The sequence below is a fragment of the Salarias fasciatus genome, unplaced genomic scaffold (assembly GCF_902148845.1).
Source record: "Salarias fasciatus unplaced genomic scaffold, fSalaFa1.1, whole genome shotgun sequence".
Lineage (NCBI taxonomy): Eukaryota > Metazoa > Chordata > Actinopteri > Blenniiformes > Blenniidae > Salarias > Salarias fasciatus.
This window is the reverse complement of record NW_021941280.1, coordinates 1-71,760: the sequence shown is the minus strand read 5'-3', so window position 1 is coordinate 71,760 and position 71,760 is coordinate 1. Positions and strand designations below refer to the sequence as shown.

The 71,760-nt window shown below is 42.9% G+C and overlaps 4 protein-coding genes and 2 pseudogenes across 4 annotated transcripts; 3 read left to right on the top strand and 3 right to left on the bottom strand.

Annotated features, from left to right (window-relative positions):
* LOC115384696 (solute carrier family 12 member 5-like) overlaps positions 1–12,532 on the top strand; it is a 19,558-nt pseudogene extending 7,026 nt beyond the window's left edge.
* A 6,391-nt stretch (positions 12,533–18,923) lies between these two features.
* Positions 18,924–27,410, bottom strand: LOC115384697 (nuclear receptor coactivator 5-like; annotated as a pseudogene).
* Positions 27,411–31,638: 4,228 nt separating this feature from the next.
* Positions 31,639–34,499, top strand: LOC115384693 (F-actin-capping protein subunit alpha-1-like). Its single transcript, XM_030086935.1, is given in 12 exon segments — positions 31,639–31,677; positions 32,554–32,608; positions 32,703–32,754; positions 32,851–32,914; positions 33,035–33,212; positions 33,215–33,240; positions 33,324–33,366; positions 33,369–33,402; positions 33,486–33,564; positions 33,656–33,731; positions 33,872–33,933; positions 34,277–34,499. Coding segments are annotated over 12 exon segments (849 nt in total). The 3' UTR covers positions 34,418–34,499.
* A 3,304-nt stretch (positions 34,500–37,803) lies between these two features.
* On the top strand, positions 37,804–45,255 carry LOC115384692 (putative helicase mov-10-B.1). The gene is given in 25 exon segments (XM_030086934.1): positions 37,804–37,814; positions 37,940–38,136; positions 38,139–38,184; positions 38,353–38,493; positions 38,575–38,737; positions 38,993–39,044; positions 39,047–39,143; positions 40,113–40,146; positions 40,148–40,249; positions 40,251–40,285; positions 40,527–40,612; positions 40,615–40,673; positions 40,930–41,115; positions 41,454–41,557; positions 41,664–41,761; positions 42,260–42,358; positions 42,608–42,716; positions 42,813–42,927; positions 43,461–43,518; positions 43,521–43,651; positions 43,732–43,803; positions 44,413–44,538; positions 44,639–44,727; positions 45,133–45,215; positions 45,218–45,255. Coding segments are annotated over 25 exon segments (2,331 nt in total).
* A 3,332-nt stretch (positions 45,256–48,587) lies between these two features.
* LOC115384695 (ras-like GTP-binding protein RHO) lies at positions 48,588–52,070 on the bottom strand. The gene is made up of 3 exons (XM_030086936.1): positions 51,954–52,070; positions 51,441–51,571; positions 48,588–48,851 (listed from the first exon to the last, which is right to left on the bottom strand). Exons 1-3 carry the CDS (start codon positions 51,985–51,987, stop codon positions 48,681–48,683), a joined length of 336 nt encoding a protein of 111 aa, XP_029942796.1. The 5' UTR covers positions 51,988–52,070; the 3' UTR covers positions 48,588–48,680.
* Positions 52,071–66,975: 14,905 nt separating this feature from the next.
* On the bottom strand, positions 66,976–71,741 carry LOC115384691 (protein phosphatase 1H-like; the record flags this gene model as incomplete). Its single annotated transcript, XM_030086933.1, has 6 exons — positions 66,976–67,163; positions 68,067–68,218; positions 69,501–69,608; positions 70,527–70,590; positions 70,847–70,965; positions 71,604–71,741. Coding segments are annotated over 6 exons (729 nt in total), but the record flags the coding sequence as incomplete, so codon positions are not given.
* Between the last annotated feature and the right edge of the window lie 19 nt (positions 71,742–71,760).

The following is a 71,760-nucleotide window of genomic DNA, read 5'->3' as shown; positions in this document are numbered from 1 at the left end:
GCCACACAAATTTGATTAGAACATCTAATCGCATCATTTGGCTTCCTATGTAATCACAAGTTAATAAAGCTGAAGGATATTCGTGACAATGTCACTGATCTCTGAGATATTAGTCCAAACAAAATCGATTACTGTCTTTCCTCAGCAAATATGTCTAATTGGTTTATCTGATAATTAAGTGCATCTTCAGAAAGAAAAGGTTCATAATACAGTTGAAAACTGTCGCTCACCATAACAGTGTCGGGTATCCACTCCCCTGCTAAACTTTCTTTGTAAAATGACTTTACTTTCCTGATCCTCACCTGCGCAGACATGTCCAGTGTGGTGCTGTTCGGTGCTTGCATCGATGGCGTGGTCCTCAGGGACAAGTAAGTCCATAGATTGTCCCTCTGCACTCGCTTTGACCAGCTAAACTGTTTTTTAACGTGTGAGTCACTCTGCTGTGCTACTTTAGGTTTGGAGAGGGCGTGCATGGAAACCTGGTGATCGGCACGCTGGCTTGGCCTTCGCCGTGGGTGATCGTGATCGGCTCCTTTTTCTCCACATGCGGGGCGGGTCTCCAGAGTCTGACGGGGGCTCCTCGCCTCCTGCAGGCCATCGCGAAGGACGGCATCGTGCCTGCTCTCCGGGTCCGTCTGCTTTTTTTTTTACTTTTCAGAAAGGCAGAAAGCGTGACTGTGCATTTCAGTCTTATCATATTTGTGGATGACTTGTGGTCCCGAAGGGCACCTCGTGAAAATAAGCTTTTTACGCCTGTTGTCTGTCTTTGTCTCCACAGATCTTTGGTCATGGGAAGGCCAATGGAGAGCCCACATGGTCCCTCCTGCTGACTGCTTGTATCTGTGAGAGCGGCATCCTCATCGCCTCCCTGGATGCAGTGGCTCCCATCCTCTCCATGTGAGAACTGAAGCAAATGTTCTCATGCGTTGCCTTTAAAGAAGAAAAAAAAAACACACCACACACACAACAGTGGGAGAATTCCGAGCTGCCAGTGACCCGCTATTTTTGAAACAATGCAAATGCCAGATTTCAAACACTCTGGATTCATCGCTTCACACGGGAAGGACAGCTTTGTAAATGCGTAAATGGTTGTGAATGTCACAGATCTGAACAAGGCCTAACCTCCTCTACATTCAGTGAAACTGTTATGTCACACGACATGAGTCGAGTGTTTCAAATTGAGGGTTTTTCATTTTTGTGTGTGTGTGGTGTGTGTGTGTGTGTGTGTGTCTCTGTGTGTGTTTTCTACAGGTTCTTCCTGATGTGCTACATGTTTGTGAATCTGGCCTGTGCCCTGCAGACACTGCTGAGGACGCCGAACTGGAGACCCCGCTTCAAGTTCTACCACTGGTCAGAAGAGCAGCCGCCGGATTTTTTTGCGTTTTGAGTCACAGTTTTTGCTAAAGGAATCTGGCCGTCTGTGTCTGCAGGGCGCTGTCTTTCCTGGGGATGAGCTTGTGTCTCACTCTTATGTTCCTCTGTTCGTGGTACTACGCCATTGTCGCCATGGTGATCGCCGGCTCCATCTACAAGTATATCGAGTTCGCAGGGTAGGTGCAGCACAGCGGCAGCAGAGATTGGATTTGCTGGCGGTGTTTGTCTGGCACATAGCCGTGCATGCGTGTCATACTCTGGGAAAGTGATGTTTATGTACATTTTTTTTTGTTGGGGATCTAATGGAAATATGTTGCTTCTAGAGTTTTTACTCCCTGACAGAACAGAATTTCTTGTAATTTTTTTGTAATGACGATAATAGTATATAGACATCGCAACTGATTCAAAACAGATGCAGCTGACGAAGCACAGGTGTGTATTGATGTGTCTGAATATACTGTTTCAAGCCAAACACTGAACACATACAAATGATCAAACTGGACTCTGAATAACAGCATTTCAGGTACAATGCTGTCATTGTGTGGTGAAAATATGGTAAATAGAAAATGCTTCTCCTCAGCTGAAGGGAATTCTCTTCTCAATCCCATTTACTTATTCAATAAGAACGACTACATGTATGGGCCCTACGATAGCCATAAAGCTTCCAATTTTTTTCCAAATCACACTGGCCTGAAAACAGATCAGGAAAATAGAGCATCATCAGTTTTGAAGTGATCTCAGTGTGCAGATTAGCTGCTTGTGTCTGCAGCCAGATGGAAATAACTTGAGCTCCCGAAATGAAAAGGCAGCTGCTCAGACCAAACGGCCTTTAAGGTCCTTTCAGGACTCCTTTCAAGTAGTTAAAGTGTTCAGGTGAATTGTAAGAACTGTTTCATTAAAACAAGAAGTTAAGGCTCCTAATGAAACACCGAACAGCTGCCGAAGGCTCAAAGATCAGGCGGTCATCATTTCTTATGCTGACATGAACAATTTTTTCAGATCAGAGTATTGATCACTGGGCTCACTATAAACTGTACAGTTTGATGAAGACAGTAAAGTAGACCGTACAATTGCGATATCAAGAAAAAATAAATGAGAAAATTCTATGTTTTCATAAAATTTAGATGTCAGTATTTCTTAACTGGCAGGCTCTAAAGAGAACTAAAGTGACTTCAAAAAATGTTATCAGTTCATTCCTGTTTTTAACTGAACCCAGTAGCTTTCCCAGAATAAACGATATTATTTCAGATTCTGTCTCTCAGTGCAGCTCCAGGGTCGTTCATTAATCAGTCCGTGCTTATAATAAAGGAACAAAGAGCCACGCACGCAGAGTATTTAGTGCTGTGATTGCTGAGTGACGTTTACCAGCGCTGCCTAATCTTTAATCACCCCGCCTCGTGTCAGACTGTCGTCTGACAGAGGATTGGTTTCGGTGGGCCCACTGTACTGCTGTCATATTTTAAATTTAGAACAAAAACCGCTCATGTTTCGACTGACGCTCGTCTGTGTCTCAGTGCGGAGAAGGAGTGGGGCGACGGGATCCGAGGTCTGTCTCTGAGTGCCGCTCGCTACGCTCTCATGCGGCTGGAGGAGGGTCCGCCACACACCAAGAACTGGAGGTACCACACACTCACACACACACACACACACACACACACACACACACACAGACTCGGTTGATTTATTGTGATCCTCATTAGCTGAGAAATTAACAGCACGTCTGTGTGCGTTCAGTCGCTGTCCTCGTCCGTCTCCCCGTCACGGCTGTCTGGACAGAAGTGTTAGTGAATTCTTAACACATCAGCTTTTCGTGATGTTGTTCTTGTTTCATCCCAACAAGGACGATTACTTGGCCAACGTTCATTCTTCAGGGCTTTGACACTTTGTTACTCTCCTTGCTCTTTTTTTGATTTGTCTCCTTTTTGCTTGTTTTTTTTATTTTTTTGTCCTCGCCCTTCTCTCTGAATTCCTCTGCCCTCTCTTCAGGCCACAGCTGCTGGTGCTGGTCAGTACAGATGCAGAGCAAAACGTGGAGCAGCCTCGCCTGCTGTCTCTGACCAACCAGCTGAAAGCAGGCAAAGGTCTAACCATCGTCGGTACGGCTCTGGAGGGAACCTACCTGGAGAACTTTGACCAAACACAGCGTGCGGAGCAGGTGGGGGATCTCTCAGCAGACTTATTTGTATTTATGTGCATGAGCTTGGGACATGTCAATCCTTCAAATGAAGCTGCTTCAAATGTGATAATCCTCCTTTGCTTTTGTACTTGTGTAACCGTTGTTTCCTCGCTCTTGTCTTTCCAGGCGCTGCGCAAGCTGATGGAGGCTGAGAAGGTGAAGGGTTTCTGTCAGGTGACCGTGTCCTCCAACCTGCGTGACGCCACATCCCACCTGCTCCAAGCCAGCGGACTCGGAGGCCTGAAGCACAACGCCGTGCTGGTCAGCTGGCCACGCAACTGGAAGCAAGGCGATGAGCACCAGACGTGGAGGAACTTTGTCGGTGAGCAAACAATGGGCGAAAGTATTCACATCAACGCAACAAAGGAAACAAAGCTTGGATCTGCCGGAAAGCTGTCGCAGATTTGTTTTATTTCCAGGTAGACGAGTGGATTGAAGTCAAACATGCTTTGTTTCATTCAAAACTGCAGCTTTCCATCTTTCTATGGCCAGCTGTCTGCGAGACAAAATACCAGCGCCAGCTTTCGAGAAACTCATTCTGCTGTTTGTCCACTCTGTTGAAGGGAATGTCTGCTAAAGGCTCTGTATGGAAACACTGCCTTGCAAAGAAGGAAATCACCCACGCCAAAAAGGAAAAAAAAAAAAGTTATAAAAATTACCCTAATAGAAATACAAATACCTGCAGGCTCACAGAGGAGGGAGAATAAATGCATTTTAAATACATTACTCACAGGAGCTTTGAAGGGAATAACAATTAATGGTTTGATAAAACCAGACCGACCCAGATACAATGAACAGAACCAAATGTTCAAATGGAGAAAATAACTCATCCAATACTTAACCATTACACTTCTAATACTATAGTGATGGTCTGTCAAAGGCGTACCTTGTCTTCTTAAGCTCGTGGTTATTTTAAAGAGACCTAGTAGGTTACAGTTATTGATAAAAAATATATTGATATGCGGTATGTGAAAAGCCGCAGGCAGTTAACATCAATGATTCACCATGAAAAGACTCAGATATATTCCTGTAACAAACTGGGATTAGGAGAAATATTATATTTATATTTTGCTTTCTGACATTTTAAAGTGAGTTGATCTCTCTTTGATTTCTTTTTAAAATGTTTTTCACAGTTTTCAATGATTGAGCACTTCGTTAGAAACTGGCCAAATCACGACGTTTGTACCTACGATCTTTTTTTTACTCACAGGTTCACGAAGAGTTGCCACGCTTTAGCTCCACCTGCATTACGTATGATCTCCATTCAAATCGAAGTGCCACCTGGAGTGAAAAATATTATAAGCTGTTATTATCATCCATTTTTATCCAGCTTGGAGTCAGAGGTCGCTGCAGCTGATCTCAGCTTAACGTGGGTGAAAACAGGACTCACCCTGCAGGTCGCCAGGGGGCGGGGACAGGGCGACCGTAACACAATGCAACAGGCGATTTCGAGTCACCAGTCTGAACTAAATGCATGTTTCGACTGGTGGAGGAAACCACAGCTCCCGGTGTAAACTGATGAATGCACAGGAAAACATTCAAACTCCACATAATGTCCAAGAGGTGCCTGTTGAAGACCGTAACACTGTTTGGCCACTAGTTAGCATTTCTCTCATAATTGCTTGCTGACATACAGATATATTTGAATTATGTATTTTGTCTTTGAGTGGTCTGTATTGGTGGTTGAAGCGAAGATTTCCATTCTGTACCATATCGCAGTGTATCAAATCTCACCACGGAGAGCAGCAGCTACAGACAATTATGTTCCACAAAAACAATATGAAACCCAATCTGTGTGGTGTGTGTGTGTGTGTGTGTGTGTGGGGTGTGTGTGTGTGTGTTGTGTGTGTGCCTTTGCTTTTCTGTTGAGCAGAGTTGGTCAGAGAAACCACCGCAGCTCGCCTCGCCCTCCTCGTCCCGAAAAACATCTCGGCCTTCCCGTCCAACGGCGAGCGCTTCACCGAGGGCCACATTGACGTGTGGTGGATAGTTCACGATGGAGGCATGCTGATGCTGCTGCCCTTCCTCCTCCGCCAGCACAAGGTACTGTGCAGAAGTTCACCAACAAACCAGACAAGAGTTCATGGTGTGGCAACACAAGCAAGCAGGAGAGTCTGGCCTCACGCTATGAGAGCCACACGTTCTGAAAGACTGCCTAAATCCCACCGAGGAATGACACAAAGAGCGATAAAATCAGAATCCAGAGGCTGGAGGAGACGTCGGAAAAGGGGATGATAGATAGAAAGTCTTTATTGTTCTACAGGGAAAAGCGATAAGATAAAACGAGTGATTTCCTCGTCAAAGTAAAGAGTCAGTTTGCTGGGTGTCCCGAGTGATTCCTGCAGGTCTCGGTTGATTTTTGATGTCATGTGTTTGACTTTCTAGAACTTGTTTCTGTTGATCATTGAGATCAAAATGTGGAAATTGATTCAGATGATGACTGCATCGCAGAGGTTGTGATATGAATTTTTACAATAATTGTTTTAAAACGTGAAGGACGTTGGATTCAAAAATTCCCTTCTTCGTTGTCATTGGAGATGCAGCTGTGAACAAGGTCCGCAGACTGAAAACATATTGTCTGATCAGATATTCCGCTGCTTTACTTCAGGTGTGGAGGAAGTGCAAGATGCGCATCTTCACTGTGGCCCAGATGGACGACAACAGCATCCAGATGAAGAAAGACCTGACCACATTCCTGTATCACCTCCGCATCGACGCCATGGTGGAAGTCGTAGAAATGGTGAGAAGTGTCTGCGGCCACACATGCAGCAGCTTAAACTTACACCTACATGCATATATTCAAAGGCACTTTAATCTCTGCACCACTCAGCTGACTGCGTAATTAGAGAAAGCCGGCAGCTCCTCTGGCTCCTCGCTCTGCTGAGCACAACCAGCATTGTTTACACGCAGGGAAGCAGGGAAGATGCATCGCTGCTGCCATCTTCTCACTGCCGAAGCACTAAATGATGCAAAAGAACTGCATGAAGTACAGTGTTTTCAGGTGTCACGCCGAGTGCCGGCTGAAAGGTCAAGCTCTGAAATCCACCTCCAACACTCAAAATGAGAGGCTGCAGACACAAATGTTTTGGGTAACTTCTCAAAATGTTTCTGTCTTTTGGATTACATTACGTGAGCTATTTTATTTTCATTCTTCTCTTTTCATGTGTGTCTTTGGTGCATTGGAGAAGAGGCTGACATGGGGATGTTGCATAACTTCACCTTGTTACTAATAATGTCTTAGTCGCTGCATTCTTCTATGAAATTAGTAACAGTGTGAGGGTTAGTGGAGCCTTGGTGCTCCCGTTGCTTTGTCATCCATGAAATCAGTTTGAAAGAGGCCGAGTTGCTGCAAAAAAAAAAAAGAAGTTGCTGCATCTCATTGTTCAAGAAGGACGTTTTTAATCCCGAGCCTCTCATCGTGAACTTAATTAAAGGCATTGATTGGACATTAATTTACCTTACCTTCACTACTGTTGGCTATGTGTGTGTGTGTGTGTGTGTGTGTGTGTTGTGTGTGTGTGTGTGTGTGTGCGCGCACTTTCATGCCTTTTTTGGTGCCCTCTTCATGCTATTTTTTTTTTTATTTCTAGATCAGAAATGTCCAACTAACTGAAGTAACTTGAGCTTAGTGAGTGAATCAGTCATCAGACTGACCTCCACAGCAACGCCAGGCAGCTATGTGCTCATCATTAGAACAGACCCAGCTAAAAGGGATAATTAAAAGTGACACAAGAAGTACATTCACGAGTGAGAAACTGGCCGACTGAGCATCAACACGAATCCTTGATGGTCTCTTCCTCCTCCACGACAGCGACATCTCGGCCTACACCTACGAGAAGACCCTGGTGATGGAGCAACGGTCGCAGATGCTCAAGCAGATCAATCTGACCAAGAATGAGCGTGAGAGAGAGGTAGGGAACTTTGTTTGCGTCCAACTTCTTGTTTTGTAAACCACCCACAGTCGCTCTGATAAACGTGACAGGACTTGACAGGCCGGCTTGGCGTGGCTCGACTTGATCTAACTTGACTTGAGTTAACATGACACAGACGCCCCTCCGGACAAAAGCATATCCGCCGTTAAATTGGAGCAGTAGGACACCATATTTCTCCTCTCGATCAGCGCTGACTGCAGCCACAATAGCTGCTGTTTGCTTTTGTGTGTGACAGCATGATGATGTTTTGACAGAGAGAAATAAAAGATATTGATCTCAGTGTTTTTTTTTCTTGTGACGGTAAAAAGCACAGAGAGTTTGTGTGCTATTATTTCCTCCTCTAGACTCTTTGTTGGACTTACATCTAGACTGATTCCGTAATAAATATCATAAAATCAGCTTTAGAATCGTGGGCCTTTCAATCCGAAAGTCTGAGAGAAAATCTCCACTAAGGTTTCATCGTTTCTCTTCTCCGTACTCGTGTGTGTCGTCGCAGATTCAGAGCATCACCGATTCCTCTCGTGGCTCGATCCGGCGCAAGAACCCGGCGGCTGTGACCACCCAGCTCAGCGTGACCGAGGAGCCTCCGGCAGCCAGCAAGGAGGAGAAACCTGAAGAGGAGGTGGGACCCGGCTCGGAGCGTACGCTTCATTAGTTTGAACACAAGAAGAAGTGTGTAAAAACCAGGCAGCCAGGATGTGCTGCCGTTCATCGTTTTCAAGAAAAGTTTACATGAGCCAATAAAACGGAAAAAAAAAACTGTTCAGATAAAACTGAAAATATCTCCCAGCAAATACCTGCTGAGTTAAGAGTCAGAAAGAAGAAGGATTAAAAAGTATTATGTGCTTCAAATACAGAATTAAAAGACTGTTAAAATAATATCAACATACTTCAGTGTGTAAGTTTAAATATATATGTTAATAACTAGTTTTTAAAATAGTAATATAAAATGTGTTTACCATTTTTTATTCACATCACAAATTTTGAATATCTGTGAAATAAATTGTTCTCTCTCATTTACATTTAGCAAAATAGTTCTTTTTTTTTATCAAAAAAGTGTAAAAACTAATAGATTGAAATGGAATGGGCTATCTTTATTCCATTTACAGATTTACTCATGTAGTTATGAAGATAAATTGTCAGGCTTTCATTATAATCAAGACAAATAAGGTTGTGTTTTTAATGATTTACCAGCTAAAATAAACAGTATTCTGCACACATTTGAAAAACATGATTTGTTTAACTTTCTTTCTGTTTTCTGTTGTGTTCTTTATTTTTCATTGCAAAAAGCAGTGTGTGAAAGCGATGAGTGGTGGTTTGTGTTGAGTTCAGTTGCTGTGTGTGTGTTTGGTAAGGCGGCGTTAGCAAACATGAACGAAGCAGGTTCCATGCCGGCTGTTTCTGCTGTTACTTCTGTTTTCCTAAACTGTCCGCTCAGCATAACTAGATTAAGTGGCGACTAAATGGAGGCTTTTTATGGTTAAGCTTCGGCTCTGTTGCTCTCATTAATGTACAGTTCTGATGACAGAGCAGGTAATGTCGTGAAAATGAGAAGACGAGGCTGGTTAATCACACTTTCCTCCCTCTCTCCCTCTCAAACACTGTGGTTCGTCGTGACTCTGCCTGCATTCCTACATTTCCACCGTGACTCTTTCAACCTCCCATGTAATGTACATGTGGATCCACATCTGTCCTCTTCTCCTCTCGTCTCATAGTCAAAGTCGGCCTCTCCCCCTGTATCCTCCCCCGCTCAGGTGCAGCTCATCCACGACAACACCAACCCGGCCAGCCCCGCCACCCCGGCCACCCCGCTCACCCCCTCCGAGACGGCCCAGAGTCCAGGCGAGCAGGTCCAGATGACCTGGACCGAGAAGTGCGACGGCGAGCCGGCCAAGCCGCCGGGCGCAGCCACACCCGAGGGCATCAAAGACATCTTCAACATGAAGCCGTGAGTGCTTTGTAGAGCTGTAACTGTGAGGAAGGGGAGAAACTGCAAGCACCGAGGCTGAAATATGCAACTTTCTAGAAATATTTGACAGCTTAGTCTGATGATTTGTCTCTCTTTCTTGTCATGCTGCAGTGAGTGGGAGAACCTGTAAGTACTGAAGTTCTGATAAACGCCATTCAGTCCATTTACCGTCCATTTTTGCATCCGGCAGATGAGGATCATTGAAACTGTGTGAATGAGCATCCGTCACTTCGCTCAGCTCTGAGAACCAGCCGCGCGTTTCCCCTCGTCACCGTGAATCAGTCGCTCCTCTCCTCTGTGGTTGTTTTGTCACGCAGGAATCAGTTCAACGTGCGGCGCATGCACACGGCGCTCCGGCTGAATGAAGTCATTGTTAAAAAGTCCTCGGAGGCCAAGCTGGTGCTCCTCAACATGCCGGGGCCGCCCAAGAACCGGACAGGTGACGAGAACTGTATCCTTCACCCGGACAGCGGTGGCTCTGCTGAGTCGAACGCGTCAGCGACGGCTCAGGCTTCACTTCAGTCATCAGCCATGACGAGGAGCGCGCTCACTCACATCATTGATGGCTGTCTGTGTGTCAAGGATTAGCTTTCAGGTTTTATAATGTTACTGATTTTTTTTTTAAATCCAGAGATGTAATATGGAAGTCACCAAAACCAGACTTTAATTTTTCATGGCTGAGACCATGACAGTCTCACCCGCTGAGACGATTTTAATCCGATCTCAGTGAAAAGTGTCATTAGATGAGCGTGGGCAGCCAAATACACACATCATGAAAGGGTTTTTTTCTCCGTTTCTCAAGAATGAAACTTAGTTCGATTCAACTAGAAGTGGTTTTTCTAAATCAAACGTTTTGTTTTGAATATCAAAACACTGAAATGTCGGCTATAGCCAAAATTTTAAAATATTCTGTCTCAGATTGCTCAATTTATTTTCTTGCATATTTTGTTTTGCTGCATCTGAAATTGTGGTTTTGGAGTCAATTTGTTTATAATCTTAAAATTAAATGAAGTTTTAATTTATATAGAAAGGTCCTAATTTGAACAGAACCTTTAAAACTATGTAGATGGAGTGACTCCCAGTAGTGATTTATGACTGAAAACTTCTGCCTTTGGTTTGTTTTCTTCATACAAACAAGGGTCACAGTGTAAACTAATATTGGATTTAGTTTTATAACTTTCACTGAGGCCTGCACTCTGGACATAATGTTTATTGTAACTCATCAGATCTCTAAAATATGATAAAATCACCGCTAACAGAATATTTTCCTGAGAGGTTACTGAAGTGTATCACAGTCTGTGTTCACTCTAAAATAGAAATACAAATAATGCTTAGCAGTGAAGTCAAGCATTGAAACTGAGGAATCTTTGGTATGTGTTTGAGAGATCAATTCTTCACTGTAAACAGGCTTCTTTATATTAATGTTTATAATATTTATTAATATATTATATTGATATTTATTATATTTTTAATCATTATTTTAAATGGTACTTGAAGGAATATGCATTTGTGGGATGAACAGCAGCTGCATCCATCTACCAAATCCTCTGTCAAAAGCCAAACAGCTTTTCTTTGCAGTTGACTCTTTTTCAAAGACGATTTGAATTCTTGATCTGGGTGAAACTCACGTGCTCACCTCTGGTGCTCATCCCACACATGCATGTCCAAATGTGGACCAATTAAAAAGAAATGATCAACCTTTCCAGCAGAATAGGATCTGTTTTCAAAAACGCACCTTAACCTCACAGAATGTATCTATCAAGTCTATTATATCTTTAATTTAGTGTTTAATTTATGTGCTCTGAATGGTAAACGTGTTTCCTAAATGACACGACGGTTGCGTGACCAAAATGTGAAGTTTGACGTAGCTTCACAAACACGATCAAACACCGTTCAGGCCTTGAGGCTCCTGCAAACTCCTGGAAATAAAACCTGGATTTTATGTGTTTAGACAACAAACATTAAGTTAATTGACTTGGTTTCAGGAGGAGCTCTGTGATTCACTGTCAGAGAATGTGTGTGTAACGGCCACAGAGCCAAAGAACTCATTAGGATTCAGGCAGCGATGGCGCAGAGAGAGAAGAAACCTTTTAAGTCATGTTTCCATGTAATTTGGTCATTTCATTGTTGTTGTTTTTTCAACTCTCTCACAGCTCAGGGTTTTTGTCAGTCGGCGGAAATGAAGCAGATCATGGAATGTGATTGGCTTCTTTATATCATCACTTTACTTTCTGATTCTTTTGTAGAATTTTATTGAGTTTTAAAGGTGCGAATTCATATTTTTTTGCATAATATGAAAGCAGATTTTTTTTGGTGATGAAGGTCAAGAGAATAATTTAAGAGTGTAGTTTGGATCATATAATTTGTTTTGTCAGAGATTTTTATTGATATTTAATATAGAAAATATCTCAAACTTTATGATGGCATTACCTTTTTTTTCTGAACATAAACGAGTATAGATTAAGACAAACAAAGACAAACTCTTCAGAACGACACAGACCAAACTTTAGTTTTGTCCTGAACTTGACCGGAGAATCTCTACAGTCTGAAACTGAACAGCTTCAGCTCGCCACAGACTTACCCTGCTTTAAAAATGCCGTCTTTTCATTTCCACCGGCTGTCAGAAGCAAACGTGAGCTGATGGGGTGTGAGAACCGCCTCCACCTGTTCCATCCGTTTTAGGAAGTGTGGCGGCCGCTCGCTGGATTTCCTCTGCTCTCCTTAACCTTTCGCTCTCAGACATGGAGTTCCTCGAGGTTCTCACCGAGGGCCTCAACCGGGTCCTCCTGGTCCGCGGAGGCGGCCGCGAGGTCATCACCATCTACTCCTGAAAGAACAGCCCCCCTCCTCCTCCTCCTCCTCCTCCTCCTCTTCCTCTTCCTCCTCCCCCCTCCCTCAGCCCCGTTCCCCCTGCCTCCTCATCCTCGCTGCTTCATCTTAGTGTGTGGTTTGTTTCTCTGAGATAGTCGTCTCGCACTCAACCAGCAGCCCCCCGCTCAGCTTCAGCACCTCTCCCTGACCCCCCGACCCCCCCCCCTCAGCCCTGAGGCCTTCCCTCCCGTCCCCGCAGCTCTCTAGACCTCCCCCGGCTGATTTAGGCGCTCTCTGCTTCGCCCCCCTCTGCTCGTCTGTGATCTTCTGTGGTTTCTCGGTCAGGATGAGATGGTGGCGTTGGCCGCGGGTTGCTCGCTGAGGTGTGAGCACACGTCCACGTATGCGTCCGTCTTCGTTTTTGATCTGTGTACACTTTCCTCTTTTTTTTTTTTTTCTTTCTTTTTAAATCCAAACTCCAAAGTGTGGCATAGACGCGGCTTCTGCTCGGAGAGAACGAGAGCCGGCTGAAATGAGCGCAACCTCGGATTCCTGTCTGTTTCGTTCCCCTCGGTGGTGATCGGACTCCCCCCACAGTGCTCCAGCGTCTCTGGCGTGAGTTTTCTCTCCAGGCAAAAGACACTGCTGCCCCTCAGTCGGGACCACCAGCTGGACGCCGGAGGAGCAGGAAGCCGCCAAGTACGAACTGTGAAACTCACACTGGCTCTGGGAGAAGACTCAAACCTGCAGCGTTATCTTTAACTTCACCACTCTTTAAGCATGAACTCATCTGTTGTGTTCCTGTCCTTCCACCTGACCCCCCCCCCCGCCCTCCCCTAAAAAAAAAACAAAAAAACTCATCTCTTAGTGGCTGTCCATCCCTGTGGCCACTGTTAGTGCCAAAAAATACAAGGCTAGCTTAGTTTGTCGAGATTGACGCGTATCTAAACTGTGAATAGTGCGATTCCTACGCAAAAGGCTGGTGTGACAGCAGAGGAGTGGGGAGACGGTACCAAGCCCCGCCCACCCACACCCCCACCCCCAACCCCCCCACCCCGAGGAGATCACCATCGCCAGCACCCCTCGACCCTCGTGTGGATCACTGTAAATAATGTACAAGCTCTGACGCGTTGTTCAGTATGAGTGTAGTATTTTTGTGACCTACTAAAAAGCTTCTAGTGGAGACAAGACGGCTCCCTCGCTCAGAGGGACGGCTTGAAATACGCTGTTTTTAACAACAACAACAAAAAAAATGTATTTATTTATTTGATGGCATAGGCTCCTGTCACTAACCGTCATCGCAACCTCGACAAAGCACTGCACCTGCACTGTCCGCCACTGTGCAACAAGTGAGATTCTGATTATTTCATCGAGTTCATCGAATAGTTAAGAGAGAAAAAAAAAAAACACCTAAATGTTATTTTTTCATCTAGAGAACAAATATGTATTTATGTTTATAGATCAAAGTTACACATATTGATGAAATAGCTGCCATGTTGACTGTCACTCAAAGCTATGTCTATGTTTTTTGCCAAATCTACATACATTAAATGTGCCATATCAAAGTATTTTTCAAAGAGAAATAGCGAACTAAATTCTATCGATTAAATCAGAGTGAACAAAATAGGTTAAAGGAGGCGTTTTAACGTGAAGGTAGTTTGCAAAGTGGCCCTGTGGACGACGAACGCATGAATGCCCGGCGTGTGGAGCGAGCCGAGGGCTGAGCATGGATGGGTTCCGAGTTCACAGGGTCCGGTCTCAGTGAGCAGAGAGGACATCGGCTTCTGTAGCTACGAAACTCACTTTGTCCACGAGAATGAACTCTATGCAGTAGACTCTCCGGTGAGATTTTCTATCCTTTTTAGGTCGGTTTCAGATTGGAGCTGCGCACGACCCGACGGAATGACTCGTGAGGAAATCCTGTTTAGGCTTGGAGTTTAAAAGAACAAGTGCATCTTGGAAGGAAGGAATGTGCAATAGTGGAAATCCGGACTCATGTGATCATGTTATTTATTTTTTTACACATATATTTTGTATATGTAGATTTCGTAAGTCTTATACAATCCAGAATCATCTCACTCTGACCAAGGACAGATGTCACTTTATTTCATTTATTCCTGTTTCTTTTCCTCAAAGAACTGTTTTTTGGTCATTTGCACTTGTAGTAGAACTATAAATATAAATAAACACGTATATATAAATATAAATATATATATATATACAGTATATACAATATAGGGAATCAAAACAAACTAGTTTCTAGAACTATTTAAAAACAGTATTTAAATGTTTTTAGTGTTGCTTGAATGTCGAACCATATGTTGTGAATGCTGCTAGTATCTATAGATTTATTTGTACTGTAAATAGAGATGACTAAAGCAACATTAAAGAAGTGAAAAAGGGTAAAGACATACATATCAGTGGTGGCGGTGGTGGTTATCTAACAAGACGAGGCTGCACCTGTAAACATCTGGCCTGCGATCTCTGAACAGGGTTAGCTTTCTGTTTTATTAGAGGACTAAATACTGAATACCGTGATGCAATATCCCACCCGAGGGCCGCAGCCCTCCACCCTTTTAGAACACACACTCTCTCTTGATTATATCTATGTGCTCAATTGATTTTAAGGTAAATGATTTCATTTAAAGAAACTAACAAATTGCCAAATTGTTTTAATCTTTCTGATTCATTTGATAAACGTTAGAGAGGAGAAGAAAAAAAACACCAAAAAAAAAAGAACTTTTAAAACTCGCCTACCTTTGACTCCTGTGATACAAGCAGCCGCTAACTAGTTTTCAAAGATTTCTGGGTGCCAAGTCACGAGGATTTTATTTCCCGCGCCGGTTACGCTCGGACAAAAAGAGGTCGTCTTAACGCTCAACGCCAGTTTTTTGAAGAACACCGTTATTTTCAGATTGTCTCTACAACATTGCCTGCATCAACTGAGCCTTTTAAATTCATTCAAGAAGAAAAAAAAAAAAGAGAGAAAAGATACCTGATGTTTATTGGAGACATTTATCGGAAATGAATTTATTTATTGAATTCTAAATGTTTTATAATTGCTGTTTGCATGGTACTCTGTGGCAATATTTGTTTTAGTGGTTTCTCTAGTGATGATTTACATGTTCAAGGCGCAGGAGTGCAGGAGGAGGTTTCTCAAAGACTTACCGAACTCGCACAGGGTTCCACCTTGAAGATCGAGTCTTTTTGCAAAAGTATGAGTTCACTATATTGTTACTTGTTATATTTCAATCTTGCTCAAGTAGTTTTACGTAAACGTAATCGGAGATTTTGAGTTTGCGGGTAGATGGGCCTTAGGAATGGTCATTTCACCGTTTGTAAATATATTTATCACTTAAGTCAGAGACACTGTAACCTACTAGTGTTGTCTTTTGTTGTACACTGTTCTATCACTGTGGACAAAGTCTTAGAGTTTTTGTAAGATTATGTGCAATATTGTTCTCACATGGATACTTTAATTTGCTCACAGTTTTCTTTTTTTTTTTTCGTTTTTGTTCTCATGTTGATTAACACTTCTGGGGTGTCAGCAGTCAGTCGCACACTTCAACCCAATGTTTGCCGTCAGGTCTTCTGACCATAAAGAAAGTGTTCATCCAAAATGGCAGACACAGCGAAGCACTTTACACTAAAGGTGGAAGCAAAACTCTGCAAGAGCAGCGGGAGAAGTGACGAATTCTTACTCCGCCGCAAAAACAAAAACGTACGTGGCGGTTTTAGTTTGAGTCGTCGTCTGGAGCTGCAGCGACACCCGGCTTTCAGAGAGAACGACTCCCTCTGGTCTTGCAGAGTCAGTGGAGGCCTTCAGCAGGCGCCCAGACACTGGGGGAGTCTGTGGTGGAGGGGGGGGGCCGGGGTCCTCTGGAGCCCGCCTGCTCTGCACAGACAGTCCCACAGTGACCTCTGGTGGCACGGGAGTGTATTACAGCCAGCAGTCTGACAGCTCAGACTCCATGTATGAAAACAAAAGAATGAAAACATGAAGTCCCATCATCATCCTCACTGTTGCTGCAGTTGTGAACTGCGTTAGCTCAAAGGCCGACCTGCTGACTCTGTTTACATCGTTTGGACACGTTTAGCATGCATCACTCTCCCCCCCCCCCTTTCTCTTTGCCAAACCTCTTTAAAAGAAAAATAGTAAAACTGTTCAATTTCTATTGCTTGTCACTCAATCTGTGAGTTGAGCCTTCCCAGAACCCCCCTTCCCCCATCAAACCCCTGGTCTCCCTCTATCCCAGCCACAAAATCACCCCGCTCTGTATTCTAAATGTGACTGCAGTATAATTCTGAAAAATGATCAAAGAATATAAAACTCGCGCTTCCAATTCTGGGGCCGGCTCTGCTTGGACCACACAGGACAGTGGACTTAGAAAACCAGCACGCCCCTTCTTACTCTCCCCCCATCCCCGTCCTCTTCCTCTCTACCCTCCTCCTTCTCCTCCTCCCTCCTCCTCCTCCTCCTCCTCCCCTCCAGCTGATCCATGATTGAGATCAGGTCCTTTTCGCCTGCACAACTGTAGCATGAGACAAAACCTGCCGGTGATCATCACTCAGTCTCCATCCTTAAAGGGATACTAAGGGCTCTGAAACACATCTGTAACCGGGTTGAGGAGGCTGTCCTGTTCAGAACACCAACAGAGAAATCAAATCCCAGACGGCTGGCAGAGAGGAGTGGAATCTCACCCTTCACCCTCACAGAGGCGCCCCGGGTTGTGGAGCCGTTCTCTGCCTCTCGCAGTCGATCTCTCTGGGAATCAGATAAAAAAAAGAAGAAAAAAAAGAAAATAGACATCAAAGTTTCTGTCCGTGCGGTGCAAGCAGAGCCGCGTCCCAGTGATGTTGTGTAACTCAGTGCATGCATGCAATTACCCTGAACAAGGTGTATTGAAAATATATTGGGTGTTTGTGGTATAAAAGTATTTTGTTAGACACTTTTCTTTTTCTTTTTTCTTTTTAAGTAGTATGATCTATTTTCTTTTCTCTTTCCTTAGGACTGGCCAATCAATGTATCTGAGATATTAACATTATAGTACCAGAATCTATTTTTTGGTAGATCTGTCAACAAGGTCTTCTTCTCATTGTGTCAAAAAAAAAAAAAAAGATCTGCAGATGAAATGATTACCAAAGTATATTTCAGTTAGTGTGAATTGAGTGTGAAAGTGTGTGTTCCAGTGAATTATTTAAAGACCTTCTCACTCCAACTTCATAGCAGTCATCGGTTAAATAAAATAAGAGTTCGCTATTGGATGTGCCAAAGTATTTGAAGAGATGTCTGCAAGTTTAATTTAAGTTTCTTCTTGAAGCAAAACAAACTTTGAGTCTATTGTGTGTATTAATTATTTGGCATGTGATGTGCCATTCAATCCTCCTGGAACTGGACGAGTGGCACATTGTGAATTAGCACACAGACTGGAAACATGCAGTCTTACTTTTTATGCAGTTTGTATAATCTGGGAGAAAATGTAGGCGTAAAGGGCTATTTTAACGGGCTCCTTGCTGATTTTAGTTCTTTTAACATGTGAAAGTGCAAGGGACAGTCCAGGTAATTACCCATTAAAGGAACAGTCAATTACTTTTTTTTTTAATTGAAAATGCTGAGTTAAAAATCCTGATAGAAAATTCAGAAGAGCTCAAATGAAGGTGAATGTTGCAGCAGTGACTCACTTCTGCCACCCCAGGGCGAAAACGTGGCATGATCTAAATTTTTAATGTGCACCTTTGAAAACAGCGTTTCCATATTTTAAATTCTAGCTAAAGTTTTTACAGAATGTTTCCAGCCTCTGTGCTAATCGAATGTGTTGCAGCTTCACATTAACCCAACATCAACAGTATTCTTCTCATTCAACTCCTGTGTAATGCATATTTCCTTTAATATTGGATAACCTTTGGGGAAAAAAAAAAAAAAAAGAATTTGGTGACCAAAGGACACACGTGACTGTGCGGGCTTGTTTTTAATTCACTGGACTTGTGGGAGATATTTTGTACGGATGACTGAAAACCTGACTGGATGTAGATGATAAAATACAGCATACACACAAAGACACACCTGACTCGGAAACGTTCTCACTCTGAACCGTTCATGACTTTTCCTTGATACTGTACCTAGTCTTCTGGTAAAGCCGTAGTGTGTTCCTTTCAGTTCTGTGGGGGTGTAGTGTGTGTACATGTGCACTTGTAACTGCTGGGGGCTCGGGGGTGGTTATGGGCGCGGGTGGGAGGGGGGCTACGTGTAAATAAATTCAAATAACAGTTAGTGTGGAGGTGTTTATTTTTTGTGTCAGTGTAAGTTAAATATTCCAAAACTGAAAAAAAGACATGTATTATTCTCTATTGTGATTCATGGTACATTAAAAAGAGGAAAAAAGTAGTTTTCTTACATTTCAAATGCTTATCTCGATGGCTTCTGGCGATACCCGTTCCATTTTATAGATTTGTCAGCACAAAATGCAATAAACCAATACCATTTTATTACAGCAATCGTGTCTGGAGTTTTTAATGTTTCATTTTCACAATGGAAACTATTTTACAAAATTTCAACCAAAAAAAAAAAAAAAAAGATATAAAAGAGAACAGATGGTTGGAGAACGAGTTCAACGACTGAAATTTAATCTGCAGTTCAACTGAAAACAATTTAAAACATCGAGGAGATGAAACTTATTAAAGGTTTTACAAAACGTCTCTACAGTCTACCGATGCGACGCTGGTGAATGCTGCTGGCGGGCAGCGGGCAGTCCTGAGTGGCTGTCAGTAGTGTCGGGGGTACATGGCCATGGGGGGGGCCGCCGGCCTCGGGGGCGGCGGCTGCTGCTGTTGCTGTGGCTGCTGCTGTGCTGCTGCTGCGGCGGCGCGGCGGCGTTCACCAGGTGGTTGAGGGACGGTCCGCTCTGAATGAGTGTGTCCAGAGCTTTCTGCACGCTGGGGTTGTCGAAGTTGATGCCGGAGGACGGCGGCGCGGCCCGCTGCACGGCCGGCTGGGCCGGCAGGCGGCCCGGCGGCGAGCCGTAACCCTGAGCCGCGGCCGCGGGGGGCCGGTCATGGCCGGGCGGGCCGGGTTCGGGGCGGTCGCCGCGCCCAGGGCGCTGTAGGAGAGACGGCGTGGCGGCGGGCCGCTCCTCCGGCGCCCGCCAGCGAGCCGGCGCCGTTGTTGAACAAACTGAGGATTTTGGCCTGCAGCTCCTGCTGATGGCTGGGGTTCACCGAGGCGCTGGAACCGGCGGCCAGGCCCAGGTGACTGGACTGCGACACCGTGTGAGAGGACAAGGACGTGGGGATCCTGCTGCTGAGGGCGCCACGTCGTGACGGATGGCGGCGGGCGCTCCCACGTGAACCGGCGCTGCGAGGAGAACAGTTCAGTCAACAGGAAGTTTGGTTTGACTGAAGACAAAGTGAAATGGACCCGAACATTTCTTCATATTCAACTGCGGAAAATTCATTACAAGCAGCTTTGACAGACGGAAACGGTGAGGCTTCAGGGCGGAGTTACCTGAGAGGGAATCCCCCGCGCTTCGAGCCAGTCGAGCTCGTTTGTCCTTCAGGTACGCGATGAGACCGTCGAGCTCCTCTGGAGTCAGGAATCTGGGAGTTGGACCGCGCAGGCATTATAGGAAGGCATTTACAAACCACCACACGTCCAGGGACGGCGCGCCATTTCCCAAAACGCACCTGTTTTCAGACAGCAGCGTGACGGCGGTGAGCACCGACACCGGGTGGCTCTCTCTGTCGGGCTCCCTCAGCAACACGTCGTCGGCCATCTTGGCCGCTTTCCTGGCGATTTCCTCCCGCTCTTTCTCGCGGTTTTCCACTTTGTAGGCGTCGTAGTTGTGCGCCACCAGCATCATGGCGTCCTGCATCGGCATGTTTCGATGCTCTGCAGGCGACGGACAGGCGTCAGCGGGGGCGGGTCAGGGGAAAGCGGCTCGTTCGGAATGCCGCCGCTGCTCCCTTACCTTGAGGCGTGCCGAACAGGATGTTGACGGTGCAGGACCGGTGCACCTGGTGCTGCTGGGTGATGATGATGGCGAAGGGCGTGCGAGCTCGGCCCACGTCCTCCAGCGCCTGGGTCAGAGACACCTCCGTGTTGAGGAAGATCAGATCCACCACCATTCCCAAATCGCGGACCTTCCGCCCGACCGTCTCGCATACTCCCTACAGTAGATTTTGAAGCAAACACACACAGACACACACACACACAAACGCCATATGAAATGACAGTGTACTGCGTGCAGGTGGGCATTGACCGAACTGCTGGAGGTCCCGCGAGAGCGTTCCGTGGAGAGAAGAAAGCGGACTTACTTTTGCGCCTTGTTGACGACGATCACGGAGCAGTCGACGGGACGGTCGGTGTCGTGGCGCGCTGGAGTTCCTCGTAATACTGACGATAAAGCTCATTACGGCGACGCTCTTCGGGGCGAGCGCGATCGCCTGCAGTGGAGGAGGGAAGCGGTTTTAAATGGAGTCGGCACAAGATTCTCAACATCAACATCATCCTAATTCAAGATTTACTGAACTTTAGTCTGTGATTCAGCTCATGTGTTCACATTATCTTTCACCATCATAAATACGTCATGTAGTTTTTACTGAAGGTCGTTGGGACTAAGGCGGAGTGAAGCAGAGCAGCATGGACCCACCGTCTGGCTCCCGGCGTCCGTTCCAAGGGTCTCCGTAAGGATCTCTGAAGGACTCGTCCTTCCTGCGGTAGTGGTCGTCTGCGCCGCTGCTGCTGCGGTAGTACCGGTCGTATTCCCCTCTGCCGGATGGAAGCACAGCGGGTTTCAGACAGAAACCTAACCGCATTCAGCTCCGTGAACCGACGGACCGGGTGCATCCCACCTGTAGGCGGGCTCGGGGGTCTTTATCTCTGCCCTCGCTGCTGCGGTAGCGGTAGTCGTGGTCGCGGGAGTGGCCGCCGGGCCGCGGCTCCCTGAGCGAGTCCCTCCCATCACGGCTGTCACGGGGTTCGCGTCCGTCACGACCGTCGCGTCCGTAGACCGGGGAGCGGGACCGCGGCCGAGGGTCTTTGTCCCCGTAGCCGCTGTACGGGGGCCTGGGAGGAAGACAGCGAGTCAGTGGAAGAACGCCGAGCGGTTCAGGCTGATATGAAAGATCACAGGAGGCGACGACTCGTCCGTCCTCAGCTGGTGAGGAAGCACCTACAGTTGGTCGAGAAATTTGGAAACAGCACCGATGTTTTTATTCAAGGTAGGGAACAGGTGCTTGTAGAACCAAAGGGAAGAAATCAGGAGCAGCTTTCACCAAGGTGAGCTACGAGATTCAAACCAGGAGGCGATTCCAAAAGTCGCAGCAGCGATCTTTACGCGACGTCCAGCGATCGACCACGCGCCTTTTCTCAACCAACCGTTCGAAGTTCTGCGTGCACGAGTCCCTCGGAACAGACAAAATACCACAACCGGTTTTCCCCGAATGTTTTGATTTGGCACATTTTGCTCAGTGAACCCATAATTTGTTTTTCCATGTTTGAGACAATTAGCACAACGTGAGGAAAGTGGCTGAAAAATGAAGCTAAATGACAAAAGTGTACCAAAAAAAATGAATCAAGAAAGTGCCTGCACACACTGAAACGGCTGGATTTTGTGAACACGTCGTCCAACGCTCACTTTTTAAAATGCAGTCAAGCGTTTTGGTTTTTTTGTTGCTGCCCTCATCAACACCTCAAAATAAACAACACTGCACCGTTGGATCAGTTGAAAGCATTTGCCCCTGCCTCTGTTGAATATGTTGTTTTGTAGAATTTATTGAATGTTCAACACCGTCGCCCTGTGAGTTGGTCAAAGCATCCTGCAGCATTAAAATCTCCTTTGGATACTGGCAGAGATTTAAGAATAAAGAGAAAAAAGGTACTCTGTGGAGTTTTTAGGCAATGCGCCGGTCATGTTGTGCGTGAACTGCGACGGCTAAACCGAAGTCCATTGTTTTATACATTTCCTTCATCTCCTGAAATCCTCTTTTTTGAACCAAAGATGATGAAAAAACTAATTTCACCCCAGCATGACAGCAGGCTGGATTATAATACTTTAAAGGGCACGATCAGCCTCAGCAATAGAGCATGTGACGCGAGTGTAACAGTACAGACACTGCAACCGTAAAATAACCTTTAGTCTCGTGTATTAACACAAGACATTAAAAAGTAAATATTTTACCAGATTAAGTAGCAAAAACCTCCACAGGGTATCTTTAAGTACAATCTTCTTTGTTGCTTGCCAACATCAAAATCCGGTTTGATGCGAGCAGCGTGTTTGATTTTACACAACTGAAAGTGAATGTAGTGTGGAAATATTAGGCAGGATTACAGTTACCTCTGCAGGACAGATGCTGGTTCGAAACCACAACAACAAACGTGGAACAAAAGTTGAATAAAATCAAAAGAAGCAGTGTACAGCTGAAAAGCCAGAAGGTCAAGAATGTTTGAGACAAAGACACTTGAACTACACCCGAGTCCCTTTTCTTTATTTCAAACAGGTCAGAAACTTTGCGTTCGGGTAAAAGACTCGACTCGTCCACCAACGGTCGCAAGCCATCTAACGGTGCGGCAGCTTCCATCGAACCGACGTCGACACTGGTGGTGCAAAAACGTTTAAACACGCTGGGTCGATCTGTTTTTACCGACACAGCAGAGGCGATGGAAGCTCTTCACACCCTTGGCGTTACTTTACCTGCGTGGAGGGCTCTGCTGGGATTGAGGTTTAGGTTGCCGTCGCTCCACTGCCATATTTACATCTGAAAGTAAATCAATCCAAATGTTGAACATAACAGCAACATGTAGCTCAGGCAATGTTCTTCACGCAAAGAAACGGAGTGATCTCAGGGTCCCAATGAAGCCGAATGCCCGGATCCAAATTTTGAAAAAGTCGAAAAGTGGACAAAAAAAACAAAAAAGCGGCAAATTGGGTGACGGAAATGGTCAAATTCAAAATCCAAAATGGAGACACTCCCAAGCAACAAGCGCACAGGTTTAAATGACACGTCGTCATCAAGAAAATTCCTCACGCTGCAAATAAAACAAGATTTCAGGACTCAGGGTTTTCCATAATTTAGCAGTACTTGTTTATTTGCACTTGTTTGAGTTGCAGCTTAAAATCAAGCTTCTATTGCCACAAGGCTCAGACTGCTCAAAGCCTTACAGATACAAGAAGCAGCATCTCACTGTTCAAGTAGTACTTCATTTAACTTCAGAAATAAGGTGCATTTTCTAACATTAACACATTAGATTAGAGCTGGGCGATAAAACTAACGGGACAGTGAAGGAACTCCAGGTGAGAACAATACAGCTTGGGTCTGCAGTATCACCTGATGTTGGTTTTCTTTACGGACAACTGCAGCTGCCAGAGGTAGCAGGGAAAGATGGTGACTGTGTTTTTGGTCATTATTTCAATGCTCAAGTCTTTGTCTTCTGGTCTGCTGCAGCCACATATGTCATACTGTATCGAAATTGAAATGAAATATAGAACTATTAATGAGGGGTGGCCACTTTGAAAATAAAGTGACCAGATTTACTTTCTGTAAATCATTTAAGCTGCAAAAGTTGTACTTGTTGTGTATTTTAAGAAAAACAAGACCAAAATGGTCACATTACAGAACCTCCCATAGTTCATTAATATGATTAAATATGGGGAGAAAAAATATTTGCAGGGAAAAAGTCAATAACAAGCCTGAGAAAAATAACTCAGTTAGCTGTAGCTAAACTACTGTGGCTTTACAGATTCACAAGTCAATAAGTCCTGACTGCAGCATCATATTAAAATGTCATTTTAACTACAGATGAGTCAAAAGTTAGATATATAGACTTATTTTTGCCATATCGCCCAGCACTAATGGTAGAGTGCCACTTGTATTTCTAATTTTTCTTTGTTTTTACTCACCAAATTATTCCGGACATGTTATAAACAATCATTTCATCTTAAATTTAGCCTTTCATAGCTTTGACTTTGTTGCTCACTCAACATCATGCCATACAGTCACACCCTCTGAAGATAAAGCTTACCTATTTTATAACCTTTATAAATTCGGCCCTTTTGGGCCGCCTTTGCAGCTTCGGCTTCCTCAATACGTTCAAATTGTACAAATCCAAACCCACGAAACAGGGACACGCCTGGAAAAGGAATATTTAAGTGGCACACATGTACGAGTTCAATAGAGAATGCTGGGTACAATCTGCCTCATTCACGTTGTCATGAACGGAGACTTGTAGCTTATGTTGTGTTTACTGACCGAGAACCTTCCCGTACGGGGTGAACATGTCTTCCAAATCCTTGGACTGCATGTCGGATGTTGGCAAATTTCCAACGAAAATCCTTCTCTCCAAATCTCGGGGATCATTGCTGCTGCAGGTGCGGGAGAAACGGCCCGGCGATGAGCTGCGGCTTCTTCTGCGAGACATGACTCGATCCCACCGGTATAGCCTTTTCTTTCTTCGTACGTCTCAAACGCTCGAACGAGTTCGGTTTGTTTGCTATTAAGCTTCTTTAAATTCGCCAATATCCTGAAACATGGCAGTGGATTGAAAGAAGAGGTTAAATTCCATGAAAAGACAAAAAACTTTCAGAGGAGCCTGAGTTGCAGACCAAAATCACAGAAAATTTCCAATCAATTGAAATGTTGCTGAAATGTAATTCTTAAATCGAATCCTCCTAAATTAAAAGTTAACACTTCGATCAAAAACACAGGTGACGTTGGCTTTTTCCGGCAGAGGTCCCAAAATATGCACAAAATTCAATTTTGTGTTATTTTCCGTTTGAAGTGTGCATTCACCAGCTCCAGTAGTTTCAGCCTATTGGAAAACCAACGGGGACGACCGGGCCACTAATGAATCAGCCATTTCTTTGTTCAAGTTAAAAAGTCATTCAAAGGTGGCATTTTATAAGTGAGCCATAACTTCCGCCATGGCCATTAGGGACACTTTAGTTTACTTCATTTAAAATGATAACAAATATTGAGAAATAGCAGATTCCATTAAAATACGAGATCGATGAAGGCAATTCCACCATGATGTAGGACGCTGGAGCGCTGTAAAGTGAAAACTGAAATATGTGTTTCAATCGTTGGATTCTTCTTTCGAAAGGCAAATGTGTATTCAGGCAGATGACAAAAACAGTCTTCACGTCGTCTTCAGTTGATGACAGAAAATGGAGCAGACGGCACAGGTTTCAGCATCAGGAGAACAGCGAGACAGGATCCAGTGGCGATCGCAAAATGAGCTCACGGATATAAAATGGCAGAATCGCAGATTCAAAAATTCACAGACGCAAATTTCAAAACAACGCGCTCTAAAAATAGCCGTGCAGGTTTGTGTGGTCCTCTTCTCTTGAAATTGTAATGCCATCTTGAGGGAAATCGCAAAATAAAATTGAAACGGATCGCAAGCGGCGGGGAAAACGTCCTTTGGCTCAAACGGGGCAATGCTTAAGAAAGTCCTCTGGAGATGTCAAGCAGAGAAAATCTCTGCACAATTTCAGGTCAGACACAAACAGCTGAAGATGATATTAAGAAAGTACACTAGCATTCAATTTATAAGTTTCAGAGCACAGCCGTTTGCTTACCTGGACTTGGATGCAGAACCAGAATTCAGGGACTGGAGACGTGCTGGTGTAGCTGCCTGAGAAGCAGAGGTCAGAATTGTAATCCACTTGATACAGTTTAGCAAATAAATTACTCTGAATGCTCCCTAAATAGCTAAGATCACACTCTAACAAAAACTTTTCTTTTTTTGGAAATTGTATTTCAAGTACTACTTCAACTTTTTAGCAGTACTTTTAAAACTTGTAAACAGAGTGAAAAGCTCAAACTTCTGTGAAATTCTGTGTTCCCATCACCCAGTTTGACAATGCAAGTTACACAGTCAAGATGTCAACAAACTGAATCACATTCTACACAATTTCCCCTTTACAGTCCTTTAATTTTTTCAGATTTGCTTAACTGGTGTGGACACCAAGTGATTGTGATGGGCAAAAGTCAGATGGCCTTGTTCTCGAAAATTATACTAAAATAACTGCATGAAAAGGTGAACAGTATGGCCTCACAAGGAGTTTTTATGAACTTCACTTTAGAACAATTGCCTCACTATGCATATGCAATTGTTAAAACTTAGTAAATCAGTAAAGTTTAGACAACTTGAGGTACCAACTACTCTTGGGTGTTTGACATGATACCATTTTCTGAGCCAGGATTTGGAGGATTTGGTGCATTCACATGATTCAATCACATTAAGGAAACAAAACAAACATCACACACAGGGCCACAAAATATGTCGGAAATGTATCATTCTGACTGTCAACATGACCAACACACGCATCACACCAAACCTCACAAACACAAGTTATGTTTCTGTGCATACATGCCTCAGAAATAAATAATTTAGTACGATACTCAAGATAATAGTCACAGCGATCTGTTGAATTTAGAGCAACACCGACTGAAATCTGACACTACTTTCGATACAGAAAATATAAATGCAAAGACGTGCATTACTACTGTTGACAAAACAACCGACTCAAATCAGAATGCATTTTTTTAACCTTACAGTCAATTACATAGACCCCATTAACTTCAAACAATGTACAATCTCGGTAGCTTGCAATAATTTACAATCCCTTGCGATGTGGACAACTAGAGGCTGTTTGAGGTAAAAAAACAAATAAGATTTTATCTGGATTTGTACGTGTTTCACTTGCAACAACTGAGGTGAGTTTCACACGGGTTCGCCGACAGCTAACAAGGTCTTTTTGTCAATATTCGAGTTGCAAATGCATTCCAACACCTACATAACAGTGACCGCAATGTTAGTTATCTTTGAATGAAAATAAACTGGGTAAAACCACACTTTGATGGTGGAAATTGTCGACTTATCGATGTTACAGTGTCATTACGTTAACTTAAAGTTAGCCTAGCAGCAGCAGGGCCGTCAAAAGCCACCGACTGGCTTCGCTGCAACATTACACAAACTGCTTCGCTAAATACCAACAGAGACGGTGAGTCTTGGCGTTTTACGATGACGAGGCGACGTTTTCTTTACCTTCGACGGATATTTTTCACGGTTTTCGGTTTTCACCAGACGCTCGCGGAAAGGCGGTAGCTTCAGAACGAGCTACGAGCTCTTCTTCGTCCGCACAGATTCATTCATTGAGAAGTTGGCTCATGACGCAACCATCGCCACTTGCTGGCAGGAGTGTGAACGGCATTTCTTCTTTGTAAGGTGAAGCTCCGCGTGTGACACACCGCAGCGCCCTCGTCTGCCCCGAAGGGTAAACTGCAGCTTAAATCCATTTCAAGAACTGAGATCTGATAAAAGGCAACAGAAAGTTGGAGACAGAATGGTTATACTAAAAAAAAAAAAAAAAAAAAAGCACAAGAACGTATATCGAAACGTGCACTGAAATATGTTTGACGTGTTCCATCAAACAAATGTGGAAAACAATAGCAATACCGTTAAAAATTTAATTTGAGATTTTTAGAAAAGAATGGAAATGAAACACTTTGTTAATGTCAGAGAAGAAATTATTTCAGTCTCACATTAAAATCATATAAGAGTATCAGTGTGAGAGTTTCAATTCCAGTTTGAGATGAATGGATCAATGAAAGGATTGCATAGATAATTTGTTATTCATTTAACAAAAATAATTTCATGTATAAATGCAAACAAAAATACTGTACACTTTAAATGACCAAAAAAAGTGATCATTAAGAGTGACTGAAGCCTGCAGGGTTTATTGTTTGAGTCAGGGGTATAAATAGTAGCATTCAGCAATATTGGTCATGCTCAATATCCTAAAAATGTATTTAACAAAACCTAAACATTTTTGATAAATCTTTGAATGAATTCATTTTTTTTTCAAAATTTCTATTATAAAAATTATTCCTCACATTGCAATGAAAATCACACATAAAGACAATTACAAATAAAAGCACGAAAATGGAAAGCAAACTTGCCAGCAAACCACATTGTTACCTTACTATATAGAGAAAGGGTTTACCATTACTTTGTTATTGCGACATGAACAATTTAAATGTTTTTGTTTGAATCAGGCACTTGCAGCACTTTGTCATTTCTCTTCATGCTATATAGAATAGGTTTCTGTAATAAAATGAAAATGTTTCAGATTGGTAAATGGCTGGTGGGATTAGAGGAGGTTAGAAGAGTGAGCTTAGGTCTCAGTCAGATATCCATGCTGACAGGTGCCCCAGGGACCATGATCGAGGCTCTTGACCTGAAACGCTGCACTGCAGCAGCTCACTGCTCCCAGCATGTGTCGTTCTTTCTCCCTGTTTAAAATATATCTAACCAGGTTACAATATTTATAGAAAGTTTAGAACAACTGATCAAGTGGAATCCAAAACTCCCAGCATGGAAGTTTTATACACTCCTACCTTCACCCTCAGCAGTTTTTTTCCCCCCTGTGGTGTTACAGTTGCACATTATTTCAATATTTAATTAACCACCTCTTTTGCTTTTGTGATGAATTCAACTTCACAGCAATTCCCCTCAAATAAAATAAATTACCGTAAGTTTCTCCAAAAGAGACACACATAGGCTACTGTTTTATTTAATACAAAGAAATCATACGAAAATTTCCATTGGGAGCAGCTTGAAAAATGTATGAACTAGTAACGTGTTGCCTTCTTTTCAGCAGAGAATGAAATCAGAGCGCTCTGTCAGACTTCTTTCAAATGTATATATAATGTATACCTGAGTGGATTTCTATGTCGGACATTCAGTGTCTGAAAATTGTTAACAGCCTTTCACATATATTCATTATTTAACATTGACAGTTTTTTCTTTTCTTTTCAGACATTCTTGTGCTTTTTTTTTCGGGGGGGGGGGGGGGGGGGGGGGGGGGGGGGGGGGGGGGGGGGGGGGGGGGGGGGGGGGGGGGGGGGGGGGGGGGGGGGGGGGGGGGGGGGGGGGGGGGGGGGGGGGGGGGGGGGGGGGGGGGGGGGGGGGGGGGGGGGGGGGGGTGGGGGGGGGGGGGGGGGTGGGGGGGGGGTGTTTTGCACCACAGCTACTTTTATTTTTACTCATTAATATGCATTTTGTCTACAGTGAATAGGTGAAACTAAATCAGAACACTTGCTAATTGCAGTCAAGATGACATCCATACAAAGTTGGGCCTGGGGAGAGTGCTCCTCGTCCTTGGGGTCACTGGTGGCTCTGGGTGGGATTCCGGCTCTGGCTGGTGTGCTGTGGACTCAGACTGCCCCCAGGAGGGTCTGGTCCCTGGTTTGTTGGGGGCCCCCTCCTCTTGGTCGCCCCATCTTTGACAGGGAATGTGGGGATCCTGCTGATTTTCTGGGCTGTTTGGGCTTGAGTTAAGGCTGTCCTGTGGGGAGTGGCGCCGTGCTGTTGTGACTGGCGCTGGCCAGCCCTGGTAGGTCGTGTTCCCCTGGAAAAAGGAAGTTTTTCCTTTCCACAGTCCCTTATGCTTGGAACTGTTTGCTACATATCTATAAAAGTGTCTAGATATATCGTGTTGTACTCGGCACAATATAAATAAGCTGAATTGATTTGAAAAGTGATCATGTTATACATATTACAACGCCATAATTTAAATTAAGGTGCATATGTGGAATAATGATCATATTTACATTAAATGGCTTAATATTAAATGAAATTAACTTTGTTGTGTTTCATAAGAAAAACAGTTACTTCAAAAACGAAACATTTTGGCCACTCCTCAGTCAGGAACGTTTTAAATGGCATCATCATCAGAAAGAAAGAACCTATTGGTGCAAGTGCATCACGTGACGAGAGCCGTAGAGACCTGATCATTTAAAGCAGCTTTTAAATGGAAGCACAGACATCTGACATATATCCATTCTGTTTATTATTCTTTTAAAATGTGAAACACTATCTGCTATGCACTATCAAAGTTGGTTGATGACTTGTGTCATATTATCACACGCCAACATTTAAATAATTTAGATTATGTATGTTTCCTGTTTGTGCATAATTTATTCTGTCCAGTGTCCATTTATGTCATTAATGAAATGTTCAGTTTATAATAAATAATTGAACATGCATCTTAATTTCCATAATGAGGGGATCCAATTCTTTGACATATTTAAACACCTTATTTAAAAGTAATGCAATAGTTACTTTGCTTGTTACCAGTTACTGTTTTGAAGAGAAACTTCTAACTATAACTAAGTCCTTTTTAAAAGTCACTTGCCTAACACTGGTTGTGAGTAACGACTTATCGGACACAGTTCCGGTGGATCAAGAGGACTTGAAAACACACAGCTCGACTCCAATAAACACAAAAAGCAGCAGATCTGATTTGTGGGCTTCACCCATTACAGCTTCAACCTGAACCTTCTTCTTCCATACCAAACATATTTTCTTTGATGTTGAGCACATCCTAAGCTGCTGTTCTGAAGCCCTGGGGGAGGAGAGATACACACGCGCCACGACCAGGAGCCAAGGCAGTCGCAGATACCTTCAGTACCGGAATCCAGCTGAACAGACGTCAGCCTGCGGCAAATCACATCATCCACTGTCTGAAGAGACAAGACATACTAACCGCTGACTGTTGTCATCATGGAGACAGAGTTTGGTCCCAGACTACAGATATGAGAATGTGACTCATTGTATATCCTTATCTTGATGTGTATCAGCATCTTGGAGAATAAAATATTGAAACAATACTCAATATCAAAGACGAACTGTTTTGCAATGGCAGAGAAGATTTGGCAAATAGTTTATGGGCATTTAACTATATTTCACCTCTGCTGCTCATCCCACAAAATCAGTTTTAGTATTAGTGTGAAATTACAGGCCTTCCAGTAGCATAAGATTAATGTCCCCAAAACATTGCAATAACACAAAATAATAATAAAATCCACTCAACTTCTTTTGCATTTGTTCCTTTTTTCTGGACAGTTTGCGGTAATGATTACCACCCAACCCAAGCTGATGGAAGGTGTCATTACTGCCAGGTTGGGAAGTTTACTTTCAGTTCTGAAGTATGATACAATGATGATCGATGACTCTAACCATGTCTGTGCCTATCACTGCATAATCATGCTATTCGATCAGATTCAGCAGAGTTGCTTTTAAACCACATGATATGGGTATGATAATGATGTGATAATCCGTTTGTATTATTTTATTTGTTGTCTATGGTAATAGTAAATGGTAAAGTTTACATTGTTCTGTATTGTTCTGCATGTGAGAATTGCAACCGCTGTTTTTCATTGAAGACTCTTTAATCTTTGTCGTGTGATAATGTTATTCAGAGAGAGAAAGGGAGGGACAGACAGAGAGGGAGGGAGGGAAAATAGTTTTTCTGATTTTTGCTGGCTCAAATACCTTGCAACATCCCCAGTCGCTTTGTTAATCTTCATTGAGCGAGATGGACGACATGGGGATGAGCCTTGACGACCAAGAAAAGGTATCAACTCCCAAAATATCACTAACATCAGCGCTCTCTTCCCTTCTAACCCTGGTGTCAGGCTGCTTTATGGATCTATGCATTTATCAGAGAAGCAGCTGGGTCGTTTTGAGTGTCTGTTGTTGGCAGAGCTACGTATTGAAACCAGTCTGTTGTTCCTCCTGTAAATACACTCTCTGAGGTGGCCAAAGTGTGAGTTTCCAACACTCATTGATTTATAATTACACAGGCCTACAGCTGAGGTCGATGTCTGATATTCTGAGCCACTGAGTCGAGCTATTTCCTGTATTTGCAGTGGAATAATGACAGGGTCTCTACAGGCTGACGCCCACACCCAGCTCCTGGACACATCCACATCGCTTTAAACAACTTTCGTGGGATTTTTTGCGCTGTTGGTCAGGGAGTTTTCTGTCCGTCCACACTGTTCAGGTGGCAGTTCTCCTGCACCTTGCACTTCATTGTCTGCTGCCTCTGATAAATATGACAGTTCTCTCAGAGTGTTGCTTCAGCAGCAGCAGCACCTGTTTGGTGGCTTTGACACCACCTGCTTGTATTTGCATACTGGCTGCTAAGAAAAGCCCTGGGTGATATGTACTCTCTGCCATCTGAGGAAATTTCCAAAATATAGGGAACAACCTTGCAGCCAAGAAAGTCAGCATGTTGCTCAATGCTTCCTCTATGGCTATATTCAGGATATTTACTTTTTACTTGTCATACATGTGATCTTTCACACTACTCCAAGAAGGGTCCTGGTGGAAGGGTTGTTGTACTTTCTCTCCGCCTCTCTCCAGGATTATATAAAATGAACCTCATCATCTCATTCTTTGTGGAGAACGTGTCATTGTTGTTTTATGATGATGTTTTGTCTTCTTCTAGGTTCGTCTTGCATCTGACTTTGTGATGCTTGCACCTCCAGGAGAGTTTCACCAAGTTTTAAAGGTGAGCTTACCTTATGATTGACAGCTGTGATGCTGCCTATGAACGCCACGTACGCAGGGGAAAAATGCTGATTTTGCCTAATTTGTTGTTTTTAGATGTGCAAATACTGCTTGACAATGATGATCTGGTGGAAGAGGGGTTTCTCAGTGCGTTTTTCTTCTCTCCTTTTTTGATTTTTAATCCAGTCAAAGTATTGATATGATCATGTAACTTCACTTTTCTCTGCTGATACAGGGCGGTGGCCCAGCATGACATGGATCAGTTCATCCGTGCCAAAATTGGGGGATATGATGATGAGGCAAGCTTTACCTAGAAATGATTTCATTAGTTTTTTTTTTTCTTTTACATAACTTGCTGAAATATCACTATTGGTACACCAATTCACAAGTGAAAACAACTGGCCTCCTTGCCTACGTAGGTTCTGATAACAGTACATGGAGACTTGGGTAATGGCCGCTTCTTCGATCCTCGCAACGAAATCTCCTTCAAGTTTGACCACTTTACAAAAGAGGCCAGCGACCCGCAGCCCTACAAGGGTGAGACAGACCTCAGGTCCTGGAGAGATGCCTGTGATTCTGCTCTTAGTGCCTACGTTAAGATCACTACCTCGACGGAGTCTGCACCGTAAGAGCACTCTTGCAACTTGCACTCCGTCTGCTATGTTTTACATTCATGTTGAAGTTTTCTTTCGTTTCCCTGGACTTCAGGTGTATGGGGAAACAATAGATGGCCAACAGACCATTATTGCGTGCATGAGAGTCATCAGTTTGAGTCTCAAAACTCCTGGTGAGTTGATGCAGTGTATTTTAGTCTTACTAATCAAACTTGATTTTTTTAATGGGACAGTGCAGAATCTTTTTTTTCCTTAGGAACGGTCGTTACAGGTCTGAATGGAAGTTCAGTGTCACAGGATCTAACCCTCAGCTGGTCGGCGTGTTGAAAATACAGGTACGATGATAGAATGCCGGGTGCAATGTAAACAGAACTGTGAAAACTGTCTTGCGTCATCATAATATAGTTTATCTGTTACCTTTTTGAGGTACATTGTTATGAGGATGAAAATGTGCACCTGATCAGCCGGAAAGATATTAAGGAAGATATGCACATAACTGTAAGTTTTTCAAAATTTTTACTTTCTTTCAGATGTTTTTCCGCTTTTAAAAATATTTAGTCAGCAATATTTGAATGAATTAGGGCGCTTTTCTTCTTGAATATGTTCCTGTGATCGGATTAACAGAGATGTCTGTTTTTCCAGGACGAGCCCAGGGTGCAAAGTCACTGATAAAAATGATTCTGAAAACAGAGCACTTGTATCAGGTATGAATGAACTGGCCATACATAAAGAGAAAAAACAAGTGCCGATGTTTTTAAGACTCATGAAGTCTATCTTGTAATCAAGTTGCTTGAAAGACAGAGGTGGATAAAGCTGTCCATGGAATTATTTTATCATATGTATGTTTACAGCTTGTATATATCACAATATGTATCATGTTAAAATACACATTTACATTTTCTTGTAGCTTAGATAATGTGTGTGTTTTTTGTTTGTTTTTTTCCCTTATCTGATAACTTCAATGAAGCAGCATAGTTGATTTTGTGACTGGCAGATGAAACCATGATGTCCATCAACAAGACTGACAAAGTGATGTTGTGTACTCAGTGCGCCATCTTGGAGAACTACGAGACCTCATTGGACGACGCATTCAAAGCCTTGCGCAGACAGTTCCCGTACACTCGCACCAAGGTCGACTGGGACAAGATCGTCGGCTCCAATCTCGGCACAGAGATGCAGAATGCTTAGAGCACAGATCCTGACGTGTTGACGAAAAGCTGATCGGGGAAAAAGGCTGATGGTCGTGCAAAATTGTGTGATGCAATATGACAGACTGTTTGACCTACCAGAGGATTGCAGTTTGCAGTGAGCATTAAGAGGGAGGGATGCATTTATTTTAAGTGACGTAGGGTGGTGTAGCTGTAAATGTATATTTTCTTTTTAACAAACAATGCCTTTAGTGACACTGAACGTTTGGCTTGTTCCTGCCATTCAAATTTTCACATCCACATTGCAGACGCAGAGATCTGATCCCACAGTGTTTCAAACATACACACAACCTCTCAGGAAAACCTCATTTTCATGTAGTGACTAATTTACACTTTCTGTATAACATAACTAATATTCTTTGAGAGCTTCCATACTTCTGTACCTTTATTGTTTTTCTTTAAGACAGGGACAATACTATATGCAGTTTGATGATACCTGACCAGAGGAGGACATGAAAGCTGGACCAGCTTCATCTCTCTTCTTCAAGTTTACAATTGTACTTTGTCTTTCTCTCTGTCCGACATTGTAGGCGATAAGGTTCCTCTCTGTTTGGGCTGAGGTATTGAAGACATTGACAACATACATTATAATTTTATATACAGGTTTCATTAACAATGAGAAAGCTTTCTTTTTTTTCGTTATTTTTTTTCCTTACTTTAGTGTTAAGCTGGAAATTATTCACTCAAATGATTTATACTAGGAGCCCAGTCTATAGGTCAAGGGTCACATACAATTTGTTATCAGTGTTGGGCAAATCACATTTAAAAAATATTACTTGTAGTTACTAGTTACTTCTCCAGAAAAGGAACTGAGTTATTACCTAATTTACAATATTTTAAAGTAACTAATTACTAGGCAAAGTAACTATTGCATTATTTAAAAGAAATGTGTTTAAATATGTCAAGATGTTGCATCCCTCCTTGGTTTAAGATGCATGTTCAATTATTCATTAATGGAATATATGGTTTATTAAATAAATGGACATTTGACAAAATACATTACAAACAGGAAATGCTACAGTTATCTAAATTATTCAAATGTTACTGTGTGATATGAGACAAGACACCAATCAAACTCGATTTGAAGCTGTAGATAGCATTTCTATGCTGGTAAAATGCTGAAAAAAAAAGTTTAGATTTATCGTTACGAAAATAGTGATGCTGTGAGCAGCGATGCAAATGGTGACATCCTTAGAACTTTAGTGACTGAGGAGTTGACAACAATGCATGTTAGTATGAGCAGAATACCTCTGATTCAAATCTGGCCCACCTGTGTGTTCTTGTAGGCCCTCCCTGTAGGTTTTCTTTCAGTCCAAACAAAATGCATTTGCAGCAAAGTGGGGACCCAAAACTGTCTCCAGGCATGAGTGTATGTGAACTGCCTCTCTGAATTTGCCTGGTGATGGATTAGTGACCTGTCTTGGGGGTACCTGCATTTTTTTGGCTCTGGTAGCAGTTTACCTACACTGGATAAAAATAGCACAGGTGATGCATGAATGGAAGACCTTATCGATCTGGGTGGACCAGGAAAATGTTAGCATACTTTCTGAAAATGTTAAAAAACACTTGTAAAGCAAACAACACACACAAAATAAAACACTTTAATGATCCAGAAATTTGTTTTTGAGATGCCATCTGATATTCTCCTGGCCACAATCAATCGTTTTGTAAACCTCAGCCTGTCAGTTTCCAGGCCACAAATATCTGGTGCCTTCAGTGTGCATGTTTGCATAGACTAAACCTCAACAGTAAAGACAGTGAATATCTTTTTTGTTTTTTTGTATTGTCAGATTGGATCCTGGTGGCTCACAAGTTTGAAACTACTAGTCTTCATAAAGTCGTGATAAAATGTTGCTGCTTGGTGTATTTACCCACACCAGTAATGCTTCTCACCTGACTGTTCTCCGGCCCTTTTTTGTACCGCTTCAATGTATTATGAACAAGTGCAGTCCGGGGAGCGTCCATAAGTCCAAGTGAAAAGGAAGCGTACACCTTTTTAATAAATTAGAAATTCGGAAGAATTGATCCTCAGTCCTTAATAAGACACTCATAAACATTTTTTTACCAAATGCCTCAGTTTGCAATTATTAACTGATTCTGTCGTGGGTTTTCTTTGCTTCCTTCGTCCAGCACATTTAGAGACTCTCCCTAACGCGGACCATTGGTGTGCGTTCACCGGCCTCACTTTTGCGCTGAGTGCGCGGAATAGTCGACTTTACATAACGCGAAAGTATTTCTGAGTTAGGAAATAGTTTAGAAATCGGCGGTGAACACCGCCACACCGTTTGCGTTTCGCAAACCCCGCAGTCTGTGGACACATCTCGGCCACTGACGCGCTCCAGCGGCCACGTCGCTGAGACGCAGCCGCACATGTAGCAGATGCACTTCCTCATCCTCACTTCCAGTCGGCAGCTGCGACCTGCGAAACGAAACAAAACACGAAGACATGCCGCCGTCGCTCAAGGAGTCGCTCGAGTCCGGACTGGACTTCATTGAATTTCTGGGAGACAGAATAATAAACAACAGCAAACAGGAACTTCGAGACATCTACAACTCTGAGTTTAAGGACAGGTAGGCAGCAACAGAAGTCTGTGTGGGCAGCTGGGCGATACACTGCCGCCTCTAACGCCTAAGTTCCTCCTGTTCATGTCCACAGGCGAGGGATCAAAGATCCAACCTTCGCCAGTGTCGTCTATGCTCTTGTGAGATTCAATAAAGCCCGGATACATAAGGGAAAATCTACCTAAATGTCAAACCTCAGGTAAGATACAGCCGACAGGTTAACAACCCCCCCCCCCCCCCCCCCCCCCCCGCTTTACGTTACTGAGGTAACTTCTGCTATCACCTGATTTAAACAATGCAAAGGAAGTTTGGTGTTGTTCTGGTGGCAGGTCCGGTGTACTGTGACCAGTGGAGGAGGCCCCGGCTCCCCACGCACAGGTGCCAGCTCTGACCCTCAGGGAACAGCAGGGTACCTCCACCTTCCTCAGCACCTCAGACCCTGTACTCACCCCCAAGAAGAAGCTGGTCATGGAGATCCTTCACAAGCTGAAGACAAACAGGTAGAAGCTCTGCAGTAGTCTCAAGACCCACGAGGATGCTCTGACTCTCATCCTTCTACACTGTGTTCACGATCGCTGTTAATCTCGCCTCTGTCGTCCATCTGTCTCACAGGAAAGAGCTTACGGCCGACAAAGGCGGCATTGAGATCACGTCTGACCCCGTGGGAACTGATGGAAAGGTTCACTTCACCGTAGCTGCTCTGAGGGAGTTTTTGTCGTCAGTTTCCATTGTAACAAGGGCTCGAACAGCGTCCACTTCACCTTCTACACCGCTCGCACCGCATCCGCTGTTTCACTCTGGAGGATGAGAGGAAGGTGACGCGGCCTGTCCACGTTCCTACTTTCCTCTGTCCCGAGACGCTCACTCCAAACTTTGCTGTAGCGCTGTGAACTGTGTGATAACCATCTTAACTCCTATTCGTCTATTCATTTGGTTGCAGAGAGAGTTACGAAGTTGTGGTTCGATACACGTTGATCCACTATGGACATTTTCCTGCCACCATGTACTTTGAGTTCTGCCCGGATTTGCCCGACTCGGTGCCCTTCTGCATTGTCAGGGAGATGGAGGCTGTGGCTCGGACTCCACTGGCTGTGGAGCTGGGGCCTGTGGCTCCTTATAAAAAACTTCAAGTGTTCACATCCAGGCCGTGGACACGGTGATCGTGGATGGAGTACCACCAGAGAGGTAAGTTAATCAAACAGAAACATGCTGGTGTGGCGTGTTAAAAGCATATTACCCCTGCTTTTGCACTTCATTTAAGTGTGTGCGTTTATTTCCTCCCTCGTGTTTCATTCAGTGAACCTTAAGTCTGTGCTCAACTTTTCCCTGGTGCTGTTTTGGTGTTTTATGCAGTTCTGTTGTCCAGCGTCTGAAGACCGCTGTGAAGCTAGGCGACTACAGGTACCCCACTTACCTGAAGGAAATAGCTAAACAGTGGGTAGAGGACTCTGATCGCCTTTCTCCGACTGCCAGAGAAAAACTTGCCGCTGTAAAGTGAGAATATCACCACGCTTGTGTTTTCCTTCCTTATTTTGTGGAAGTAAATTCCATTAAGCACACAATGTGTGTGTCCAGGGGTCTTCTCAGCTGCTCTCTGAAGATGAAGAACTACTCTCATCGGTTTCACCTCCTGCTGCACCTGGAGGAGATCCAGATGGAGGTGGACATCAGGAAGTATGACCTCCACAATCAAACCATGAATCAAGACCCAAGCAACAGAAAACTCCTCACGCTCAGTGTAAGGCAACGCTAAATGAAATACAGTTTAATGGGTTTATGAATGCCAAATTCTAACTTTGTCATGATGTATAAAATTAGTGATCATCTAATGTAAGGATGTCGTTTGTGTGTGCTAATACAAAGAATTATTCTACTGTATTCAAATGATACGTAGACGTTTCTAAATCTTTCCTAGTGAGCGCTGTAGCTCATGCACTATAGCGAAGTGAAGCGAGCTGTGCGGAGGTGAACTCACACTTATGAACTCTAACAGGTTCCTGGCGTCGCTGAGAATCGGCCATCTGTACTGCGAGGAGATTGCCTGAGGGTTCCAAATCCGAGGACACGGACCAGCCGATCACTGTGTACACCGGATATGTTCACAGAGTGGAGCTGGACAGTGTGAAGCTGGGCTTCTCCAAGAGGTGAGAGCTCGGATGCGGACATGTCTGGCACCAGATTATTTGGGTGAAATGTGTCTGGATGAGTCCTCAGAGCTGCTGGTTTCCCTTTTTCAAGTGTCCACAAAAGCAGATTGAGATGATTTGGCGGTGCTTAGAGGACGTGTTCACACTGCAAGTCTTTATCCTCGGTTTGAAAAAAGGAGAGCACATGTTTTAACAGTGGCTGCTGCCTCTGTACTGAGTGTGGATTCAGAGTTTGGTCCGACATGATCCTGCCACATCCCGCCTCCAGTGCAGAGATGTTGATATCTGTTTCACTTCATTGAAGTCAAGTTAAAATGGTCGACATTCAGAGACTTTTACATGAGTTCAAACTGTGCATCCTTTGAAAATCACATACTTCTACAATTTAAGATCATAAATCACAGTGGCTCATATTTGTTTTAAGGAAATCAGATTTGTGCTGTTCAGAGTGAAATAAAGCAATCAGATTTGGGTCATTTAATCACAAATAAGTTGGATCAAGCTCCTTTTAGCCTGCGGAGTGAACGTAGCCTCAGTTACTGGCTCCAAGATCCTGGAACAACCTCCCAGTGGATCAGAGAGAGGACAACATTTTTGATATTTTTAAACATCAGTTTAATCTTTTATGTTGTGCTTGTAACTTTCCCTTAACGTTTCACAATTTTAGCGGTTAATTTTTATCTGTTCTTCGTATCCTGTTGTATAAAAACTGTTGAATTTTGTTGTTTTACTTAAAAATCAACTTTATTTCCTATGCAAAATTTTCCTCCTTGAGACTTTATTCACCAATATATGTAAATACTGTCGTGTGTGTGTATTAAGAGGTTTCAGGTATGTTTCTTGAGAGTCTGAGTTACATTCACAGACTGAAGAATGCTATACAAGTATTACTGTGTCCAATGGAGGAAAAAAAGAAAAAAAAAGCACTAAAACCGCACTCTAACGTTTTTCATTTAAAAATTTCAGGTTGCTGCAAATGTTTCTGAGTAACATGAAGTTTGAGGGTGGAGTTCACTCTGAACCGCTTCCCTTTGAGGCTGCAGCACCGTGCAGTCGACCTGGCAGTAACCCACCAGCTCGGAGAGGTGCTGTTTCCGTCTGGTGGCAGCAGCAGCAAGTCTTCCCATGCCTAAGCTCAGGTCTGGCGTCTATTTTTGTAAACACTATTAGTTACAAACACCTGAAACACCTGCAGCTCATGTGAGTTGTAGAGAAAAGAGGCTTAAACATCCACTGAGAATAAGCCCAGCCTTTACTACAAGGTGGGCTCCATGATTAGATTTTTTTTTAACGCACATTTTGAGTGTTTTACTTCAGAAGAATAAAGCCATTGTTGGCAAGCTTTTCATCTGTGTTTCATGATTCCTCATTATACTCCAGGATGTTCAACCAGCAGCTGGAAAGCAACCCGGAGCAACACGCTGCAGTCCAGCGAATCGTGGCTGGGTCATCAAAGCCAGCTCCTCACTTGTGTTCGGGCCTCCAGGAACCGGAAAGACAATCACTCTGGTTGAAGCCATGAATCAGGTATTGGCTTTTTCTAATATATATTTTTTTTCATTTGTGGACATCTACAGTAAAACTCAAAAATATAGATCTCATGATTTCCTGGTCAGCAAAAAAGACGTCAGTTTGTCAGTTGGTCGAAACACATCTGTGGTTGAAACTGATTATTCAGAAATGATTCTTTTCGTGCAGTCAGGATCCCTACAAACCTCATTTAGATATTTACATACAAGCTTCATTTTGTCACGTAATGATTTCGCTGCGCTCGCTTCAACAGGTGAGCAGGGCGGATCCCACGGCCCACATCCTCGCCTGTGCACCTTCGAACAGCGCCGGCGACCTGATCTGCGAGAGACTGATGACACACATGGACGCACACAAGGTGTACCGCGTGTACGCCACCAGCCGAGATCCACGAAGCGTCCCCAAGACCTCCTGGTGAGCGCCCGCTGCCATTATCACTGTGCTGTTATCTCGTTCAGTTTATGTTTTTTGTCCCGATATAAGAACACAAACTGAAACTGAAAGCAAAGATATTTCTCAGCAGTTCAAACCAGGATTTCTGCAGAATCACCCGATGACTCACGGTCATGAGAACGGTTATGAAATGTTGCCTCTTGACTAACTAACACGTTTCCCTGTGCACACTTAAATTAGTAATGAAATATATATTTTTTCCTTCTGAATTGCATGAACATGTGAGTAAAAATAATGTAAAGTCCATATAGAGAGATCAAAAGAATTGTCACACTGAAATGAATAGTCAATGTGACAGTTTCTTGTCTTGTCTTTGTCTTTCAGAAACACAGTAACTGGGACGAGCAACAAGATGGCTTTGTGTTTCCAGACAAGGAAACTCTAATGAGTTACACAGTCGTGGTTACAACTCTGGTCAGTGCTGGCAGGTGAGAGGCGTCTGCTTCGCGTAGCACAGTGTGTCGTTACTCTGTCTGGCAGCGTCACTTGTGTTTTGAGCGACGTTAAAGTTCTGCTGTGTTTTTCTGCGTCAAGGCTCGTGTCTGGAGGGATCCCAGTCGGACATTTCTCTCATGTGTTTGTGGATGAAGCGGGTCAGGCTGTGGAGCCCGAGTGTGTCATTGCCATTGCAGGTAAATGTTCAGTATATGAATGAACCACACAGGAAAACCTCGTCATGTGTTTTTTTTTGTTTGTTTGTTTCAGTCTTATAGATTGAGCACTTGAAATCAGTATGGTAAGGAATGTAATCTACAGCTTGTCTGTCTGTAATTATGATGGAACGGACAGCACGTCTGTGAAACGCCGAGCAGATTTCTGTACTCGCATTCCACTGTGACTGTTCCAGTTTCATTTCTCCCGCTCGCCCCTGAATGAGACCAACACTGCAGTTTGGTAGGAACAGGAAGTAGTGATAAAGAGAGGGACTTCACTTCATGACGACCTCTTTGAACTTCACTGCAATTTGTCTTGCTTTCTTTTGGGAACTTGTAGCTTTGTTTTACACAAACCACACTGCAAGCTAATACTAGTAATATAGTAACATTCAACTGGAGCGGGGTATGAAATGTTTGCACTGACTTGTTTATTTATTTATGTATGCAGATATTTTTTTTTTTAACTTTTTTCAGGTCTACTCAGTGCTGGAAAAGGTCAGCTGGTGCTGGCAGGAGATCCAAAGCAGCTCGGACCAATCCTTCGATCTCCTCTTGCGTCACAGTATGGGCTCGGTAAGATAACGGCCAGTGTTTTATCGTTTTATTAGTCAGTGACTGATTTGCGTTTGTCACGAACATGATCGACATATCTTCCAAGGTTCGGATTGAACAACATGATCACAGTCATGAAATGAGTCACAATCCAGATCAAAGTATTTCGTCTTTCACATGTAATTAGCTCAACGAGAGACAATATGAAGCAAAGGTATTTTGTATGTGTGCCCTCATGTTTACATATAACACAGTTGAAATGCTCCTCAGGACTTTCTCTGCTGGAGAGGCTGATGAACCACAACGCTTTGTATCAGAAAAGTTCAGACTCCGGACACTTCGACACGCGCTTCGTCACCAAGCTGCTGCGAAACTACAGGTCTGAGTCACATTTGTGTGTTTGAGTTAAATTTAATAGCATTCGGCGTTCAGTCTGAACAACTGCTCGGCATCGATTCCATTGGCTCTTGCTCAGGTCCCATCCTGCCATCCTGAAGATCCCCATGAGCTGTTTTATGAGAAAGCTGCAGGTGTTCGCCGATCAGTGGGAGCGCGAGGCCTACTGTAAATGGGAATACCTTCCCAAAAAGGTACGACACCCTCAGTCTGTTCACATGTTCTGTTTGACAGTGTGCTTAAAAGTGCCAAGTGTGCTTTTATTGTCTTTTGTTTGTTTGATTTACGTAGTGTAAATTGAAAAATGTCTTTAGATTCTAATTCAAAAGGTAACAGGCTTAATTACATAGATGTACTGAACACAGGAACCAGGAGACCAAAGCTGTTGGGAGAAATTAGAGGTTAATGTGCTTAAATGAAAACTAATTCAGAAAGCGATACGGAGTAGGAATTTAATTGGAAGTGTTTCAAAACGTAATTGCATTGAAGCAAACTGATGGAAGTTGAGGAAGCGGTGCTGAGGTGACACAAAAGCAAATTAATGAAGCTCTGTTAGAGGTGAAGGTATAATCTGACTCAACTCAAAATTATTTATGTTTGTTACGGACTTAAATACAAAACCTGAGCTTTGTTCATTTATATGGATAGACAGCAAACAGTCTGAATTGCCTCCGTATGAGCGGGAGCTTGTAGATTCATAACCGGTACCTGCTCTCTGCCGCTACAGGGTTTCCCAGTGATCTTCCACGGAGTGATGGGAAAGGATGAGCGAGAGGCCAACAGTCCGTCTTCTTCAATGTGTCTGAGATCGAAGTCCTGGTCGACTACCTCACCAAACTGGTGGAAACGCAACAGAAGAAGGGCCTCCCGAAGCTCTCTGCAAAGGACATCGGCATCATCGCCCCCTACAGGAAGCAAGTGAGCCTGCATGGTCCTCGTAGCTTCTTTGATTTTAATATATAACGAATCCACATTAACACATTTATTTTTCCCAACAGGTTGAAAAGATCCAAAAGGCCCTGCGGTCCGTTCCAGCGCTGAGAAAATGGGAGGATCTCAAAGAGCTGAAGGTTGGCGTTGCACCTCTTAATACATGATCCAGTATCAGAAAAACATGATATATGAAACCAGCCATGCTCACTTAGAGTTGAAATGGTTTATTACAGCTACATGAAAACTAGTTAAATGAGTTAAAACTCATCACAATGCTGGACTGAGACCTGCTGACTGTGGAAGGTGTTTTAATTTGATGAACTCGGCATCAGGGCCAAGAAATCAGTGTTGTTATAGGGAGCAATGGTGGTTTGTATCCTCCGTTTTCCTGTTGTGGCACACAACGTGAAGAGCATCTGCATCCCGGTTCACCATGTTGAGCCGTCAGATGCTCCTCTGAACACCCTCGTTTTGTTTCCCATTTTGAACCAGTCACTTCTGACATCATATCTTATACCAGGCAATCGGTTGATAGCTGGAATGTTTTTTTTCCAGATCGTTCTTTATGAACCCCTGAGATGAAATAAACATCATAAGAAACAGTTCATGTAAATCATCTTTGTTCCTTTGGGGACTGAACTTTATCGGCACATCTTAACCTCACCGTCACGCCTTCATGCTTTGTGTTACTGCTGCTTCACAGTTCAGAGTTTTCAAACATTTTTTTTGTCTCCTCATGGCGCCAGGTTGGTTCTGTGGAAGAGTTTCAGGGGCAGGAGAGGAGGATCATCATGGTGTCTGCGGTCCGAAGCAGCATCAACTACATCAAGATGGACAAAGACTTCAACATTGGGTTTCTGTCAAACGAAAAGGTTAGGCACGTGTCATTTTGAAAGCAGCTCAGTGTTCACTAGCTCAGGATCATTCATGTTATCAATGAATGTTTTTTGCTTTTCATGCATTGACTTGCAGAGGTTCAATGTGGCTATAACAAGAGCCAGATCCCTGCTCATAGTCGTGGGAAACCCCGTGATCCTCAACAAGGACCCCACCTGGAAGAAGTAAGACAGATCGGGACACACGTTTCCAGCAGCATGCTGGGGCGCTTTCACAGCTGCGGTTTTCGGGCCGGCCCATTAGAGTTTTGGGACTGTGTGGAAAGTAAACAGGTTGCGACGCTCTCGGCTTCAGCCGCGCTGTGGTGCAGTTCAACACCAGAGTGTGCAGCACCTGCCTCTCTCACGCTCCAGCGGGCTGTGTGGCTTCCAGAGGGGAAAAAGTAGATGTCGAGGTGCACAAAACAAACCACAATACATCAAATGTACATTTTTTTTCTGCATTAACAGGTATGAAAACCTCATGAGAAAATAAGATAAGCCTCACATAAACTTTTGACAGTTCAGTTTTCCAAAGCGACCAAAGCCGCTCGTCAATGTCTGTATCTTTTGCTTTTCCTTGATTTGCAGATTCATCAGCTACTGCGTGGAGGAGAGGGGCTACACTGGCTTCGACTTCAAAGACGCAGAGGGAGAAGATGACATCGTGTCAAGATGGCAACCCTGAAAATCTGCGTTGATTCTGAAAGTTAGTGCATCGCTGACGTTACTGATTTGCTGAAGGGCAGCTTTTCAATCTCTGTGGCTGTGACTTGTGTGACTGTTTGTGTTCTGCTGATAGAATCAGAGAAATGTACCAGTTCAAATCAACGCATGAAAGTAAAACTGTGGATTTTTTAATTGTATTTGAGATTTATGAACTGATTCTAAAGGTTATCTGATGATGAAAATAACTGTTTGCATGCAGGCCAGCTGTAGTTGTAAAAACACTGCAGCAAAGCATTTATCCAGGTTTCACTCAGCAATCAGAGCCTAAACATTTATGGCTCTCTGGTTTTTTTGGTTGTAGGTCCCAAAGCTGAGGAGGAGAGTGCCGTCCAGCAGCATGTGGATCCCGGATGGAGGAACGAGCATTAATGCACCAGATACCAGCAATCACCGAGATGGCCATGAAATCAGCATTTTTCACGTTTCCTCTCTTTATACCTCAACATCCAAGAGCAAATTGTCTTTGAGCTTTTTTATGAGCAGTTTGCACATTTTTGATGCAATAAAGACACCTCTATTTCTGATCGTTGCTTGCGTCAGTGGGTGAGACGTCTTGAAGCAAACATCCACAGGTGTCTGTTTATCCTTCAGCTGGATTTGAAACTTCATTTAACTATAACCTGTGCCAGCTTTTTTTTAAAGGTATCAAAAAAAAAATCAAATATATGAATCCATAAGTCTGTTGACAAACATTAAATTTGTTAAATTATCCACTTGTCTTTAATGTCAGTTTGATTTTCTATAAAAAGTGGGAGGAAAACATTCTCGCCTTGTCTCAAAAATAGTTTATTAACAATGTTCATGTTCACTCCAGCTCAAACATTCACTACAGCACTCTGTGTTTACAAAGCATTTTTACAATAAGCTCTTCTTTAAATCGTATAACTTTATTGTTCCAAATACTTCAGCGGAAAGAGAACGAAACATTACGCAGCACTGAGCAGAAGCTGTTCCATCGTGTCTGTGCACACAGTGAAGATTTATGCTCTCCTCATGCATGCAGTCAACATCTAAGGACTTGAATTCAGTGGAGCTTTATTGACACACTCATGAACGGCAGTATAGGACATGCTTTTAGGGACATGTTGCACATTCCACCCTCTCCCGCATTACACAAGTAGTTGAATCCACAAAGCTGACGTTGTGCTTGAAGCTGTGACAGTCGTTGGGACAATCTCCTCTTGACCTCCTTGGCTCGTGGAAACCTGTGAATGCATCGAACTCGAGGCCTGTGTTTACACTGTTAAAATCTTCAGCTGTAAAGATCTGAGTCTGGAACACTTCTGCCTGGATGGTGAGCTTGTAATGCACCGCCCTCTCAAGATTTGAGAACATTGAACATGACTTAGATGTTTGTGACTGGAGTAAGTGCCCCTTTTCCTAACATCAAAGCAATCTCATCAGCACCTCAGTTTAGAAGTTGAGGCTCCTCTGAAACATACGCGAGTTATAGAGGGGTTTAAACTTAAACCGTTTAACTTATCAGTACTTCAAAACACATAAAAACCCTGCAAGCTGCTGGACTCAGTGCCTTAACGGAGCTTACATGAAGGTTTCATGCAATGTGGAGGAGACACTTTTGCCACAGACCATATTTCAAAATCCACCTTTCATGCAACCAAAGGACATGTACGGTTGATGAATGAGCGACAGGCACGGAGAAGCAATGCTGTGAAGAGGAAAAGGTCAATTAACACATTGCACCCAATATTGATTGCAGTTGTTCTTTAAAATAACAACATGCAGACATGTTGTTTTAATAGTCCTAATCTAAAACCATCCAGTTTTCTTGTCAAATAGCTCCAGTTCTCATTGTTAAACTGTCTGTCCTTTACAATTTGGCCCTCTTGAAAAAAAAAAAAAAAAAGCGTGGCATTTTTGTGGCCCTCGTCATGATCAAAGTTGCCCCTCCCTGCTCTGCATCATTACAGTAATTATCTGCACTTTTATGATTTTCTGTGTTTTATCTTAAGACATGAAATCCATGTTTCTTTCCAGCAAAGTGAAGATTTTGATTTTTTTTTTTTTTTTTTTTGGGGGGGGGGGGGGGGGGGGGGGGGGGGGGGGTGGGGGGGGGGGGGGGGGGGGGGAGGGGGGGGGCCAAAAGCTGAAGCTTTTATTTTATGGCTTCAAACTTTAAAGTTAGAGAAGAGTTTTATAAGTTTCCTCTGATTTTTGTCTTTCTGGATGAAAACCGGCATGAGCTTACTCATCTGCCGAAATCGGAGAGCATATATATTTTATAGCAATGATAACACTCCTTTTTTTTTTTTTATATTACAAATTGAAAGAGGCAAGTCTGCAAAACCTGTCAGCGGTATCACTTCCGCCTCGTCCGTCAGAACCAGGCTGGCATCCAGAGCCAGTCGGTCTGGTCTGGTCTGAGAGAGTGAAACCAAAGGCACACACCAAAACAGAAGGCACGGGGCGAAGAACAAACTCGTCACACACATCCCCGCTTCTCTCAAACACGTAAAGAATGTCGTCTGACTGGAGTCAAATGAAGTCTGTGACTGGGTAAACCAGCCTGCACAACAGACTCCGTGGCGGTGTGACCGGCTCCCTCCTGGTGTGAGAGATGAACTCGGTCACTCGCCACGAACAAGCGAGGGCTTCTTCAGGCCTGTGGCATCTCCCTGTCGATCCCAACGGCTGCTATGCACAGTTGAGTCATGTTGGCTTGTGTGTTTTTTTTTTGGCCACTTCACCCTCCCCCCTCTCTAGGTTCACTGCACAGGTTAGCGTTAGTTAAAAAGAATTGCATCGAACTCTGTAGCCACCGTTCGCCAGAATAACAGGTTATTAAGGCTGAAAAAAGAAAAAAAAACAGCAAGTGACAGTTTGTTGTGCTCAAAAATTCAGCACTGAATGACAACGCTGTGTGAAAACAAGCTGTAGCTCACTTAAGACGCGCCCGGCTGAAATGGGAACTGCCTGACAAACATCTGACGTCGATGGTGGCGAAGAAACTTAAAAAAAGGCGCTAGCTCTCAGAGTCACACCTGCTACAGCGAGAAAAAGAACTGGATTTCTTTTGGACATTAAAATTTTACACAAGCTAAGAAGGACGCCGCTCACCTGAGCTCATGAAGGACAATACTGCATACAGGTATGTGCGCCTACAACATCACACCACAGATATGAAGAACAAAAACAAGGTGAAAAACATGGAGATCTGGGAAAGAAAAGCAAACCGATAAGACACTTTACACAATCATTTCTAAATACAACTGTAATAGACAAAGCCTGTCTCCTGTATGTTTGCTTGTGTTAATTTCCTGCTTGTTGTCATGGTGTGCGATACAGTACAAAGATCCATTTGGTAACAGGTCATTCTTTTCACGTTGGATTTTTTTTTTTTTTCTTTTCCCCCTCCTGTTGGTTAAATGATTTTGCAGCGTCTGGACTGATCACAGCAGCGTGCAGCTGCCCTTCTTCTTCTTCTTTGTCTGCAGAGCCGCTCTGGTGGCCATCTCGAACACTTCCCTCACGCCCTCCTTCGTCTTGGCGGAGCACTCCAGGTAGGAGTACGCGCTGACCTTCTCCGCCATGGATCTGCCCTCTTCTGCCCTCACAGGGTCCTGGGGGAAAGTCACAGATCTTGAGGGACTGAGGTCAAGTACGCTCACAGAGGAATGTTCTGTATGTCAAGACAAAAACTTTTAAATAGTGAAATGATCTGATATTGAGGACTCGATGGTTAAAATGACTTTTGAGGACTCTCAGCAACTCCAAATTATCGTAAGTTTCAGCTTCGCAACGACACAATCATCTGCTGTTTTTGTTGCACTTTTTGATCTTTTTTCAATTTGAATTAGAATTTTGTAAAATCCAATAATGTAATACATAGTGTGACACTGTATGTTTTCTCAATGAAATGACTGTCTCATCCTCTTTACCTATTTTTAATAAACACAAACCTGCAAAAAAATGTAATCATTCAACCACGTGGTAACATATTACATTATTGGAGAGTCTTTACGTTATTGACTTTATTACAATGAAAAAGGTCCAAGCCATCACGTCATATCATTTGTTACTATTACATATTTGTCTGTTGCAGAGATTAAAGGCAGGATATGATAGTAGATGTGGTGCAGTGATTAACCCTCTGGTCTGGCGGTATGAATATCCCCAGGCTGAGTTTCTACTGGCTTTCTGTCCACAGTTTGCATGTTCTCCATGTGCGTTTTATCTCAGTCTCTGTTCTTAATCCACGCGTTCCTTCTAAAACATAAAGCAATAATTTGATGAACGTTAATGCTAAATATTGTTATGCAATGACAAAATCATCAAATCAAGAGAACTTGGACGAAGCTGTGCCGCTCTACACTGCCGACGTCTGACTGACACCATGAAGTCTGAACACTTGAACTGATGACTTTGTGCTACTCTTTGTCTCACAGAGCCCGCCCGATTTCTACAGAAAAAAAAAGAGAGAGAGAAAAGCTGACCATGTAGCCCACAAAGAGCTTTGTCAACATGTTCCTATTATGAGCCTTGGAGACAGAATAGGCCACAGCGACAATCCTGGGACAACGCATACCGACATGCTGCCACATGGCAGCATGGCTGAGAGGCCGTTCAGACCGCCGGCCTTGCTGTTTTAGAGGAAGTTAATTTAGGATTAACAGAAGTGTGCAATAATTACTTAAACAAACGTAGGCAGGTGCATCAATTTTGGCACCCTTGTTGTTTTATTGATTTGAGTCGATTTAGCACTAATTATTGGAACACAAAGTTTGTTTGGAAAGCTCATTGACCCTTGACCTAAATACACAGGTGAAGCCATCATGAGAAAGGGTATTTCAGGTGGCCAGTTGGAAGTGTTCTCCTTTTTGCATCTCTTCTGAATAGTACAACATGGGAGTCTCGAAACAACTCTCAAATGACCTGAAAACAAAGATTGTTCAACATCGTGGTTCAGGGGAAGGATACAAAAAGCTAGCTCAGAGATTTAAGCTGTCAGTTTCCACTTTAAGGAACATAGTGAGGAAATGGAAGACCACAGGCACAGTTGTCGTTAAGGCAGTCCAAGAAAAATCTCTGGTAAACGAGGCGAAGGATGGTGAGAACGGTCAAACTAACCCACAGACCAGCTCCAGAGACCTACAGCATGGTTTTGCTGCAGACGGTGTCACTGTGCATCGTTCAACTATTCAATGGTTGAAGTTGCGCCGGGGCTGGATACTTCAACACGACAACGACCCGAAGCACTGCTCAAACTCTACTAAGGCATTCATGCAGAGGAACAACTGCAACGATCTGGAATGGCCATCTCAGTCCCCAGACCTGAATATCATTGAAAATCTGTGGTGTGATTTAAAGCAGGCTGTCTATGCTCGGAAACCATCAAACCTGACTGAACCGGAGATGTTTTGTAAAGAAGAATGGTCAAAAATACCTTCAACCAGAATCCAGACCCTAGTTGGAAGCTATAGGAAACATTTCTGCAGAAGGAGCATCTACTGAATATTGATTAAATTTTTCTGTTGTGGTGCCCAAATTTATGCACCTGCTTACTTTTGTTTAATTATTGCACACTTTCTGTTAATCCTATAAACTTCATTTCACTTCTAAAACACCACTTTGTTTGTCTGCTGTTTGATGTATTTAACTAAAATTGCAGATCCGAACAACCAATGACTTATAAAGATAAATCTTGAAAATGATCAGAGGTGCCCAAACTGTTTCAAACCTCTGTAATTTCCAGACATGGACTGGGAGGATTCTAACTGTGAAGCAACAGAACTAAGCACTAAAGCCATCACAACCGTCCCTAAACCATCTTTCTCTCTAACTGATTAAACAGTTTTCACAAATACACAGGGTGGTGTGTATATTTCAGTCAGGTTCTAAGATTTTTTTAATACTTGAAACAAGTAAAAAAAAAAAAAGGTCTCAAATTTGCAGAGTTTAATATAAAACAATATTTTTTTCACCTTCTGTAAGCAAAGCTTTGAAAACAATTAAAGTCCTGGTTTTATTATTCTCTTTTCAGAATGCGAAACTTGAAATTCTGAGTGTGTCCAGCTTGGGAGAAAGACCATTTCACCAGATTTTATCATGATGCTACGCTGTATTTGTTTAAGAGGAGGTGAGGGGAGAGGAGGTGTACGCTCGTGCCCCTGGTGAACTTAAGTCTGCTGCTCATCGACCTTCCTCTGTACCTGCTTCATCTTGGCCAGCTCTCGTCGCGTGTGCTCATCGTTCCTCAGGTCCTTCTTGTTTCCCACCAGAATGATGGGAACATTGGGACAGAAGTGTTTCACCTCGGGCGTCCACTTCTCAGGGATGTTTTCTGAGAGAGAGCGAGAGCAAGAGAAGAGAGAGAGAGAAGCAGACTTTAAAAAAAGGACAAGCTGTGCAGAGTCATGGCGCAGAACACTTCTCATGATGGATTGCTCTGCAGACTGCTTGAGGCAAAGATGTTTTTAGCTGCACTAATCCTGCTTCCCATCAAGTCCATTATCGCATTTAACAAGCAGCTTTGCCCAGCAAATATAATCGAGTCGGATTCTGTGATAAAACAGATCAATATGTTAATTAGATGCGTTCCCAGATTTTGTAATTTGTCACCTTGCATTGCAAATTTTTTTGTGTTGTATATTGTGCGGCTGCACTGATAATTTTGACTGGGCAAATGATTTAAAAGAGCGAGCTGTCGATCGTCGATCTCTCACCTAAACTGTCGGGGCTGTCGATGGAGAAGCACATGAGATGACGTCGGTGTCGGGGTAGGAGAGAGGCCTCAGCCTGTCGTAGTCCTCCTGGCCCGCTGTGTCCCACAGAGCCAACTCCACCTGCAGGAGGTACCAGAAACACTCATCAGGACGTTTACCGGGCATGAAGCTGGATTTCTCTAGATTTTATCAACAGTGAGCGTCTAATTTCATTGTACATTACTGCCCTAATTTAATACTCCTTGTCATCTTGATGAAATAGTCTAATTCGAAGCATTCATCTGGAAACAAAAGGGTGTGTACGTGAGACATGATCCAGACAAACGTCTGCATCAGTCACGACATCGTTATGAAAGAAATGTTTTCCTCATGCAGTGAAAGCTGCTACACAGAGGAGTGTAAGCCAGGAGTGTTGATTTTTTTCCCAAGGTATTATTATGTACCAAAGTCTAACAACTATAAAAAAATCAATTTTCAAGTCATCAAACTATTTAATTTGTATAAAAACATTTTATAATTGATTTCCCAAGCAAATAAGAGAATCAAAGACAAACACAGTGATGTTTCTGTGATTATTGTAGCAAAAGCATCAAAAGTTCTGATCATTTTCATAAAATCTCAAAACCTAAACCAATGTTGGAACTATCTCAATATACAGTCCAACCATTTTATCATCTTTTCGACAATTGTTCTTAAAAAATGATGTTCTTTTTGAAGATATGTGAAGAAATGAGGAAGGTACCAAATACGGTGATTGCAAAACATCAATTATAGAAGACAAAGACTCTGTTTCCATTAAAAAAAGTACTTCTAAGATATTTCACATAGTTTTATATCAAGTCCATAAAAGGTATCACCTTTTCATTTAATTGGAAAATTATTTAGTTCCTGACTCAAAGCTATGACTCAAGGTGAATCATGACGTGTGTGTGCTTCAGTTTTTACTTTTACTTCACTAAAGAAAGAAGTTGATTTGGTGCTTTTACCAAAGGTTTTTTTTTTTTTTGTCCCTACAAGAATGTGTACCTCATGATTACAGTCTTTAGGAATCTGTGTGCATCTTAAAAAAAAAAAAAAATCATTGCCACTGCAGCTCTGGTCTAATGAGAGCTTCACAAGTCCGTTACGTTGTCGCTCCACTGTGGAAATGAACTGATCCCTCACACTGCCGGTTAATTCAATTAGGGAAAGTGGGAGATTAGCGAGCATCACCCGGATACCTTCTGTCCCTGTGCCGCCGGGCTCCACTCCAGCCTGCCCCTCAACTGGTTCACTTCAAAGTTTTAAACTCTGGAAAATAAATGACAGCAGATTCTGGTCTGTCCGTAGAGAGCGCAACAATCAGTCCGCGGTCCCAAAATAAGAGGTTTGCAGAGGCAGAGGGGTGGGAGGGAAGTGGCCCAACGCTTCTGAGACGCCATGAGCAATCGGAGCATTATGTTCCCACTGGACGAGCTGTTAGCTGCAGACTTTAGGGAGGAAAAGAAAGAGGGGAAAACATCTATTTATAGAGTCTGCCCAGTCCTCTGAAGGTGGAAAAAAAAAAAAAAAAGGTTTTTCAGCCTGGAGGGTGGGAGAACTCAAATTTAGAGGGGTGATCACAAATCTGATCCAGCTGCTTCTATAAGAGGATGATTACTCCGGGACCGCCGTTCTCCAGGGAGAGACCTCAGGACTTGACACTCATATCTTTTTTTTTTTTTTTTCAAATTACCCCCTTATAGACTGATGTTCCCTGCAGATCCCTGGCTTTGCAGCGTTCCTGTCCAGAGCAACGGTTAACCCCTCCCTGCTCTCCTCCACGCCAGTGCAACGAGGACAAGGACAGGAAATGAGAGACGTTTATCGGGCATGAGCAGGAGCGCAGTCCCGGGGGAAGGAGGGGGGGGGGGGGGGGGGGGGGGGGGGGGGGGGGGGGGGGGGGGTGGGGGGGGGGGGGGGGGGGGTGGGGGATTGCCAGGAGACATCCCTGTTCCCTGTCTGAACAGGAAGCTGGGAAGTAGAGTCATTTCCTGTTTTGCCAAGTAGTGATCCTGCAGCGGTGGTCGGATCAAGAGAGCAAAACCCTCTGACATAATAAACCATCTGCAGCCCCGTGACTCAACGAACACAGTTTCATCAGTCGTGGGCATCCAGCATGCAGATGTTTGTAAAAGAGCAGGGTTTTTCCTCACTTATGGAGGGTTATGGAGCAGAGTTCCACCTGTGGGAACACGTGGAAAATGTCTACTTAGGTGGACGTGATACACACTGTTCACACACAATTGTGAATGACTCAGAATGAAGCCGGTCGAATAAAGTTTGTTTAAAAAAAGAAATAAATCTACGATTGATTATTAACAAAATCATATGCCAAATATATCATGCCAATGAGCTGATTAAGGCTCCTCGTAATTATCACACAGATACAAAAAATACAAAAAACACAAATAATGTTAGCAGCTAGAAATGTAATAAAGTAGTAAATAACATAATAGAGAGCGCGTGTTTGGTATATATCCTCAAGGAATGCAATATGACAACTGCACTAAAACAGCCCAAAAATAATGTGTTACAAAAAAAATCAGTCTTATTCATGTAGCCTATTATTGCATTATCGACTGCAGTTAATGCACTCAAAGGATTAAAAAAATGTAACTTCAATAATATGAATCCAGGCAATAATGGTTATACTAATGTAAATAAACTTAAATTGTTAAGGCTAGCTTGAATATTCATTACAATATTAGCCAGTTCTTACATATATGTGCTTCTTATATTGAAATGACTAAAATGATTCTGTTTTATCAGGCTAATAGTCTAATTGTTGCAGTTTAAGGATATGGATTAGTTCTCTTCCAAAAAGCTAAAAGGTTCAATGATGAAATGAATGGTGCACAAACTAAGAACAAATCTATGATATCTTCCTAAATCTTCTTTTCCCAGCTACCCAATGTATTTATATCTTGTAAATTGCTTTTACCAACTGAAGGTTGTGGGTAAGTCACTCATCTGTCACAGAGCAACATAGATTCACCTTTATTGGGAGCGACTAGCTACTTTAAACATGTGTTTGGACTCTTGGAGGAAAGCTAAATACCCAGAGAAATGAATTTGCACGCAAACAAACAATCCTAAAGCTGGATGAACCTTATACCATCAGGTTCGAACTTATACCCTGGTTCGAACTCAAAAAAACCCAGGCTTCACCACTCTATTTCCAAACCTCCACATGAGAATTGAGGCACAATAATCCCACAATCCTTCAGTTTTGGTTTCCGCTATTTATTCAAAATGCATATTTTGTTCTGCGAACTACTAAACCACCAACTAAACCACTGCAGCACTGTGCAGAGCTTCATTTATCAAAAGGATATAACATGTTACTGGAAAATCAGCCAAAATGATGGAAATGTTGACAGATGCAGGAGCTGTAACCAAGGGAAGATAGGCTCGCACATGTCAAACATCATTTCAGAGCACATTTCAGCTTCTGACGCAAATTGATAGAGTCTCCATCCGTGAGGACAGACGCAATCATTTCTAATGCATGCTGCTTACTTGGAATAAAAAGTACAGACCTGTTTCCATCGACCTCGATATCAGCGATGTAGTTCTCAAACACTGTGGGGACGTAGACTCAGGAAACTGGTCTTTACTGAAAACAATGAGAAGACATGTTTTCCCGCAGGCTCCATCTCCGACAATCACCAGCTTCTTCCGAATGCTTGCCATTTCTGTTTGGAGACAAGGACAAGAAGTTCTTAAGAAAAAGGAAAAAAAACTTTGTTATTTTTTTTTGCAGCTTTGGGAGTTTTCACTTGTCATCCTTAAACCAAACAGCCCACTCACACACTGACATTTATTTGTGCATTCTATACGACAGATACGTATTTTTAGATATCACAGAAATGCAAGCGGCACTCAAAGCTGGGCGCCATGAAAACACTTTGGCGTGCTCGTGCTGTGAGCCTCCGAGGCAGCCGTGGTGACGTCTGTGACTGACGGGCCTGCACGGCGTCCCACCTGAGGGAGAGCCGCTCTGATCTCCACGCTGTCGCAGGCGCACGTACAGATCGCACTACAAAGCCACACGGAGGAAGAAGAGAAGGAGAGCGAGAGAGGAAGGATGTCAGAACAAGCTCGGGCATGAAGGAATGTGTTATCAGGCTCCTGACCCGCCCGGTTTGTCTCCCTCTGCAACATGGAGAGAAGTGAACAGGAAATTAGAGCAGCTGCTGGAGTGCATGGCGGAGTCTGAAAAAGAGGCCAAACGCTCCTCTGCCTTTGATCTCGCCTGCTGTTCCTTCAGGAATATCTTTTTAACAAAGCGGCGCCATAAATATCTGAAAATTCATTTTGCAAAAATAATCCGAGGTCAGCCGCCCCGCACACAGTCTGGAACTGGTGTGTGTAATTCACTATCAGATTGAAAACGATTACTGTGGCCATATTTATTGCTGTGGGAAACGTTTTCTGCACTCTTATGGCAATGTAACATTCTTATGGGCTCGAAAAATTCCATGAGGAAAACAACGGTCCTTTGAAGACCTGCTTTAAAATCAGACTGTAGTGAGGGTTGGATCACAGCTGAAGTTGAGAACAACATGTTCTTTTTTTTTTTAACACCACTACTTTTGACTTTGTCAAGCTGGAAACTGACCACTATTGTGAAATATACACAAATATGAAACTAAGTTTCAGTCAGTTCATGACTTTTGTCTTAAACGGCGACAGAGCTGCTGTCTCCCTCTGTCCAGCTCATCAACCACTGTCATAAACAACAATAAAACAAAGTGAGCTTCCCGTTGTGAGACCTGTCTGCAGCTTTGTCTCTTTATTAGTTCATATGTTACCTCTAAGAACATTCACATTACAGAGCATCTTACTTTGAATAACTTCCTCTCTACTCAACAAGTCAAATAGTGAGTAGACTGGCGCTTTATCAGTAATGCAGCTATGCCCACTAACAAGATATCCTAATTGATAAAACATTCAATTAATGCAAGATTCTTAAGTAACTATTTATTTATCTATTAACTAGTAACACAGCGACTCCATTATTTGTTTAAGAACACATATATTCCAGCACCTTGAAACAACGATAAGTTTCCTTACAAAAAGTACATAAAGCTTTTGTGGTAGTGTGTGTGTTTCGCCTTTCCATAACGGAGGGGACCTAAACCTTCATCAGGACACACTCGTGTGTGTGTGTGTGTGTGTGTGTGTGTGCAGTATGGAGATGCACACTGATGGATGAGCTGGATCCCTGCTGCATGGGAGCAGCTGTGCTTATAGCCATTTTGCTCCTAACCTCATCCACTCTCTGTCAGGCGGTCTTGACAGCAGCCCCCTCTTCATGAGTTCGCCCACTTATCGAGGAAAATTCATCTTTCAGTTGCTGCAGGCGAAACTTTTCAGTGGAGAATGGCCCGACCCCCCACTGGTAATCTCTGCTCTGAAGCCTGGCAACTCCAGCTCTATTAATAATCAGCATCGCACTATTGATGGGATGGTAATTCTAAACACAGCATTTGCTAGTCAAACTGTTTGATCCTGTGCTAAATGACTTGGTAACATAAGATATTCAGAGATCTTGATCTTTTAACCCTCTGTATTTATACCTAGCTGCAATGTTGGTGCTACAAATCATTAAATGAGATGTTTTTGCTGATTCTCCAAAAGGAAATCTTTTGATATATATCTTAAATGTTACTCAAAACAATCACTCAAGATTGATGCAAAACAGCAAGTGAAAGAAGAGCTCTGTAAAAGGCAAATAAATAGGCCATATGCGTTTAATTAATTCACGGCTACACACATTTATTGGAGAAATGATATATCAAAGGGTTTGATGTTAAATGGGTCAAATTGAAGAGTGAGAACAGAAATGTTGGAAATGATAAAATTACTTTCAGCTTTCCGAGAGTGTTGGCATTAGCAGAAGAGAAACTGGAAATTTGGGGAGGTCCTGCTTGGTTACTTCTGACTTTAGATGATAAATCATCAGTTCTGCCTCTTACCCATAAGCCCCCTCCCTCATTCGCTGTGGTCTGCATCTCGATTGCGAGGCTCGTTCTTAAATCCCATCTGTGACAGTCTGTCCTGGTCCTGCTCACTCATGCTGTTTTTTTTTTTTTTTTCATATTTAAAACACAATTGAAGTCACCAATTCGTCAGAAGCTCCCACCTCCTTTTTGCCTTTTTGCTGGGTTTGACATTTTATAGATTCCACAGCATGTCTTTTCTGATTTAAAGCTTGCAAAATGAATCACAGATATCCTGAACTAGATGATGGTTCAAAGCCAAAAAGTGTAGCACAGGAGCACCGAGGCCTCAGAGGCAAACTGTGAAACAAAACAATCCACTTCCTGCTCTGTGGAGCCTGGGAGGAGCTTTTGGCTGCAGCTCTGTTTGGACAGGCTTGAACAGAGCCGGCACATGGCTCGAGCAGCCACAGACAGTCCAACCACTCGCAAGACGTGCACATGAACTACTGGAACTGCAAAATGACAAACATCCAGACACATCTGCAAATCTGAATAAGTGAGAAACTGTTCCATAACATCGAAAGCGAGGTATGATTCTCCACCTGTGATCGATGGTCTCACTTGAGCCACGAATGGAGATTAAAGAGTGGAACAGATGAAGAGGAATTCCAGCTGGTAGAAACTCGCTCTCATTCATTCGCGGCATATGAATGGAAACCACTTAAGCAAGGTTAGCATGTTGACCTCTGACCCCACACACCATACACAACAACTGAGCGAGAGTAGCTACTGAAAGATTAATGGTCCTCAAGAAAAGTGCAACAATGGCCGAAACAGCCGCTCTTCGTCCTGATCAGTTCAGGGCGCAGACGGCTTCATTTACCCGTCACTGACTGCGAGAAACCAGAGATTATCAGCGAGACGGAGACAAAGTGTGAAATATTCATGAAGCGACCTTAACGTGCCACAGCTGACTGAGAGCAGGAACACTGTTACTTATGGACCACATTAAACAGATATACAGTTTAATGTGATCAGACCTGATGATGAACACATCTCAGCTGAGTTCAGGCTAACTTCAGCTGCACATTAAAAAGCCACTGGTGCACATCAGCAAAACACAGCGGGGCTCAATCAAGCCTCATTACAATACGACGTCTGCGGTGGCCAATCCTGTTCATGCAATAGTGCTTATGGAGAGGGTGAATGTCTGATTTCTACCGCTGCACAGTGATTATCACCATAGTAACTTTCCCGCAGGGTGCTACTCAAACTGGACACACACGCTTGGATCTTATTATGCATTGGAACTATAGAGATGCGAATCTTATTTCACAACTGCTTTATCTGATAAAGTGAAGGTAACATTTATCCGCGGGGTCCTGGGTGCTGCTGACACCTCTGGGCAATTTATGGTCACAGGCAGGTTTTTGGACTGTTGGAGGGAAACCACAGTACCAAAAAGGAAAAAAAAAAACACAACAGCACAAAGAACATGCAAATCCTACCCAGAAAGCCCCCTCTGGCTCAATCACTACACAACTGGACAGCACACAGTGCTGACTGTTTCCCATAAGCAGGGGAATTCCACGCAGGCCAGAATGAATTAAAACGTCTACAAGCAATGGCTGCCATAGCTTTTTTTCCTGAAGTTAAATTGTTACAAAAGGCACACTCTCCTAAACTGCTGCTAAATATGCATGTAGTGAAAAGGATATCTTTATGAATAAATGCATATATTAAGATATAAATCAATTTTAGATAAGAAGGAGTAAAATCAGATAAGCCAAGATCTCTATCACGTAAGTCAGTTATAAACCTGGAGTTATTGTATGGATTTTGGTAAAACTAGGGTACAGAGAGGTGTGTTTTTTCAAGACATAAAGTAAAATTATTTGACCAAAAAAGAAACGTTTGACCACAAGAAAGATCTCCTCTAGTAATGGTTATCATTCTAAAATGATTTTTCATCAAAGACAGTATATTCATAATACATAGAGTATCATTTGATGGGTAGATTTAAATAGACTGATAACAAATGAGGGCATATTGAAGAAAAATCTCATGAGTGGAAACTGAGGAATGGCTCATCTAGTTTCAGAAGATAAGAAAATCCTGCTAACAGCCACTCAAAGCGTCACAAATTCACATGCCGTATCTTTATGGCATCAGCTCGTACAAATACCACGCTGCAGTTTTATGGGAAGTTCTGCAGAGGTCTGAGAAAAGTGACTCCCTTACAGTCAGAGGGCCCAGATCAGCAGGCAGATATTGTCTAAATATAGTACATTGTGTACACTTTTCTTGCCTGGCCATCCCCAGACAATCAAATTAAAAAAATCAACATTTTGTGAAATCAGCAGCTTAGAAAATAACAATTTTTAGTTTAATTTCAATTGTCTATAACCTGATCTAAGCACACAAATGTGCCGGAAAGAGGGGGGAAACACTATTATTCTCCAGAAATGTTAACAATGCCCCAGGTTAATGAACACCACCTCTCCCCTCCTCTGAAGAGGCATCCTGAGGCTGAGGGCCAACAGAAGTTATGCAACAAGCTGTGGAGAGTTAGCGTGACCCTGACCAATGGAGTCGAGCTGCTTCTCGGTCCTCTTGTGAGTTTAATATCAACAGCAGTGCTGAGCAAAGACAGACATCCCGCTAATAAAGAATGATTTTCCTGATGATGTGGATGATGATGTCCTGCAAACATGCAGAGTTATTACAGGATATATCCAGAGAAAGAACCAGGATGCCCAGAGATGATGAACTGACACTGATATTAAACATGCAGTTAGTTTTTCTTGGTTAATTCTGACCAAACCCCGACTGCTGTTTTCCAAAAAAGCAGGAAACCCTCAGGAATTAGACTCACCTCTGTGATTCAGCCTGGGAAATGGGCCAAAGTTCATAAAAAAGAGGCTGAGACAAAGCAGACGTCCCACAACCCCAGCTGTCAGCACCATCTTAACTCGGACCAATAGAAATTTTATCTGACTAAATCTGACAGGTCGCAACAGACTACAGATCACTCCGAGGCTCGAGCCGACTTCTCAAAAGCTAATCTGACAAGAAAGGTTCAGGATGTCACAGATTAGGCCAGTATGGCTTAAATACTGAGACTTTTAGCATAGAATGGTCAAAAAAAAGTGTGACTGCTGCAGGAACATAGATCAGGTCAGTGAAGCAGCTCCAGAGATGACTGAATATGGTAACAGCCAATAGAAATAAGAGATATAAAGATTTTTTTTAATGTGAACATATGAATGAATGAATGAATGAATACATTTTATTACATAAGCTTAAATTTACATGATCCCCAAACCCTCTGTAACACAGATTGTTCATATTCTTGTTATTTTGACTGAAAGATTCACGGATAAAATAAATCTGCACTCTGTAAACTAATCTATGAAATTTTTGTGTCACTGTTGAAAATTTCAGTCAGTGAGAGAAAATTTAGTTAACACAACTTTTGCTCACACAACCAACACACAATTGGACGAGTGTATTTCTATCGTTTCTGGTAAACACATTAATCGATCCATCTTTTATGATGCACCTTGAGAAAGATAAAGAGTCATCCACAGTCAAACTCAACATTCGGAACCTATGGGAAGCTTTTAAAACCACCAATGTGGGATTAAAGTGAAGCACCAAGGCAAAGCAAACTCACACACAGGAAGAACATGCAAACTCCACACAGAAAATATCCCCAGACACAACACGCCCAACCCGGACTGTTGTGTGTGCTTACTGAGTGTTTGTAACAGAAGAAACTGAGTTTCCTGTGTTACAAACACTCATCTTCAGTTATTGTCTGAAGAAGATGAACAGTGGAAACACACACAATGAGTCGCCTCTGATTTCAGGCCCTTGTTCTCCATTAAAGATGTCTCTAATAACTTACAAGTTGAGTTGTCATGATGATACAATCAGATCTTTCCTGACCTGGATGACTGACATGCATTTCAGCTCCGCGGCTCCTGTCATGTCATGAAATTTAAAACACTCTGAAGAAAGACGCCACTGGTCTCATGGAGTAGAAAGACGATGTAGGGCAAGAAGGGGAGAGGGAGACGCTAAGTCGGCCAGTTGGCAGCCAAAGCACAAACTCTCAGACAAAGAGAGGTTGAGCCGATACGCTGCGTGGCTGCGAGGGAACAGACACCTCATGACTCACACCCGTTCAATAACTCAAGTCATGAGCAGCCAAACAAGACTGACGGAGAGGATCAGTCATATTTCCTGACCCGAAACCACCTGTGCCGACGATTGTTCTTCCTTTAATCCGTCCAGTTATTCCTCAGATATTAATATGTTTGGTTTACAAAATCAGAAGGAGAACAAACTTTCCATTGCTGCAAAAGCACGTTGTGGGTTCCTACAGTCTATTATTGTATACAACCAGGGCCGGCCCGGGCTTCAGAGGCGCCCTAGGCGAGCCCGAGACGAGCGCCCCTTGGGAGCGTGTTTTTCGAGCGGTCCCGACATTTGTTGAGCGGGGGGGTGGGTGGGGGGGGGTGCGCGCTGAGGAGCGATGCCGAACAATACCGATCAGTGCCGGGCAGCGCCGAGGACGAGGAGCGCTGTGCGTCGGACCGCTGCACAGCGGGGCACACGGAACACAGAGCGTCGTGGCGCCCCTTGTACGACCGCGGCGCCCCCCTCGGGACGTGGCGCCCTAGGCAGCCGCCTAGTTCGCCTATGCCTAGAGCCGGCCCTGTATACAACTAATATAAAACAATTATTTCACATTTACTAAACAGAAACCTATAGATTTGTATTCAATTTATCTTCCACCAAAGACAATGATCCATGTCCATCCAGCATGAACTGATACTGGGACAGGGAACAGTAGCTATTACTCAGACCCAATTTAATGTTGAATTTACTGTTCTGGGGATCATTTTCTTTCTTTTTGAACTAATTTTGGTTGAGAGCTTCTGGTCCATGGAATCTCAACAGCTTTACTTAACCATTTTCCAACGTTATCAAAAACCAGACAGCAAACTCAGTAATTATGAATAAAGCTGGTATAAATCCACATATAAGCTGATGGACTGATCATTTACTCGTCTCAGTTTGGGATCATTGACAAGACAAAACTTGATGATGTACAATTGTTCATCAACTTAAGTTTACCGCAAAATCTGCACAGTTCCATCACAAATACATGATTGAATCAAGACAATCTAGACTTGATTAGTGAAAACCTTAAAGAACCTCTTCGTAGTTTCCAGCAACCCATTTATCCTCAAATTGTGGGATTTAGCTGAATTCACAACTTTTACAACTGACAATGAATATCTTTCATCATATGGATGCACACATTTTGCCCACTGAGAAATAGAATCTTTATAGACGCGCACGCGCACACACGGACGGATACAGTCTGCAGTTGAGTCACGGATGAAATACCTCACCGTTTCTTCTAATTTTGTGCAAATTAAGATTGAAATGAACTTAAATCCAGTGGGATTTACGTCCAGATCTTTCTTTCGTTCTTTATTTTAGAATTTATTCCAATCTTGGAGCTACGAGAGTCACAATAAGTCATCCTTCTGTTCTGTGTGTTTGGAAACAGTCACAGGCGGGTTTAACGAAGCAAAAACAGTGTAAATGATAAGTGAAATGTGTGATGTACGGAAAAGAAAAGGGGATCAGCCAGCAGCACTTGGACAGACTGTTCGCAACTACTGTCACTTTTAAACTGGCAGCAATAAAGCGATCAACAGTTGTACAGACATCAGCTCAGCCACACAAATCACAGCAGTCCCTCAAAATCTCCATCAGCTCCGGAGGAAGGGACAGGACACCACCTTGTTCCTGCAGCCAAGTAAGTGAGCCACATTCACAACATCACAGTTTGATCATTACCTGTCCGCAGCCGGCTCTATAGAAGTGTTAATCCCCGCGCGCTCCTGTCTCTTCACCGTGACACACACACGTAACACACACGCACAGACACACACTTCTTGCTGCAGTGATCGCTGGGTTTTTTTTTTTTTTCTCCACAGCGAGGGGTGCTGAGGAGCGGGACAGGCGGGCAGAGATCCTCCCACCGCACCGACAGTAGAGACAAGCACCCGCAGCTCCGCGCGCTGCAGCGTCCCGCACCGCCCGCGCAGTAAAAGAGGCGCCGCGCCCCCGACAGCCAGTCACGCTGCAAGGGAGGGGAAGAACACTGGGTAAATACAATACAACCATTCTGAATTATTTACTTAAAATATTACCTTATGTTTAATTCCTTCAATCCCCAACGTTACTCCAACCTTGACGCTCTTACTTTGAAGTCTGCTGGTCTGAATTTCCGGTGTTGTCTTGTTTCCCACTGGCTACTTGACGCTGCTGCAGGCGCTCGTGCCGCCCAGGTCCGTCCTCCCCTCAAGGATGACATCATCTGTAGTACAGGCCGACTCGTGCAACAGGAGGGCTGGTGTGTGATCTGACACACACACACACACACACACACACAAACACACGCCCACGCACACACACACGGGGGTCAGTCACAATGTTCTTGGTTTTTGGTACACTGAAGCAGAATGAGGATTTTGCACAATATGTATACAATTAGATGATTATTATGGGATGGATACCGATGTTATCACATGCAAGTAAATTTCATTGGTGTCACTTTTGCCAAATTTTCTTAACCTGCTGCAATATTTTCATATTGAGTTGATTTTGCATGTAACAATTTTGCACTTCACAAAAACTCTTATATTATGAGTAAATAAATAATTGGCCTATCTATTTTATTATCATGAGTTCTTAATTTTCATGTTTACATGCTTCTCTGCTTTCAGTTGCAGTTTGAGTGAAATATATGTGGTTGTTGCAGGAGGAATGTAAATTTGACGTTTTCTGAATTTCTACACAAAATGTTTTTTTATTGGACATATGTTTATAAATGTTGTCTGACAAGGGTCAAAACATTTAAACAGTAGGTATAACAAATAGGTAATGGGTTGACAATATTAGAAATGTAAAATACAATTCTCTTTGGAACAATGAACCTTTGAAAACTGAATTGAATTATCCAGGGTTTGATGTACAGTCAGTAACTGTAAAGTTTATGGTAAATACTACTGAAATAAAAAAAAAACGCAAACTAAGACATTACATTTTTTTGTTGTTGTTGTTTTGCATAAATTCACATTCATGGCATTTTATTTTTTAAAAAAACGCGCTGAATGGTGCAGTATCTAAAGAAGCAGACCATGAACAAATTTCTGTTGTCTTGAAGGCGTGTAGTGTCTTTCATGAAAGAACATATACATCATCCAGGAACTAAAGCACATTTGAATGAGGGTTTAATTTTCACCTACACGCAGAATTTTTGATGATTTGACTGCAACATTCAGATTCTCGGTGCGTGATATGGAATGATGCTTTGTCTTCAAGATCTCAGGAGCACAGTGTGAAGGACGCCCTGTTTGGTCTGAAGTCACTTGGTCTCAGGAGCTTTCCCTGAGAACCAACATGAGTTTTTGCCTGAGAAACACCTGTTATTCTCATGATATCCGTCTATATGACATGGTATTGCTGGAAGTTATGTTGGGTTGGATTCTCCTCGCTCTCGATCAGCTGATCTGTGTGTGCGTCCTCTGCAATCCTCAATAAATCCTCCTTCTGCAGCATCAACACCTTGTCCCATCATCTATGTTCTTGGATGTTCCCCCTTTTTCCAAAAGCATGCATTTGAAGTTAATTATGAACTTTATTGTGAACACTTTACGAATGATAATAATGCTGTGACGCACACACACACACACCCAAATGGGAAAAATCTGATTTATTTCTAAACTGGAACAATTCATCCTTCTACCATTCATTTTGGTAGCTTGTACCTGGGGACACTCCATCTTATAACAAACGGCGATGGATTCAAAACATAAAAAAAAGTTCTGATACAGCTTACAACCAAAGGTATCTTTAAAAAAATCTGGATAATCAAAGTAGCACGACGTAACAAAACCATTAAAAAAAAAGGGTATGTGGTACATTTCAGAACGACGTTTTGTTTTTTGCCTCTACAAGCATCAAATTTAGTGCATCTGAATACAAACCTCTCAAATCCCTTTCAGCATTTTATAAGGCATATGTGTGAATTTATCACATCTTACTATACCGAGACGTCTGTGGAGACAAGTTTACTTCCTCCTCTGAGGGTAAAAAAAAAAAAGAAAAAAACGGTTAAATTAAGAAAACGATGCTTTTACATAAGTGAAATCGTCTCTCCTCTATTGCAATGACAAAAATGACACATTCACTGGAAAGACATCAGAAATCAACAGGCGACCACGAGCGTGAACAAGTCTTCAAGTGCCTCAGGTGTCTTCATTCATGATTAGGAAAAAAGGAAATACTGCAACACAGACTCAGCCGATACAGCTGGAGTCCAGTGGTATAAAGGTCCATTCCTCTGTTTTTACTGCCTCCATGCTCCGGTAATGTACAGACATGAATCCGATGTTTTTTTGTTTAGTTTTTTTTATCCTTTGTGCATTTATTTGTACAGATTTCCATCCCCCCTGCCACAGCAGCATCTCTTTGGTTTCCTCACATTCTTTCTTGCAATCCCCTTTCTTTAAATACATGATTGTGAAAAGTTATGGGAGGCTTCTTCTTTTTTTGTTTCCAGTCTTTTTTTTTTTTCACAAAAGGGAATTCAGGCATAACATGAAAAACAACAATCTATTTTGTAAGGTTGAATGATGGTGCAGCTTTGAACATAAACAGGAAACAAAAATACTTCGAGGATTTAGTTCTATCTGGTAACGGCCACAAATGACAGGTTTGGGAGGAAAGTGGTGAGTCCACCATTAAAGTCACTGAAATCTTTTGTTTGCATGAAGTAGAGGAGATGGGAGGCTGATCCTGGGGAAAGGTGAAGGGAGGAGACTGGGTCGATGAAGGTGCTGCTCCGACCCGATTCTTCTCGATGACGAAGCTTTTTTTTTTTCGTTTTGTTTTTGCCTCCCACTGCTCCATCAGTCCAGGGTGGAAGAATCTTAAAAAAAACCAAAAAAAAAAAAAAAGGGGGGGGCCGTGGGAAGAACCCCGAGAGGTCGTCACAGCACCTCGTCATGTCTCCGACTCGTGCCCAGCGAGCGGGATGACGAACACGGTGATGTCGTCGCCGGAGCCCAGCTTCTCGTTGGGCAGCCGCCAGCCGCGCTCCTTCAACACGCCTCGAGACCTCATGAGCAGGTCCTGAGCCGCCAGCGTGTATCTGTGTCAGACACAAGAAAGCAGGGAGCATAAACATCCATTACTGTGCAGAAATGTGTTATTAAGGATGAGCCAATACAAAGAAATACATTTTCATGGTATAAAAAACAGTGAACAAAAAATGAATTGTTAAATGATTATTAGATTTCTATGAGAGCCAACAGTTCTTAACTCAATTATAGTTACATTAAAAGTGAAAGTATCAAAACGGTTTTGTAATTTTGGTGTACACAAGTCACGGCAGAAGTTTAGAAACTAGAAATGATAATTGAATGGAACTCCAAAAAGAGCAGAAACCTCTCAACGTTTTCCTACTGTACTCAGAAATGACTGATAATAGTGTGTTTTCTGATGTGAAATGTCAATCTAAATATTACTGAATAAAACTATTAAACACAGGCGCAGTTTTTTAATCTAAAATACAGTTACAATGGAATATATCTTCTAATTAACCCTGAAATGTTCCTAAAATGTGGGTGAAATCTATACTCACGCAAATATACTTCACATCGGAAAATCTGTAGGAGTGTTTGTTGCTGTATTTCTTGAGGAATTTCAAACCTGTACCACTCCTCTGAGTAAAAGAAAATCAGGTAATACAAACCTAAAAAGTAAAATCTGGTTGTAAATAAAATAAACTGCATTCACTGGATGACACATAGTTGTTGCAAAACTTCTATATCGTCTTGATACATTTATAAGAGAGCATAATAAACTACTTCCAATAACTATACAGTAAATGAAATAAGCAGAAGCTTTAAATCTGCCGCCACCTTGTGGACATACTTGGTGCAACGACACAGTTGTTTCTCATCGACTCCATGAAGCAGAGATGTGACCACATGACTGACGACAGTGAAAACAAAAAGGCGGAATGTAAAGAATCATTCCGCAGGCGGAGTACCTCATGGGGTCGGCGGGGTCACAGCAGGATAAGTAGGCCGACACAGCATCTGCCACCTCGCGGTCCGTCGTCACGTCCCACAGTCCATCTGTGCCCATCACCAGGACGTCGTCCGGCCCGTGCTTGTTTTCGTCCACGTTATAAACCATTACCTGTTATAATGCAAAGATCAGGGTGAGCTTGTTTTCAAAACCAGATTTCTAAAGCTATTTACATTCATAAACGGCGAGCAAATATTTCCGGCTTTTATCTTTAGACAAAGGATTAAAACTGTGCGCTGACATGGAAAGGCCATGAACTCCATTAACCACAGTAAAGCTGCTCATGTTTCTTTCTTTCCTCATTTCTTTTACATTAAAGAGTCACGACGACGATCATATAAGCTAAGCTTGAGTATCAGAGGTAATGTGACCGAGAGCTGAATTCTCAATTCCTGTTCAGGTAACTAACGCAGCGAGAGTTTCAGATTTTACTCTGAAATACAAAAACGGGAAGTACTGTGACTGAACTGTGATCTTCTAACCTTTCACAGGTTTTAAGCATATTAGACCCAACTGGAAAGCGAGAGTGACAAACGATTGAACATCTTAATGTGGATACAGAAAAAAAAAAAATCCAGGTTTAGCATTATGATTGTATATGAAAGATTTTGACTTTAAATATATTTAATAATCACTATTATCATGTGTTTATTACAGATTCTCATATTGTTTTGAATAAACCAAATTCAAGACTACAATCAAGCAAATATTACAAATAGACTGTAATAAACATCAAGCATAAATTAGAGAAACAACAAAATGTTCAGCTGATTTAGTGATAAACATATTTTCAAAATCCCTAAAATAAAGAATGACCTACATTCTGAAGTGGCTTTAAATGTCTCTTAGAAGTGTAGCGGCTCAAAAAAAAAAAAACATTCTCCCAATTGGATTTTTATTTGAAAAAGAATTCATAATTGAGGGAAACAAATGCTGTCATCCATGTTTGTTTTTATTCAACTGAGAAGCGGATTTTAGGCATGCTTTTATGCTGTTTCATACTGTGACGCTGTAGCGTTTCTAAATTATGTTGCATCATAGCGTCATCTGCTTTTATAGTAAGACTGTTTTTTTTTAATCATGTTAAAAAATAATTCAGATTTTATAACACACCTCATGTTTGTTAAAAAATTACAAATTATAAGAAAATGTAAAATTAGCTTTCAAGTGACTATGAGACATTATCTATTGGATGGAGACAGCAGAGGAACAACAGTAAAAATGTCATTTCAGAGGCACATGTCTGGTGATGGAATTATTAAAAAGGGCTAACTCACATGACACAAAAGCAAAATTCTTTAAATTCTTTTAAGTTTTAAATTCCATCTGAGAAGTTGCTTTTATAAAAGCTGCCACCAGATTCAACCTGAGCGTGTCGGTGATCCTCACTCACCTCTGGGACACATGAGAGGAAGGGCTTTATGTAAATGTTGGAGTTGTACACCTTCAGGTCGTGATCACCCAGTCCGCGCGTCACTCCGATTGTCGCCATGACACGAGCCTGAGCACACCGACAAACATCCACACCGTTACACAAAGAACACAGTGAACACACACATGCTGTATTGCCAGAGTACTTGTTCGCCTGCCTTCACACGTATGAACTTGACACTTTGCATTTCACTTGGTGAGCTCGGGCTTGCAGCTGCTCAGCCATGGAAACCCTCCTAAGCTCTGTTCTCCAGCTAATCTGGAGATGACATGAAGCCTGGACGTCTGTAGCTTAATGACTCTGTAGAAAGTTGGTGACCTCTACTCATTATGAACCCGAGCATCCGCTGACCCTGCTCCGTGATTTCACTTCATGGTTGAGTTGCTCTTGTTCCCAATTACTGCCACTTTGTCATAGTGTTACTAATAGTTGATTGTAGAATACTTAGTGAACAAATTTCACGGCTGGAGTGCACGGCTTAGTGCACAGATGGCCTCCTATCACCGTACCGAGCTGGAATTCACTGAGCTCCTGAGAGCGACTTGTTCTTTCATGAAACAGCCCGCATTCTCCCGTACTTGATTTTATACACATGTGGACATGGAAGTGACTGGAACACTTAAATTCAATGATTTGGATGGCTGAGAAAATACTGAATAGTTGCAAGATAATGCTTACTGTAACAGACACGCAGAGCAATGTAGGTTATTGTGACCAATGTGATTCACTTCTGAGGATAAATCCATTTATGAGGGATTATCAAGCGAAGATCATAGTCTTTCATGTACTAATGAAAAATACTGAGCAGCTTCGGTCCTGGCAAACGCTACACTGAGCATAGAACGTCTATGAAAGATTAAAATGTATTTTAAAGGATCATGGAAACAAGCAGCATGGATACAAAATGAAAACTGGCAGGACAGCTCACAATACTACAAAGAATAATAGCAATTCCACAATTAAACTTGTTAGAGTTTAATAGTTTACCTTTTTCCCTTCTCCATATATCAACGGGAATTTGAGATCATCTTCAACGATTGTCTTATAGGCCCTGCAGCGAAGCAGCAGAGACCATGTTAGATGGAATCCACAAAATAAATGTATTTATAAGCATCAAATAAATAATTCTAACTTTGCAAAACGTACCATTTTCAACTTGAGTTCTGAACAAATGTAGATAATAGGTATTGTTAATTGCAGTCAAAGCTATTTTCAGGGTGTTCTGAATACTTGGAAAAGACAAGAAAAAAATGTTCCAAAAGTAATTAACAGGGAGGAATGTGATTAAAGAGGAGCGGGGGGTTTACCAGCCGGTCATGGTGTGGTCTCTGTAGAGCATCTTCTTCCCCAGCTCGCTGTGCTGGATCCTCCGAGGAAACTCAATGTGAGTGAACTCATTACCCAGGAGCTCTGGCCTCAGGAATCCCTGCAGACGCACACAATTGGGACAATTGCATCAAATTAGAAAAATCAACCACTTCATTTCAGTCATGTCAGCGTTGTATTAATTTCTCCTTAAAACAGATTATTTTTGAGGCTGTATGTCTATATCTAGAGACGGTTTAGCAACAAACACCATCCACCCACCGTGTGACTCAGAGCTATAAGCAGCCACTGAAACGGGGAGCCGATGATCGACACGCTGCCTCAGTGTAACAAGCTGCTTTACTGTCAGGACAGCCTCACTCAATAGTAACAGCTCAGACTCATGTTTGTCCCTTAGCAGATGGCTGTGTTCTCATGATCAAATAAATTAAATAAATGTGTAAATGCCTGAAAGAATTGATCAAGAGTCAAAGGGTGATGTGACGGTTGGTATTCTTGCTGGAGTTTGCATGTTCTACCTTATGCACGGCTTTTACTTGCTTTTCAGAAACAAGTTTAAGGCCAACTGGTCATTTTAACGGTCGTGTTGAAGGTCATGTGTGTGGTGGTCTCTGTGTGTTTGCCCTGTGATGGACTGGAGTGTGTAACCCATCCGCCCAGAGGAAGCCAGGATTGTCTTCATCTCAGCCTCTCCCCAAAATAAAATACAAATAATAAAGATGAGTAAAATTCATTTACCAGATACTGTAGCCGCTGTCTCTCCGACTCAGGTGTGAATTCATTCGTCATTGGAATAACTTCACTGTTTCGTATAATTATGGCCCTGCAGAGAAAAACAGGAGAACTGGCTGCAGTTTGGAAACTCGGCTCCAGATGATCAGGTGATCAATCTCTT

Coding starts and splice junctions, on each gene's coding strand:
- LOC115384695 (XM_030086936.1), bottom strand. CDS start 51,987: ATGTGCTTCTCCATCGACAGCCCCGACAGTTTAG. Junction 51,572..51,953: donor CGACAGCCCCGACAGTTTAG/GTGAGAGATCGA, acceptor GCTCTCTCTCAG/AAAACATCCCTGAGAAGTGG. Junction 48,852..51,440: donor AGCTGGCCAAGATGAAGCAG/GTACAGAGGAAG, acceptor ACTTTCCCCCAG/GACCCTGTGAGGGCAGAAGA.